The sequence below is a fragment of the Mytilus californianus genome, unplaced genomic scaffold, assembly GCF_021869535.1.
Source record: "Mytilus californianus isolate M0D057914Y unplaced genomic scaffold, xbMytCali1.0.p SCAF_12, whole genome shotgun sequence".
NCBI lineage: Eukaryota > Metazoa > Mollusca > Bivalvia > Mytilida > Mytilidae > Mytilus > Mytilus californianus.
In genome coordinates, this window is record NW_026262604.1 from 62,796,477 (window position 1) to 62,865,312 (window position 68,836).

Here is a 68,836-nt window from a genome sequence, read left to right on the forward strand (position 1 = left end):
TTATGCATTGAATATAAAAAAGAAGATGCGGTATGATTGCCAATGAAACAAGTCTCCACAAGAGACCAAATGACACAGAAATGCCTGATATCTTTCACAATCCCGTCCTCTTTTCTCCGACTGTGACCTACTGAATTGAATTATTACCGAAAATGTATTATTGTATGAGCAACACGACGGGTGTCACATGAGGAGCAAGATCTGCTTGCCATTCCGGAGCACCTGAGTTCAGCCACGAACCCTACAAAAACTGGAGGTGATCCCAGGTGTTAAGTTAGTTAACTGCATAAATACAAGCATGATATTGCCTTATGTATATGATAGATTGAAAAACAATATTAATAGATTTAAATGTTTAAATTGTTGTGTTGAATGCTATCTTATACCTTGAAATACTTATTGAACTTGCCATGGTAATCAAAAATGTGCTATGATGAATCAGCAGCATACTCTACCAAGTGATATTGAATGGATACAATAATGCAGTATAGTGCTTCATTTGTAAAAACAAGTTCATATCATTTTAAAATAACAGATTCAGAATTTCTCGTTCTACAATAATCACTAGGATTTGTTTGAATTTTCATTGTACTCTTGGTATGTTAAATAATGTTCGTTAAAACACGTTTTTTATCAGGTATACAATATATTGCCTCATGTAATTGGTTCAACAGACCTGAGGTTAAGACAGACAACCATGCAAAATGACAGATAAAATGTTCATACTTATTTGTAAGGACAGACTCTAAACTTGTATCAAGAACAAGAATGACGAAAACAATGGTTTATTTTGAATCACACACATGATACATACAAGGTAAACATATATTTTAAAATAAAACACGTAGTAAAAGTTTCTAACTAATATTTTATTGTAATTTACAATCAATACGAAATTACATATACCTATAACAGATCAATTGAATAATTTTCAAAACATGATGAAAACATATCTCTCACCTACTTAAATACATGTACATACACAAATGTATATAATTTACACCAAACTAAAGGAGAAATGAGGATGTACTAACGTGTGTTCTTTTCTCTTCTTTTTGAATTTTGCCAGATATTCGGAATACTCTGGTTTTATTCATGTGGTGCCATTAAAAAGTCAGTCCGATAACCCCTTTTCAAAATATATTTACATATAGTTTGGAAATCTTATAACATACTTGTTATTTTGTCATAGTTTTTTGTAAAAAGGAGCCAATGTTTAAGTTATGAAAACTCTACAAAGAATCATGTCCAGCCTAATTTTCAATGGCTTATATCTTTAAAACAAGCACACGGACCCTTAACTTATTTCTGCTTTCTTAATTCCTTTGTTAATATACTATCAATTTATAACAGTCTTTTAAAAAGCTTGATATTTTGAAACAGAGTAGCAAACAACCTTCAACTCCTATTGTAAGATAAGCATTTAATGTTTTCAAATCAAATGTTATGATAAATAAACGCACGCACATGGCAATTTACACATAAAACAATTTTATGAAAGACAAGGATGGACGGAACGGCAAGTTCTTAAGATTCTATTATACACTTTCATTGATCTTTTGAACAGCGGTATACAACTGTTGCCTTTATTATTCATGAATTCTTAATTTGTAACTAATACGAAATTACATCATCTTACATCATCAAAACTGAATGCATGACAAGGATTTATTTAAGATGGGAAAATGATCCGACCCACCAACATTAAACTATATACATATATACAAATCAAATTTAGGGAATCTTGCGGGCTGGTATTTAAATTCTAAACAAAGTATTACAAAAAAGAGTTCATGTAAACAAGTCAAAAGTCTGTATTAAAATTAAGCGTACAAACGAAAAATTATTTTTAAATTAGCAGTAAAAAAGATGGGGAATATGCGTAAATTACACAGGAACAAATTGACATCAATCTAATACATCTTCACTAGGTGCCGAAGTGCGAATTTTAACATAAGCCATGCATTTATTTGTATATTTGAAGCTTCAAATGGTAAAATTTTAGTTTATATGAAATGTATACAATAAACTCGGAATGACTAACATTTAAGATATAGATAAGTATACGTTATAATGATATATATTTTAATCAAAGCACAATATATGACACAATTCATTTCAAACAAAAACGAAAGTATGAGTGGACCCATATAAACAATTGACAACACTGCTTACATTAGAACTTGCGTTTAATGGAATAGCTGCAAAGTTCTTGAAATGAAAGTTGTTTTGAATATTTCACTGATGACCACGTTTTGACCTGTCGTATATATTGGAACATACAATTGTGTATTTATTCTGAATATATGATAATCTTTTGTTTTCTAAAATTAGTTTTAACACGGGGGAGTAACGGTTAGGGCTTTTACGGAAAGGATAATATGTTTAAATGGTTTTTGACAGTGTAACACACTCTGCAAAAATCAATTCTAAAATTAATATTCTAAATTACTCAAAAATAAAAAGTATGATTTTGTAAATTAATTTAATTCAAATTTCGCAACCCTTTTATAGTCTCAAGTGTTATATACACAATTATTAGACAGATGTTTTCTGAAAAGATATTTACAAAGTTTAACTTACAAATATCAAACGTTTACTATCAAATGCAATGTTCAATAAATTATACGGTGATTTATAATATGTTTAAACCACATTCGTCAATAAAACATGTCAGAGTGTTACTGTGTTTCCATTTCTACTAGGTCAATAGGCTGTACCTTGTAGGCAATGAAGAACTGTTCGTAAAATTCAATTCAAATCAGCAGTAACATTGTTAAATTGTTCCTTTGAATCACATTTCTCTTGATGTGGATAACTGTTTGATTTGACAGTGTTGATTTTACTGGCACCCAGTTTTGGTTTGATAGCTTTTCGATATATTAGTATTCCAGTTACCAATGTTGCAAATAAACAACCGCCGATAATTCCACCAACAACACCTATAGCAATCTGTTCCTGTAACAAAATGTATCTAGGATGTGAGTATTATGTTTGACGGATGTACTGTATGCATAATAAAATACTAATAAAAAATGCCAGAATGTGCATTTACGAGCCTTGAAAATGCATTGCTAGACTCTATGTTTTTAGTTCATTCAAAAAGCCTAAGCTACAAATTAACAACCGAAATGATGCATACAATAAAACTAATGGAATCTTTAAAATTTCATTAGTTTTATTGTATGTATCATTGTGAATTATTAAGAGTTTGCATTTCCTATCACGATTTCCTTGACCTAAATGAGCAACACGACGGGTGTCACATGTGGTGCAGGATCTGCTTACCCTTCAGGAGACCAAAGATCATCCACGGGTTTTGATGGGGCTCGTGTTGCTGAGTCTTTAGTTTACTGTGTTGTGTTTTGTATACAGTTGTTTTTCTTCTAGTCATTTTTCGATCATTGAATTGTCAATCGTTTTCGCCTTATGAGTTTTGTTATCCCTTTGGTATATTTCGCCTCTCTTTTGTCCCAAGTCGGGAACCTCGTATGGGTGTTAATTGTTTGTCTAATAAAGTTTGTGTTTATTGTTAGAAATCTTCGATATATTCATTTACAACTTGTTTAACGCTTGAAGGTATTTTCAAATGAATGCAGACTGATAGCCGACATCTATATGTCATTTCTGTGTTCTTAGTTTACTGTCTCTTTGTTGAATACTTAATGTTTTTTAGTATTTGATTTATATGTTTCTGCCAATAGTTATTTATACCAAAAGGGAATACTTCATTGTATTTTATATCACTCAATCTTTCAAGGAGATCAAGCAATCAACAATCAATCAATATTTCAGTGGAACTTGGTATGAGTCTATAATTCATATATATTCTTAGTTTAAATGTATCATTCCACAAAATCTATAACATAAAGCAAAATTTTCTTTCGTAAAGTAATTATTAGATGCTTTTCTTTCATTCTAATATTTTTGCTTTTTACCTAATGACACCAAAACAAATGTTGGGCGTATGATTTCTATATGAATTTGGACAGTAAAAAACCCTAATTTAACATTTATTCTTTACAAAAATATATATATCGCATACCAAATTTCACATTTGAATGATATATCTAAAAGGAGTGGGAGCATTAAGGCTATTTATGGACCAAAAAAATGTTTTATAGAACTATATATCAAATTTGTGGATAATGTTTGGAAGTGTAAAAAATCAAGACTTGTAAGGAATTTTGTGTTTGTAGGTCACAATCACGGCATAATATTCGCCCTTTTTATTAAAATGTTTGATTGTAAAACTAGGAAAATCTAAAAATTTACGAAAACATATTCAAAACTCAATATAATTTTGTGTGACGTAATAACTCGTCCAATGTTAAATTTAAGGTGTAGATATATGTTGGCCATGTACATGATTTTGGATTTTGATAATACTTCCGGATAAAGTCTGATATTTGCGATTCGAAATTTGAAATAAAGACAAGGTTAACAATGACATCATCGGAAATAAGCAATCAGAATTTTGATTTTAATGATATTACAAAATCTTTTACTAATGAAATTCCCATATATATTCATTTATATATTTTACGACGGTTCTTATATTGGAATGGCTTGTTTGTTTTTTTGACTGTACCTTGTCGATTTACTTGTCAGTTGTAAATCAAATTTAGTTTGTTGCAGGATTACTTTATGTCCTACTAAGATAAAAAGTAGAGTACGTAACACAGAAAAACACATCAATCAGAGAACTTGTAAACTTACCGATCTTGACAGCAATTGCTTAGAGTTCTCTATAGGAAGTACATTACCGAGATAGAAATGGCATCTGGCAAAATTACTGTTTTTGTCAGTCACTGTAAGGTATGCTGATGGCGTGCAGCAATCACCGCTGAAGGAACATGAAAAAAACATGTCATTGGATAATGAAAAAGGCATTGGTAATTTAATACAGCTTTAAAGAATGACCTCCTGTGTTGTATTTGATTCAAATAACTCGACAAAAGCAAATGTGTGCCTTGTAATGAAATGGTTTGTTTGCAGCAGAGACATAGTAGGCGTAGTTAGTTTGATTTCAATATACAAGTGACAAATTATGTGCCTTAACTTTACATTTATCTTGCGTCACTTGACAGAAAATTTTATAAAATAAAAAAACTAAGGAGTTAATCTAAATTAAAAAATAACATTGAAGTTATTCAACCAGATTCGAAGTATCTTTCTTTTACATTTTTATGTGAATAGAATACTGTATTTAATGAAGCATACCACAACGAATTATGGTAAACTTATTACACTTCTGTCGGAAACTTGTCAATACGGTAACTTTTCAATTATATTAATACTAACATTGAGCATGTGGTTTTAGTCTTCTGTCTATTTTTCTATATTTTTTCGTCTTCCCCCTTTTTCGATATTAACTTCATCTTTTTTTTAACAATTGGACCTTGTTAATAAATCACTAAAGTGTTAAGAATGGTTATTCTGGTTCAGAGTTCAATTGTCACCAAAAAAATATATAAGAAAGGATTTTTGTATTTTTCTGCAATAAAATCTTGAAAATGATTTAAAATCGCATGGCATTTGTTATTTGTGATATACATGTACTTAACGTTCCATACTATAATTCAAATTGCAAATTCACCATACTAATTAATAATCCATTATGTCCTGTGATTCTGTTAAACATATAAGATTAAAGGCAAAGTTTAGATCATTGGGCGGTATTTTGAATGTTTTTGAAATTGTTGGTGCATTTAAACTCGATGAAATGCTCAGTAGCTACGTCATTCTTGTATCACGGCCTTGTGTCTTGAGGAGAACTTATAATTAGCAACGTCATTATATGTGAGGAAACTTTATCAGCTACATCACAATGTATGAGGAAAATTTATCAGCGAAGTAACAATATGACGGCATTTCTTATTCAGCTTACTTTTGTTAGGACAATTAAGCGTGAAATTTTCTGAAGAAGGGGGTAAAAAATTGTACGATAAAAGATTTTGGTTTTATTTTTGCGTAACGATATCAGACGCTCAACACGATAGGAAGCTGATTTTCTCGTTCACAGCGATCAAAATAATTACTTTCATGCTCTAGGGTTAATATTTTACAATATACAGAGAACCGGTTAACCTAAATTTTCATGTGTTGAATGTACTACCTTGCACTGATATTTATCGGGGATGAATGTACACTGCTAATTTCGAAGTTCCATCCCGTTGATCCAGAAATGGACGACAGCTCAGTTATATATGTAATCGTGGCCTGTCCATTCCATGTAACTCCTGAACATGAGGTGGCATCTAATGCATCACATTTTCCAACTAATTTTTCAACAGTACATGTAGGTGCAATATCTGGACTAATCTAGAAAGATACAAAAAATGGTTTGAAAATTTCGAATTCATAGCATAAACATTTATGCAACGTTTTTTTTTTTTTTTATTTGTTTGCGTAAAGCATAAGATGACACAAACAAGTGAGTTTTCAAAAAAACAAATAGTTGATACGTTTCATTTTAAGAATTCGGCAATGTTTTTCAAGTGAAACTATTTTATGTTATTTTGCTGGATTAGTCTTTACAGTATATTTAGTTAATTGCCAGTAGTGTTCTTTATAATACGATAACGAGTAAAACACAGAATAAATGCAATAAACACAAACATATCAAAGAAGCAAAAGGCAAACGTAACAATAACATGCTCTTAAATTGTATCATAAGCGAGAAAGATTTTTTTTTTTTATTTCACAGAAATATGACTAGAATTGTCATTTTTCCAACGGAAGATCGGTGGTTCTCTATGGTTTCTCCGGCTTCCTTCACCAATAAAAACTGACCGCCACGAAATAGCACAAAAGTGCTGAAAGTGACATTAAACACCAATCAATCAATCAATCAATCTACAACAGGAGAAGTAAAGACTTGAATAATCACTCAAGTTAAGTGTGCCTATTTTTAATTGATTCATCGTTACATTGTCTCATATTCTCAGCTTTTATGAGAAAGATATAACATGCAATCTATCAAATATTCTATAGTCTAATATGACGTTCTTCTTTCGCTTTAGAAAAAAAGCCATGTTCTAATTCCATTAAACATTGAAATTGCAATGTCAGCTGTATTTTGAACAACGCCGGAAATCAAAATGGACATTTGTTTTGGTGTTGCTTGCTATGAAATTAAATAAAATCATTCTAAAAGTAAGTTTACATGTATTTGTTCATTTGTTTTATCGTGAAACGGATCATTTTCTATTACGTTTGGCTGCATCAAATCAAAATAGATGCCCTTTGAACGCGTATTATAGGTCCGCTTCGAAGTACAAAAGTTCTAAATTGTCCTATAAGAATCGAAATAATTCTATCATGCCATGCTCTATGCTAATTTTAACATGGGTAGGCATTATATATGTCAACATTTTACACCTCGCTTGCGCTCGGTATAAAGATATTGACAAATATAATGCCTACCCATGTTAAAATGAGCATAGAGCATGGCATGAAAGAATTATTTCTTAAATAACACTATAAGTATTAGTCGTTTTGATATAATACCTGGTTTTGTTATTTTCCTGACTACGGACAATGACTTTGAAATCAAGTCAAGCATGTGTAGCAGGATCAAGAAATTCAGTTGATTCCGAATGTTTCCTCCAATAACAAGTTAGTATTAACACACTTTTATATTTTGACAGGCTTGACTAGCAAATTGGTCAATTCAACATAAACATAATGTTTATGTATTCGGACAATGGAAATTCGGGTTTCACCCCACGGCTTATTTAACGTATTACATAACAATTTTTCCCATTAATAATGTTGATATCAGTTTATGTACATGTCCAATAATACACTGTACATTTAACGCAATAAAACAAATGTGCGATCAGATATGCTTCCAAATAACTCTCACAAAAGTTTCGGACAGGAAATATAATACGTACATATATTGTTTGACTGTCGTGCACAAGTATATTCACTGATCCCTGTTTTCGAACTGTAATATTGTACGTCCTGGCAATAAATAAAAATAAAAGAAATCAGTATTACATGCAATTATGGTTACGAGAAAATACTATTTTTGTTATGAACACGTTACTGCTGCCTACATGTTTTAAGAACATATATTTTTTATAGTGTTTGCCCTTTACACATCTTTCTATTCTTCTCATCCCAGAGTAATCTAATCGCTTATGCTATACATTAAAAGTATAGTAAAATATGTGAGCTTTAACGCACATTTTTCTATTTTTGTGCGATACCTTATCTTAACATTTATAGACATAACAGTCACTCGACATAAGCAATTGAAGCGCTAGAAGTAACCCTGACCTTGTATGCGAGGTACTATATGTGTAATTTACTTCCAAATACAAAACACAATATACATTATACAACCTTACAAACTAAAGGAATAATTGATGTGCAAAACTGTCATAACTAATATTCTACATTTTAATCGTTTGTTATTACATGTATCGAATCAGTCAACTTTACTGATCATGTATAATAGGTAGCCCGAAAGCGATTGCAATCGTCTTGATTTTCTGCAAATAGCCATGAACTACCGATTAAAGGTGGCAATAACACGAGTATCAGGATAAGGTCTATAAGGTACACTTAGAGAAATTCTATGAAACGTTTTGAGCATCAAAAGCAAACCTGGACATCATTTGTAAATACAACTGTCTAAATCGTCTGAGGTTAACTTTGCAAGAGATAGTTTAGTTTTAACGTTATGTTTAGTACAGTTTTATACTTTATCGACTAAAAATGTAAACAATGTATGTTAGAGAGGCGAAAGATACCAAAGGGACATTCAAACTCATAAGTCGAAAATAAACTGACAACGCCATGGCTAAAAAGAAAAAAAGATAGATTGACAAACAACAGTACAAAAAACACATCATTGAAATCTAAAGACTGAGCAACACGAACCCCACCAAAAAACTGGGGGTGATCTCAGGTGTTCCGGAAGGGTAAGCAGATCCTGCTCCACATGTGGCACCCGTTGTGTTGCTCATGTTAGTACAAAACCGGTAATAAGTCTAATTCGGTAGGTCACATTCGGGGAAAAGGGGACGGGACTGTAGTTTCGACATTTTGAACATATACGCTATAATCTGTGAAACGGATATTCCATAACGGCCAACCAACTCGTGATGGCGTCCGTAAAATTTACGAAGGGATGATTTCAACTTAACACTTGGAACTCTTGGTTTAATAGCTTCCTTGTGAGCAGGAACCCTCTATCAAGGAAATCATGATAGGAAATACAAGCCCTGGAATATCGTATCAACTGGGAGACATATACCTCGTATGCAGGCGTTGCTGGAATGTTGCTACATAGAAATGAAAAGTTCACAATTGGGAAGCTGAAATCATCTTTTTTTTCGTAAAGTTTTGTTTTCAACCGACCCTCATTGTCAATCTTTAGATGTAAGTCAAGATATGATGCAGACTTAACTGTATCTGTTGTATCCTTTATCTCAAGTTCGATGGGATAGATGTGTCAACATAGTCACCATATTATGAATTATTTTGTGAGAGAACATTATTTATATAGCGGAAAGTAAATAAAATTAAAGGATACTGCTTACTTCTTTTCTTTCTTCCTAAGAAGTTCCTGTATGAAGTCAGCCTCATATGAATAAAGGAACAAAACGGCAATTCTTTTTTATGAAATAATGCAGGACCAACTCTTTCAATGTGTCGTTTAGTTTGGAATTGGGAATACTTGTGTAAAGTGTAGAAAAGTCAAATATTTTAATATTATTGCAAGACAGTTATTACTAATAATTTAAATTACAAAGTTATAGCACTTTAGAATTGGATACAGATCAAACGTTGTCGTAGGGACTGTCACTTCACTATCGGTGGTACCAGTTCAGAAAAAGTAAGATAAAAGTTGAAAACAATTTCATGGCGCACGTCTTTCGCTTTTGCAATAGCCTTCGTCATGAACCAAACTAATCTGAAAGATTATGCAAAAAATGTTTGAGAGAAAGTAAAAGGAGTTAAATACCATGTCATGTAAATTCTCCAGTAGTTGAAATATATTTTACATTAAATCTTACACTGTATTATATAGACTAGATCCATTTATTTGAAATATTATTCCCGTAGAACCGTTGCTACTTATCAGTGGTGTAAAACTTGTCTGGCCGGTCAGTAATGCTCTGTTATCTGTTACATCAACAACAAATGTTTCGTTCTCTGATCCTTTGTTTTCTACAGTGTAGGATACGTTACCAACAGTGTTCTTATAAAGATCTGAAAATAGTGCAAAATACAGAACCATTCAAATATTTGCAATTACTTATTTTTGTTACAACTATACTGTTGTGGTTCAATTACTGCGCCTGAGATTTTTTACCATAATGAAATTAAAAATGGAAACGAGGAATGTGTCAAAGAGAAAACAACCCGACCAATGAGCATAGATTCACATATTTATAGTTTGAGGCAATACTAAACATGATATTTTTTTTCCTTTATAATATAGAATTATTGTCTTTTTGTGATCTAGTATACCGTTATCTGAGAATTGTTTTTAATTACTGACACTTATTGACCTAATTTCTTTGGAGATTTGTTAGTCAATTAATCGAAACTAATAAAAAGGGGACATATCAAACAACATATGAAACACCGCCACATATCCATATGACTGTTCACAGCCATGAATATAATCGATGAGGTCTTATGTGATATCTTAATGTTTGTTGTAACTTGATGTCAGTGGTATTGATAGTAGTTTAATTTATCAAAATGTTTACCCCACGTTTAAATGCGTACATATTAAGAAAACAAGAATAAACAAAGTAACTCGACTGAAACACCATCATTGTGAAATTCCGAAAACAACGAAAACATAAAGAAATAAATTGAGGTGAAAAAAATATTGTCGGAGAAAAATTAAAAGTTGTGTTGTTGTACATGCATCCTGTGAGCTTAAGTCAACCATTATATATCCTTATATTATCACGTGTCGTTAATCAAACGAAATCAATCGATAGTATCAAAGACGTCAACATTGAAGACAATATACATTAAATAACTTCGTCAGCTTGCACGTTTGGCATAACAAATGTTAATGATGTTTCAAAATAGCAAAATCATTTGCTGTTTTAGATGCCATACAAATTCTTTGAAACTGAGATGGTGACTGCGTCGATATTAAATATTTAAAAATTCCAAATATTTCAAATTTTCAAAATGACCTGGTTAATTTCTTAATTTTAGATAAATTGTTAACATAAATGTCTACACGCCAATAGTTTGGAAAATAATTATATATCTATAAAAGCATAGGAAATAATTTGATGTACATTGCGAAAGGAGCAAAGTCACTATAATCCGATTCATTAGTGAATGTACATACATTATTCAGCGCACTAGCAGTTTAAAACGGTATACAAACCTGTAATGGAATTCAACGTGAGTCTTATAGTCGCTGGAGATATAAAATAAGGAGATGTCCTCATCCAGGTATTTCCACTGCTATCTGTTCCATAGAGACTTACTTCGTATTGCTATAACAAAAATAGATTTCAAACAATGAGACCATTCCATTCTGAATATAAAAAAATGGGCGATGTCGTATGATGGCAAATGAGATAAATGTCAACCACAGACCAAGGACGATGTTATTCCTTTTATAGATAACCTTACTGATTTGAACAATGATAACAGCTCATAACATCTTGTACGCTAGAAAAGGCCCGTGCATTTTAAAATGTAAAGGAGACAACCAACGGCCTGATGTATGCTAAAATATAATCGAAAACACCTTATGGCAGACCGCATCTACCAACATTAACTGGATTGCAGTCTGCTGATTTCAGAAAGGTGTATTAAAAAATGTGATGGTGTTAAACATATGTATGAGTGCTCAACCCCCCTGTAACCTGCTGTAACAGTACACTATAATTACAAATTGTAAAAACAAGGTCGTTAGTCGGCTACAGGAAATACACATAACAACATGACAGAAGACTAAAGGTCCTGATCTAAGATCTGAACCCATTGTATCTCTATCAAGATGTCAAATGGTTTAAACACTATATACATTACATGCGTACGATCAAACTATGTGAAATGGACTACATATTTCATTTTATAGAAGTACTTACGTCTGATGTCAGAGTTGTTGAAACAAAAAATGTCGAGTCAAAGTCCCCAGTTACCTGTACTAAATTGAGATAGTTCGTTGTTGAATTACTCGTTTTTAAACGCAAGGATGATGCGTTTATTCCAACAGGTAGGTTGTATACAGTGAAAAATAATGTATATCTTTCGCCTGTAAAAAGCATAAATTATGTCTTAATTCATCATTGTAAATAATTTGATTAACAAAAAGTATTGGTCTTTTCAATAGTGTACATTTGAAAATGAAGTATTTTGTCAACTGCCAGTGCCAGTTTTATTCAAAATATATTGATTCTAATTTATCAAATGATAACATATGGTCAATTAAAATAAGTTAATTGATTTTTCATTGGTTTGTAAAAAGATACACCGCATTTAAAAGTAATTTTGAATCTTGATCATTGAACTTACCAGTATCATTTTTGTTTGACTGTACGTTTCGCCATTCATTCTTTAATTAATATTGGAAACGTTTGTTAACCGTTTGACGAATATTATATTGAGTTTAATATCACGCTGAACACCTGTTAACAGATAAGGAAAATATAAACTCGTTAGACTTACACTTACACATGTTACGCATGAAAATGATCTATTGTTGGCCGTAAATCTAATAATGGGGTTTTTAATGCTACATTAACACAGCATTATCTTCTCATACCTATAATTGGATTTCCTAATACTTTATATAAGTTTCCATCATCTGCTTCTACCGTAATTGCATAGTGAAAATCTACGGAAGTTTGGGCTGTAATATTAACACTCCAATTATTGTTTCCAGTTCTATTTACCTTGTATATACCATCCGTTGGATTCTGAAACATATCATTTTTCAAAAGAAAATACTGTATATGTATGTATATAAAAATATATACTTATTTAGACTTTCTTATCTTTTACATTTATTCATTTATTTTTAATTCACTATACCTTATCATTATGTCGTGCAACATTATGTCGTAAATAAAGGCAACAGTAGTATACCGCTGTTCAATAGTCATAAATCGATTTAACTGAAACAAATCCGGGTCACAAATCAAAACCGAGGGAAACACATCAACTATAAGAGGAAAACAACGGAAAAACGTAAACAAAGAACTGCTACAAAAACAAACACCAAACATACATAGAAACGGACTATTTGAAATCAACTGTTATCTTCCTGACTTGGTACAGGACATTTTTAGAAAAATTGGTGGTTTGAACCTGGTTTTATGGCTAGCCAAACCTCCCGCGTATATGGCAATGTTAAAAATACCGCTAAAATGACAACACTACGTGACAGGAATACAGTACAAACAAACACGAGAACACTCAGCAAAGAGAAATACATAAATAAATAATAAAATAGTACATTACAACATGTAATCCGCAGAATAAAAACGGACGCCTCCCATGAATTTACGACAGCACACCTGGACACCAAAAACGAAATATAAACTGCGCGTCACATGAATGGATCAACGTCACAAAAAGTGACGTATTTTTTTGTGACGTTTATATTATCACAGGTAAATTTCAAAAAATAAAATAGATTATATTTATAGACACGTACAAGAATATTCAATTGGGATTGAGTTTGTAATGGTGTTATTTTATGTATTTTGGAAAGTGACAGAGGAAAAGGATGAATACGTCGTAAACATCCTCGTCTTTTGGCCTTATTTCTATTTATAGATTTCAAGTGTTAAAGCATTTAGGGTTGAAAGTTTTTTTTTAATTGTTTTATCGACTGTTATATTTTTTAGTAATCTATCGTACCCGATTGTCTATTGTTTTATTTGTGTTTATTGTTTAAACAAATTTCTTCCTTAACAGAAATGTGTGTGGATCGTTGGTTGATTGCATGATATTTCAACAATTTACTATATTAAAACTGTTTGTTTTGAATTCAGGTGTAAAAAAATTTGACAAAATACTGATTTGTTTTTAATCAAATTTTCAAATTATTCGTAGTTGGGTCAGGTATAGAACGCTCATTTCGAATGACGTGGGTGTAAGAGTATGAATGGATATCTGCACCTGAATGAGTCGTCTACATACCAATTTTCAGAAACCAGAAACGGTGGGGTCCGTTTTCCATGCAAAGTCCACTTTAGAGTATTTATTATAAAGCAATATATGTAACTTCTGTTGTTTCATTTATATCTGATGGTACAAATTTCAGTGGATTGAAGATAAAAAAAAAGATAAAAAATAAGTATTTTATATTGATACTTGATTTCGTAGTTTTGTCAACGTTTGTACACAAACGTATGGAAAATGTATACTTCATTCAACACTTCGATTCGTTGTTCGTCTATATACAAAAAATCCGAGAAAAATGTTCAATACTCGTTAATCAATTTTTGATATACAAATCAAGATAGAACAAATGAGAAACAGAAGAAAATGTTATGATCAGGAATAAAATACAGTTGGTGAATTTGCAGATCATACAATTCTAGTGTTTTAATATCAAAACCAGGAAACGAGATTCAATACGTACATGTAGGGTTCGCTATTTCCATGAATATTACACACAGTTATGAACTGATTATTTACGAAAAATTAATAGTACGCATATGTTATAAAATCTAATGAACCACCACTGAAAAAAATATTGTGTGGATACAGGAATGTATTCATTTATTTACCAAAACAGTGACAACAACTTTATCTGGGCTTTCAAAAAGCACACTGGTATTCTCAGCTTTCATTATGGATCCTGTAACAAAATTTTGTAAAAAAAAATATAGTAAGGAAACTATACGGATACAAAAAAAACAACGTTGTTTGGATTTGTTAAAATTATACATTTATTCAAGCAACTACATTATTATTCGCATATCGGTGGAAACTTTATCTTTTGTTACCTGACTTGCACCATTTTAAGATGAACAATGCTTATAGTTGATATATCAACATGTTAAAAATTCAATTAAACGATTTGTGTTGCGCTTTCCTAATAGTTTTAATAAAGCGTTGAAATTAAGACCAAGAATAGACTAAACAATGACTGTGTGGAGAAAGTTTTTCAAATCCCATTTTCATTCAATGTGTGAAACATTGAAACTTATCATAAGTTTGACGTGATAACAATCACGTTGATGCTTAAATCATTAAAACATACAAAAACAATATCTGGTGATTGTTTTAACCATGACACAATATGATTATGGCCAAGTAATCCTAATTTGAAATGTTAGCTATAAAAAGTGGCCATATATTGGCCAATTCGAACATACTCCAATTCTCTCTGTTTGTTTTTTTGTTTTTTTATTCATTTTCTTTTTTCATTTTCTTTTGCAACTATTTGTTTCCAATTTATTAAATAAGTTTTAAATACTAGTACTCTAAGCAAGTGCAATGATATCCTGATCGTTTGGCTCTTAACTTTGTTTACTAATATAGGTAAATCCAACAATTTCCATCGACTGCAGCAAACTCCATACTTCATTCTTTGCAAATGGTAAACTACGATCAACCATTCACAAAGAAAAGGTAATCGACTTACATTATTATCACTATTTTCTGTTTCTTTAGCATGTGTTCTAGGAGTTATTGACGCGTTAACATTCAAATGATAATATGTCAGTCAAATCTAAACATTTAAGAAACAATTACCAAATGGAGATTTGATATCAACATCATCTTCAGAATAAGCACCAGTCACTGTAATTTTAACATTGTTCAACATATTATCGACCGGAAACAACACTAAATCTCCGTCCTCTGGATAGAGCTTAAACATGTCCACAATAGCTGTTGCAGATGGAAAGATTTCCTTGATTTATGAAAAATTAAAATAAATGTAAATGTTGTATTCATAAAACGAGACATTTATATGAGGATCATAAATTGCAAAGTATCACTCAACTGGATGCCATTTTGTTTCTATTTATTTTCTTTCTTTCTTGTGTTTATACTTTGAATTGTCATGCTAATTTGACGTTATGGCCAATAAACGTGCAACTGGTTGTGCGATCATAAATGTTGATTTGGTTATGATTTTAATACAGATTTCTGCGAAAGATATATGTTTATGTTTCTACAAATCAAATCAGTTATCAATGGTACCAGGATTTTCTTAAGATAATCAATATGTTTAAACATTGATATAAAGTAAAAACAATATAATGGAGGTCGTAAGTATGGAGGTCGGGATAATGGGAGACGGTGTACTTGAAGCCCGTAGTTTATAAAGCTATTTAAGAGAAGAGTGTCATTTAGCATACCTCTTTTTGGTTGTAGGAAAAGATTAAGAAAATTAAGATAATTTTAAGTTGATATCTATACTTATTCATATAGTAAAAGAGTCATTTTCAACAGCAAGTATGATATTAAAATTAATATTATGTCAATAGGAATTGTCGATGTTTTATCTGCCGTTGAATCGCCTTTTGTATTTTATGTTGAATTTATTCCGCTTCTGAATGGCATGCCTACAATTTTGTGTCAATTGAGGTCTGGCGTAGTGTGTGTACATTTTATCAGATTCCTTTGAAATTTATCAATAATGAAGTTTTATTTGTCCTTTAACAAATTTGGTGTGTATGAAAGATCTGTGTTAGTGCCTGTTTAAATTAGTCGTATCTTTTCTAGTATCGCAATGAGCATGAAATTTTATAGACAATTGTAGTTGAACATTCAATAATTTTGGTTTTGTTCTGGTTGGTGAATTTCTAGATGACGTTTAGTGTTATGCAATGTGTCATAACAAATATATAAAATGCTATTTGACATTGGTGTTCTTTCTATCGGATCTGAATTATTTAAACAACTTCAGGAACACTTAATCATCGAATTAATGGCGAAGGCATAAAGTAAAATTTAACATTAGATTGTTCCGATTTCTTGGCGACAATCCTCGTAAAGAGACATTCATAGAAGTTTCTTTTAGAGCTAATTAGGCATTACCACCATTTGGTCTTGTTGTTTTATATGCCTTTTTACAGCGTATCTCGAAATAACTACAATACTGTTTAAAAATTTCTATTTGTTACCTTGATTCGTCTCTGTCTAATCGATTTACGAGATTTGAACATCGAAATTCTACTGTCTCCTTAATTTATATCCCATTTGAAAACATTAGTTGCACTATTCAAACTATTCGTTTCCTCTTTTAAGTATATATTCCCTTCTCCAGATTAAAAATCGCAATTGTTATATAGTTATTGAAGAACAAACTTATTAACGATCAGTATACTAAATTTTTTTTTCACATAACATCAACCGTTCTTACCTCACTGATTTGTCGTATGATATCACCTAGTTGCGCTGTATTAAACCGGTAAACTGTCCCTCCTGTACCCTCTGCCACTAGAGAATATGCATCTGATCCAACATCACGCTTCTTTCGACCTTGGAAGAAATTTGAATTTTGTATATACATATATATTAAAAGGTGTAAGTTAAAGTCGTGTTCAGAATTTTATATATTTTTAAAAGATATTCAGGAGAGTAGAAACTAAAAAAATATTGCTTAAATATATTACTGACAATGGACATCGATATTGGAACATTATGGAAAACCAGTCATTTTGAAACGATAAAAAAATCAAAGATGACTTACCATTTGTATGGATCACTCTTCTTAAATAAATAATAATCGTTCACAATAATTAGTATCTTCAATGTTATTATTGTCTGAATTATTGATTTATTGGTATGAAAAGTGTTTTAATGTTAAATGTTTGAAACAAAATAATGTCATTTCAATCTTGTTTATCAATAATGGCCCGTGATACAACCCTGTTGGCTGAAATAGGCACTATTTTAATTCTAGCTGAAACTAGAAATTTTTGCAATAATTTACTTAGTTTTTTAATTGAATATTTCCTATGTTTAGATTGTAAAAACATGTATAAAGTAATGGTTGTTTTTATATAATGGCTTGTTATATGTCCTTAGTTAGTGATAATGGCGGATTAGGCTGTCGTGACCATCGGCGTTGCCTTGGGCCATTACAGACATCCCCACACCATTAGTTGTCTGTTTTACAGATTTTACAGTATTGGTGTCTTCCACCATCTTGGATTGCAAAATAGCAGAACACAATAGGTCTTGGATGTTGATGCAGTAATGCAACTTACTAACAAATTAATGTGATCGTATTACATTATTATCACTCATACCTTTACAAAAGTAGAATATTTTAGCTTGATTTCAATCTTTTTTAAACTCTGCGTATTCAGGGGAGGTAACTCAGAAAAAGTTAGATTTATAAAAGAATCTTCAGAAAATTTTTCTATTTCATGTTATATCAGGAAAAAAACGTACGGTGACCCCATTTTTTTCTTTTGCTATTCTGAAAGGATTTTATAAGAGATATCTTCTCATACTTTGTTTCAAAATTCTATCATTTAGTTAACCTTCTATTCACATTAAGATGCTTATTCTGGGTATAATCCATACAAAATGTGTCATTTTTCACCACCTGTAGCTTAAAAACATGTTCGGTGACCTATCATTCTTATTATATTTTTGAACATATCACAATATATACTACATTTTGGCAAAGTATTAACAAATTATATCATTTTTTGTTTATACTCTCATACCACCTTAATGATATAAATGGTATTTTGTTTATTATTGCGATATTATTCGTAATATTGTGTATTGATGTTGTTGAGGTTTTTAAACTCTGATGCATATAATGGTTCATATAATGAATGTAAGGTGTATATATGAAACCGAGATATGTGTGTATCTCTCATAGAGACAGAAACAAAAAAAATGATTATTCGAATTCAATTAAACATTTTACATTATACTTTTGTCATTGTATTTGTTTGGTGTATAAGTTTTAGGATGTATACTTTGCATTGACAGTTTTACTCTGATATTTTTTTTTATTTGTTGTTTTGAAAGGGCCTTGCTTTTTAAGTAATTATTTTTTAATAAATTTTGTGTATTGGAGCTGGCCATGTATTCAAGAGCGCATTCAATAACTACGATATACCATGAGCACAAGGATGTCGAACACTTACAACAAGCCAGAGGTTGTTGATGATGTATTCACTTTGCAAGACACATATGTTGTTCTTCCAGCAGACAAAACCTCACACAGTATTTGCACAAAAGTTATTTGAAATGACTTACTTAAGAACCTAGTTTACGGATTCCTACTGATAACTGTTAAACCTATTCATCATTCACGGTAAGAAGATTTAGAATATCATAAATCACCTATTTGGACTTATATAAAAATTACTACGCAAATCTTCCGTCTTTATAATTTATACCTCAATTTCACAAATTGTGTTTAACGATATATAGCCAGATGGTCTAGATGTGTCGCCTAACATAAATTCTAAGTTATGACTATCATTCTTTCTACAGTAAAATATTGTCTTCAGAAATACTGTGATAAGGTATATTCAACAAGTGGGGTCAATTAGATGTGAATTCTAACCTACTCGAAATCTTCAATCACAAACTTTACAATTTTCCAGTGATAACAACACTTTAGATCTTTTAATAGATTTTTGTCTGTTCTTAGTGTTTAATTGAAAGATCGACTACACCTTCTCATTAAAAGTGCTTTTTCTACAGAAATGGGAATCGTAGAAACAAACTCCTTGTTTTATTTTATCAAAAGTATTAATATGCAAAGAACAACAACGACTCCAACAACAAATCCATTGAAAACGATATCACAACACTGCTTTACGTTTTCAACGACAGTATATATTTTGTGTTTGGTGGGTTTATATAACAACAGAGGTCGGTATATCAATGGGTACTTATTGTGCATCCCTATCGGCAGACTTTTTGAAGTACTCATATGAAGCAGAATTCCTAATGAACCTTCTAGAACACAAAAAGATGAAGCATATTACAAAATTCTTTAATTTCACTTTCAAATATATTGATGATGAACTATCAATCAATTATGCACATCTAAGTGAGTTCTTGCATTTCATACATCACATTGAAATTGATATTAAAGATTCTACTTTAGCTAGAAGGACTGCTTCATATTTTGATTGTTTCCATGCTTTTGGCACATACGGACGACTTCAAATTAGAATCTATGTCTACTTTCCAATTGTCAACTTCTTACCTCTACATACAATTATCCCATATTGTGGCGTTTTCATTATCTCAATTCAAACGTTACACTCATGAATGTTCTCACTATAAGGCATTCATTAACATTTGTGTGATGCTCACACAGAAACTGTCCTAACATAGGTATGTGGAAGAACGATTAAAATCGACACAACATAAGTTTGTCGGTTATCATGCCTAGCAGGTGATGTTACCCTATTGACAAAACCGGTATCGTTCCCTTTGAAGTTCATTTGATTCCCTAATGTAGTTTTAGTTTTAACTAGGTCTTGATTTGTATCGTCATAAGACATTGATGAGATTTGAACATCGGTACACTACTGTTACCTCTAATTTATCATGAAAGGCATATACTATATGAATTCTTTTCACATGTTTAACTATGTCATACTTTTATAATCAGGATTTCTGACCGTTTATGAAACATTTCATTGCGAGGCTACATTTAGGTTGTTTATTTATATTTTGAAGGGGTGGTAGCATGAATATTTTAGTATTAGTATTAAGTATTACCACCAGATTCCCTCTTTCTTCGACGAGAACACATATAGTCCTGCAGAAAAAGTTTCAGATCAATATTTTTCTCGTTAACGGCATCTATAACAGTCTGATTCTCTAATGCGTCTTTTGCTGGAGCATCAGTAAAGAAGAAAATTGTGGATTTTTCTTTGCTCATTTCAATACCTAAAATAATTTAAACATTTTTAAATTTCACTTCGGGCGTCTTCGTAAAATCAGAATATTCAACTCGCCACATTTTGACATATATAAAACAACATACAAAACTCCAATAATTTTATTCTTGACCTTGAAGAGATCTTTGTGTTATAGCAAATAATGATAAATTATTATGTTATAGTATATTTCTATAAATCAAAGGCCTCGATATAAATGCATTGTTTTCGAAAGGATGTCTGAAGAGACGAATGGTCGTAATGTCCTAATGTATATATTACTTTTTTTTCCTCGGATTTTCATGAAGGATGATAACTATATTACATTCTGTAAAGTGATTTTTTCTAGGTCCCAACAACACAAACATGTGTGAACACCTGATGTCACATGTTATATAGATGTGGTATGATTGCCAATAAGACAACTATTTACCAGAGTTCAAATGAAGTGGATGTTCGTAATTATAGGCCTTCAGCATTTAGAAAATCTCACACCGTATAGTCTGCTATAAAATGCCACGACATAAAAAAGTGCAACTATTCAAACGAGAAACTAAACTAACAAACTAATTACTCATACCTTTCTGTAATCCGCTCATGGCATACTCTGGGCAGTCACCACCTCCATTAACTGTCACATTATCAAGTGCACTTATCATGTCAACTCCATTTTCGGTCATTAGTCGAAGCCTATGCCTCTCTATAAATAACATTAATAACCATACCATGAGTATAAAAAGTGAATCATAATAACTTGACTTAGTTTGAAGATACTAACATACAAATGGGTTTTGAAAGTAGCGAAAACTGATTACGAGACATACAAATGTAGTTTGAGCAGGAAAATGCAGTAAATGAAAATTAAAATAAGAAAATGATAAAGCAACTGCACTGCTATAAAAACTATATGTGGGTGTAAAATCGGTCCATCGGGATATGGAAAGTAATGAAATAGTTCTTTTAAAATGGACACAAAGTTAAAATAACATAAGAATTAAAGGCACAGAAATGTTTTCATCAAAGTATAAAAAAAAGTATATTACCGGGGTAACCACTAAGCATTTTCAAAAGAAAGACAAGTTCAACATGGCCTAAATAAAAAGAAGGAAAAAGGAAGATGTTCATATAGCACTACTGTAACATGGAGATGTTAAAATTGAACAACACGAATCAACATAATATTTTAGCATTTAAGACATAGAGTATGTGTGAGATTTTTTGTCATATATGCAACTATGTTTGTACATGAACTGTTGAATATTTTTGATCAACCTTATGGGAATACACGAATGAGACAGATCTTCTTATTAAAGCCACAAAAACCGCATGTGTCAAGAGTGAACAGTAGTTCAACCAAAGTCACTCTGTAGCACCACACTATTCACAAAACAAACAATTACAGGATATCTCAACACAGTTTGAATACGTAAAAGGTTTTACTACAGACAAAAACGAAATATTCACTTGATGACTTTTTGCTTTACAATACGATGTTCGCTTAATACTGCTACCAACGATTTATGCTAGAAGACGTCATGAACACTGATCAACGCTCATAATTTAAACAAGTGACAATGAGCGTTTGCGGTATGGTTTTAGTTCGGGTAATAATACATCGTCCTAACATTTTTGTGGTTCGTTACTGTTTGGGACAGCGTCATTGCATAGATCGGAACTATATGCATACACCAACCGTCATTTCTGACTTTGAATATTGTAATTAGTTACTAATTACATTTATAGTATTTCGATTGCAATTGCCAGGAAATTAGCTTGATTTTAAAAGAATTTTCTGCATGAAAGTGTTAATTCGTTTACAGTTGATTTTTTATACTAAAATAAATGAAAAGTCACCTACCTGGGTCGTTATAAGTAACTAAGATGTAATTGGATGGCGCATTTGGTGTGCCCAAAACATTCGTAACAAAATCGATGCATGCCTTCCGAACTTGAGCAATAATAGGTCCCATAGAGCCGGTGTCGTCTATCACAAAGCCAAATGACGCCTGGTATCTTTTGACCAAGCCAAAAATCTGTGCAAATGTGTCCACATTCAACTCGTTAATGATACCTATATCTGTAACAAGTTGATGTATTTAATCATTTGATATGTAAATCAGAATAACACACAATTAATTTATTTCATAATGAAACATATGGAATAGTCCCTTATCTTTTATATGTTTACTAATCATTATTGATATAAATATGGCATAAAACAATTTTTATTTTTTTTTTTGGTACTTAAAAAAATTACTCTTAAAAATATATAACAAAATGTTTCACAAAACATACCTTCATCTCTTAGAAATAGCTCTGTTGCCTTTCTTGCAGCATAAAATGCTTTGTAATGAAGATGGTGGTGAGGTGAGTACTTAGGGTCTAATCTATCTTTGTTTATTCCGCCTTTTGCAGTTCTATCACCATTTTCTGTATCATCACTTCCTCCGAATCCACATTTTCCTTTACCGATATCACCACTAGTTTCTATAATTAGATGCAATATATATAAACTTAAATTTTGGCTCTTTCAACTAGATTGTTATATAATGAAACGGAAGCTCACGTTTTACTGTATCTTCATAAACGTCGGTGTTTTATATAGTAATTTTAAAAAGATATGTTTGATGTACAACATTCCAAAACCAACATAGAAGGTTTATCTTTAACACAACCACCTCATTCTGTGTGGACCTGTCCCAAGTCAGGCGCCTGACATTCAGTGGTTGTCGTTTGTTGCTGTATGTCATATTTATTTTTTTATTTATTGTTTTGTTCATTAATCAGCCGTGAGTTGTCTCGTTTGAATTGTTTTACAGTTGTAATTTCAAATTATAGCTGCAAACCGAAAGTCATTTTGGAAATTGTGGAAAGTTGCCTCATTTGCAATCATACTATATCTTCTTTTTTATATAGACATATGAAGGTTCACATACGAAAAAACTGATATAGTGTCTATGCAAAAGGTAAAGCAATAAATCCGCCCGAGTTTAGACCTGCTATTTATAAATTTTAACAGAATACCAAGAATCTGCCAAACATAAATTCCTGACAGGAAAACAAACTGTACGACAAATTATACATCATGTATTAACGATAACTATTGATAAGGTTTCTGGCTTTGGAAATTCACAGTTACATGTAACAGCATTTAACTGCGTTTTTTTAAAGTCAATGCAATCGTTAGAATAAAAAAGGGGTACATATAAGAATAAGTAAATGAATTAAAAACCATTAAAAAAATGCACCTAATTATGATTCTATAAGAACAGTATACCAGATAAAGAGGATACCATGAATATAGTGTCAAACAATTTTAGCACTTTTTTTAACATGAGATATGTTTGAAAAATATAATGTTGAAACAGATATCAGTTATTATGAATCCTAGTTATAATATTATGTAAAGAAGTATAATAGTCGCTCTCAAATGGCATATGATGATTTCTCTTATACTGTGCATTGCTTTAAAGTTTTAAAGAACTAGTTATAGATTCAATGTGTCTCTTTTACAGTCCTTGGTCCGTGTAAACTACATGTACACACTTACACTATTTCCAATTTACCCATACACCTTTCCCCCTTAGACCATACACTAATCATATTGTCTTCAATGAATCAAAGATTAAACACCAATCATCATTGCATCATAGACAAAACAGTGTACGGCATTCTCCTTTTCCTTATCAATCATATATGGAATTGCACCATTGATATTACCAATAATGTAATTTATTTACAGAATATGCATACAATTACACATTTCTAAAACATTTCAAACAAACACACAAGGTATGAACCCCATACACTGTTCTCCATCGATTGTTTTATAAAGACGTGTACGCCATAAGAGCGCTGTGTATACATACTATAAGGAGGTTGGACATCCTGACCCGTCTGATATCCGCTCGTTAACATATCGTTTACCAATAAATTATTCTTGCATGAATTCACTTTTGTGCTAAAAAAATATCAAACAGGTATTTGTAAGTAATAAAGGCGTTGTTTCTTTGTATCAATGCTCTTGTCGAGAGGGGTAAATCGTGATTAAAAGATTGAAAACAAACGTGCGCTGGAAGTTAAATAGTGTAAATTGATTCTGAAAGAACAGTTTAATGCACAAAATCATTTAATAATTTATAGAATTAACAAATGGAAATGCATGGGAAATATCAAACAAAATCAGCAAAAATTTATTTTCCACGTGCTCCATGATTCTGGGTTGATGGTTTATTAATGTCACGATCCAGTTAACTTTTGCAACACAACCAGAAATTTAATTAGAAGCTAAAGTTTACAGATCAACACTCACTGAAGAATTTTTTGTCGATTATCCAATATGGACATGATGGATACGGAATAAATGTGAAAAATTGGCTTAAAGGACATAGTGTATATGCATGCGTTGATTCAATTATTGCCAAGACATTATAATAAAAAACTGGTTTCAGATGAATGTAAGTTCATTAAATTACTAGTCAAAATATATAGACTGTAAACATAGGAATGAATTTTTCAACTCGATTCAACAAGGAACACATCTCTGAAAATACTTTACTTTTTATGATAAAAGTAGATGTGTGGAGCATATGTCTTTAGTCAGCACAAATGTTACGTATTCTTTGTGTTAATATCTTTTGCAGAGAAACTTGTACATATTCATCAAGTTAGCATCTTGCAAAATATGAACTACCTACCCAGAATTGTCACAATCTTGGCAAGTGTCCACCGTCGCACCAGCAATAGCCATTAACGTTTTATTTGGTACACCTGTGCCCAAGAAAACAAATATCAGAACAGATTGTTATTACTTCATCGATAACGAGTATTTAAATGTTTTGTATTCATGATTGATATATGCTTTTTACTTATTTTATTCTATTGTTGATGTATTAATACCATTTGCTCAATTATTTTATCAAAACGGTCTATTGCATTTGTGAGGGAAAAATGTGAGTATACAGACAAACAGCTGAATGCAGAATCGTGTATTAATATACAACAGGAAAAATACATATTTGAATTACATAAATTTATAAGCAAAGTTATTTATGATATTTTTATTAATTAAATAATTGCAATCAATCGGACGCATGATATTTATTAAATGTTGTTTTAATTTTAATGGCAGGATTTGGAACTAAACATTACTAAATCTTCCCCCGAATGTGACCTACCGAATTAGACATATCACCGGGTTTGTACTTACATGAGAAAAACGACGGATGCCAAATGTGGAGCAGGAACTGCTTACCCTTTCTGAGATCACCGCCAGTTTTTGGTGGGGTTTGTGTTGCTCAGTCTTGGTTTTATGTTGTTTTGTTTACTGTTGTTTGGGTTTTTTTTTTTTCTTTTTCGCCTTGGCTTTGTCAGTTTATTTTCGACTTCTGTGTTTGAATGTCCCTTCGGTATCCTTCGCCTCTCTTTTATTTGTATAATAAACTATTTAATTTTCATAGCTTACCAAAATCGTTGTAAACTTCATCACCATTCATTTCAACCCAGTTAGTTCCGCTATAAAAAGCTTGTATTGTGTAGATACACTTTCCAATCATTTCCCGAATCAGTGAAATATTTGGTTCTGCACTTTGTGCAAGTTCCTTTATTTGTCCTCTAAGTTTTATAACATGGTTGTGAGCTGAAACATTACACGTAAATTCAACATTTGTTAGGTGATGTATTTCGGAGAACCTGGAAAAGCTATTGATAAAATATACAGGTGTTGACCAAATTGGAAAGTAATTACGAAGGTTTAGTAGATACATGTGTTGTCATAGTATTAAAACGTATCTCATGTACATATGATGTTAAAAACTTTCAAAACACTAGAGTTATATAGATAGCTTTAGCAAGATTTGTAACAACTGATTATTTTGATGTGGTTTTAAATTATCATCAACTTATATTGATTTTTACCTTCCTATTTGTTTGCTTAGAGCGCGACTGGTGCGTTAATTTTAAACGTGAACGAAACGCGAGTAATGTGTACTGAATTACGCCTGATTTCTAAGATTTGTGTGTTTTTCTAACAAAATAATAAACGAATTTGTACCGTGTATCATAGAACTTAAACCATATTTATTTTGTAATCAAACGTATGTTCAAAATAAGGAAACAAAAGAAATATAATGTTAACAAAATTTGTGCATTGCTGTTTTTTTTTCTGTCTTTCGTGTTTGTTTCTGTTTTATCAGCTTGAATCAATATATCACAATGCCAAAATGCACTAAGTCATGCAAATACAACTAACATTTACAAACGTTAAATAATTTATCAAATAGATTGAATAAAAAGGTTCAACAAATTGATTAACAGTTCAATGAAAAAACACAAAAAAGTGTTGCATAACATCGTCCTGGAGATATTACGCCATTTTCCGACATATGACATAACATTGTATTGGAAGTATAGTCAGTGTTTTTTAATCTGACACCTAAATACTTGAAAAAATAAACATATAGTCGTGCAGGTATTATATATTTTAATATATTGGTTAGTATATACGTTATAATTCGTCTTACCCAATTCAATTTGTTCTGAATTGCAGTGTATATGAGCTTCCTTCGACTTTTCCTGGTTTTGGACATTTTCTACTATTTCCTTTTGCTTTTCAACAAACTTTTCATATCCATCTGAATCTGAAATGTTTTGTCAATATTTTTTTATGGAAATGAGTTTAATATACAAACTTTTTTTCTGTTCAACTGAATAAGATAAAAACATGTAATGATGTTGCACAATGCACACAAAAATAAACTACTCTCTACAGCGTTCAAACAATAAAATATAATACGAACAGCACCACATTCTGTATGTACCTTTTCCAAATCAGGAGCCAGTAATTCAGTGATTGTTGTTTGTTGCTGTGTGTTATCTGATTTTTTTTTTGATTTTTTTTTGTACATAAATCAGGCCTTTGGTTTTCTTGTTTGAAATGTTCTACATTTTCCATGTCGGGGCCTTTTGTTTCTTGCCATGCGGTATGAGTTTTGCTCATTGTTGAAGGCCGTACAATAACATATAGCTGTTAACTTTACGTTTCATTGACAATGATACCACATCTTCTTATTTTTATATTAAAAGCTATTTAATTGTAAACTTGTCTGTAAAATTTTCTGTTAAGAAAATACAATTTACATTTGATTTGTTTCTAATTTTAACTACCAGAAACAACATCAGTCAAATTTCTAAATTTTGATAGGAATTAAGCTTGCCATATGTTTGCCGAGTGTTCATATATGACCATCGAATGTAACTGGCATAGTCATTTATTGAGAAAATGTGTTCTTGAGATACTGTCTCATTAATAGTTATGTTTGATCTTCTTTAATTCAGTGTCAGTATTTAATCAAAAGGATACGTATAACTGTTATTTATGTCGAAAAATTGCAATTTTTCATATTATATATATATATATATATATCTTTAGCTGTTTCAAATACCAGTAACACGGAAGTCCATTATTTTTTTTATTTTTTTTTCTTTATTATTCCTTTTATGTTTAAACAAACGCAGAAAGGCTAGTGTATTATCCCTTCTATAATTATGTTTGATACATTTCTTTCGTTATGGAATTCGGTTGCAAGTACCATTGCCGAGAAAAAATAAAGAGTCGTTCAAAAATACTTTCAGGCAATATGTGAATGACCGAAGAACATTAATTTAGGTGAATTGTTCCGATAAATATCTATCGTTGGCAGTCTGATTCAAACTTTTGTTGTACATTCTTATAATATGTTGGGTAATATTGTTCCACCCTTAGAAACCCTTGTTAGATTTCAAATTATGATCGGCAGTCAGGAATATATGACAACTTATACATGGCTGAAATATGATCACATTATACTTATGTAAGTTATAGAAATATGTGTTTTAAATGTTAGTACACGCAATATCATATCTTCACCACATAAATTATAATGTAATGCGAAATAATGTACTATTATAGACCCTCAACAAAATAGAAAAATCAAAATATATCGGGTGACCTCGAATTACCACACTGTTTGTTCAAGTGCAAAAACCGGTTAACCATATAATGACCTTCATTGATATATTATTTCTTGTTTGGAATTTGAATTATGTGAGGGTAACCACAAGTATTAAAATCAATTTGTTCGTATAAAAAAACATATAACAGGAGATGTATTGCAAATGTTAAAACCTAATATTAAAATCATTAAGATGTCAAAAAAATATATTTTGTTGCTTTGAAGGTAATTATGCCATCCAGCAATCTACGGATAACGCTCCTATTTTCTTAGATAATATTTTGACAAGTGTCTATTGTTGAAAACAGAAAATTTGATAAACAGAAAATCCTTGAATCGGAAATGGAATTTATACTTACCATCCCCGAAAAAATTGCTGACTATGTTGATCACATCAGTGTCATCATCTATCACTGTCAGGTTGTTTTCCGTTATAAATCTACCGACAGCAATTCTAATGGCAAAATCTGTTATGTCTGCATGATGTTTAGTGTAATATGCACTCCCAGTCAAGGCATCCGGCGGAAATCCTTTCGAAGGATGGTATTTCAGAATTAATATCCAGATGATTACCTTAAATAATGTCATTGTTTTGTTGTTTTTTTTCTACAATTAAAGATCAACGCTTTATAACAGATTAATATAAAATGAACATCAAGTATATCTACGTATTTATATTTTTGTTTTTATTCTTCAAATTACGATTATATACACTTTTTGAATACCTCTGCTGATGGACTGTCAGTCTCCGAGAACATCATTGCCCAGTAGCCAGTACTTCGTTACCAGTATGAATAAACGGATATTGTTTTATTTCAATTTTTCATTATAAAATTTTGAAATCATTTAAAATAAAAGAATGTATCTCATTCATGCATAACTCTGTTTCCTTGTCCAGATTTTGGCTTTACCTTTGGTCTCTCTTGGTTCGTCAGCTCTTTCAACGTTTAACCAAGTTTTTTGATTTTTATAAAAAAAATATTCCCCACACCATTACTGAAGGGACATTAATTGCCGAAAGATTTAAAAAAAAAAAAAAGGACCGACGCGTTTAAGACATTACTTCTTAGCGGGTTTTATAAAGTAGTGTATGAAGGAAAAACATTTTCTTATAAATGTCAGTAAATGGACACAAAATAAATATGTTAATATTTCAATATTCATCTTACATTTTACAAGTCCTATACATCAATCTCAATTTATCTTGAATATAAAGGGAAATCGGAGGATAAATAATTATTCGAAAAATCACAAGACAGTAATTAAATTTTATAGATATACAGCATTTATGTGGCACAACTTGAAACAAAATAATGTGGATGAAACTAGTTTCTAATTTTAGTTATAATAAAAACAGCCAATTTTCTTTAAAATATTGGAAATTACTTCATACATGAGAAGTGATTCGCAAATAAAACAATTCTGTCAACCTGTACCACTAAATAAATCATCAAAAGGATAACATGATTCACCAAACATAATGGACATTACAATATAGATCATATCAACCACCAACACCCTTGTCCCCTGAAAACAAAGGACAAAACCAGCACTCAATACATGGTCAACATATCCTGACTGGGTAAAGGTACAACATTTACTCGATGCACCTGTTAATTAGTACATATACATTTGATATTGTAATCACAAGTATTTGTTTATATCGCATGTCTCAATAATACATTCTCATGACAACAAACTTAAAACTTGAATTCCACATAAGTATTTGTATCTTAGTCAAAATCTATATCTTGTCTCTATCTAACAGTTTGTCACCTTCGACAAGAAACTCATACCGATTGGGGAATTGCAAACTACTTTTCCATATCAGTTAAAATCTATATATATATCGTCTGATTCTAACAGTTTTTATACCTTTCACAAGAAGCTAACAGCGTGTAGAGGACTCTCAAATAAGTATATATATTTAAACTGTTATCTTGTATCTGTTGTTAAACATAAATTAAAGTGAAGATATTGAACAGGAGATGTTGTCGTTTTAATTGTGATTAAGTTGTTTTACACAATAAACAAGTGTGCCATATGATGACATAGAAGATTTACTATTGAATTTCTGATTTAAAATTAAAATCATAGCCCCATGTCCTTACGGGATACAATTTGTAATTCAAACTGGTATTATACTTATCAGATGAATAAAATAAAACATAGTGGATTCTGTGAAAATAATCCTTCATATCTAAAGATCAAAAACGTGAAAAAAATGATTTACAATCAAATCTACATTCGACCTGTTTCTAAAAATTGTCCAAGGCTTACTTTGAACAACCCCAAATATTCTTTATAATATTAAAAGATGATAAGCATTAAACCTTTTATGTGTACTAGGGGTGACTTTAAGTTTCCTTTTTACTCTTAAAATTCCGAAATGAGTATCAATTTTAACTTAGAAGCTGCATCTAGTTTCGACGGACTTTCGTGAAATTTACTCAAAGTAATACTGAATACTCCTTTAAAGGGTGCTTCTTGTCTATTGTTTCGTGTTTTATAATACTTATTTAGTGAATTAAGCCATTTGCAACTGATTTTTTCAGTTTTTGCTATGTTGTGCTATTTAAATTAAAAATAATAAAACAGGTGTATAATATGAGTAACAAAAAGTCTATAGAAATTCATCCCTAGTTTAGAATACATTGTTGTTGAACGTTTCAAGCATCAGACGATGGATGTTTGGACGATTCCGATTAGAGAGATGCAATAATTAATATGTCAATATATGACAGAAGTGCAGTTTCTCCAATATATAGAGTGTACTAGTAAATAGAAATATACTTTAAAATATTCATATGGTGAAATATTCTACATGGATCTAACTTATCTCGCGTTAAAATATAATATTTTTAAAAACAATTTGAATTAATATATGAATTGTGTATGAATCTACAGGCTTTGCGAAACAACTTCTAATTTTTCAAATTATGTGAAGAAATTATTTTTCAATGTAAAAATGTAATTAACATGAGATTATCCAATATCTGCCATAACAGCAAATCTCCTAAATTAACACAATCAAGATTTAATTTAGATCCCTTAGAAAATTTTACATCTCAGAAATCATTGTAAGTATAACAATTAGTCATCTGAGATCATGAACGGTTTCGTTTTCGTATTGCTCAGTTTTTAGTGTTTTTATGTTAGTCTCTTTGTCATTTGTTGCCATGGCGTTGTCATTTTTTTTCCACTCGTTGCTGTTGTATTCGTATACATATTAAGATATTCTGACAAACAGTTTACTTACAAGTTTTTCCGAGATCTGTCAAGAAAATCAAAGTTAGAAAATAATATTTGTAATAATTGATCATCACCACATATGATTAATATGATTAAAGGAGATTATGGTTTATTCCCCAATAATTCATCAATCCTACAACATAAAAAAACATCTAACCATACTTACCATCTAACCGTTGTTTCACCTCGGTTACAATTCTGTTTATGCGCAAAAAATATTCACGGACTTATTTATATTTGTACAGAAATTCCTAGTTATCAATGGTTTACTTGTTTGATAGAATTATGTCAAGGCTTATGTTGCATTTTATTATATTATTTATGGAAAAAGTCATGTATGTACCTAAATTATCCGTCATAGTTTGGGTAGGGATTTCCAAGAAGGTAATTTTATTTACGAAATATGTTATATTTCAAAAAGGTATTTAAAATACTTAGAACTTATTGGGAGTTCTGTATTAATAGAAAAGCCGCAACTTTTTTAAATATTTGAAAGCATATTATATAATTGTGATTTTAATGCTCTACTGCTTCAACAGTTATTGATTTGACAAAAAAATTACAACGTTTGGATGAATTTTCAAAAAGGTATGCTTATCATCATACTTAAACAACCTATGTATCATATCAATCAAAAAGTGCAATACTTTTGATAAGAACAATTCAACTGTTAGGGAAATTCAATATAGTTTAATACATTTAACAAGAAACTAAAGGGATACAACAGTAATATATTTATCATTGTTAAATGATAAAATAGTCTCCATCTAATAGTTTAGAACCTTTGGCAAGACTATCAACGTTTCGATTAAATATATGAGTATTTTTCTTTGATTATTGTAACTGTCGTCTACATAACATAATTTAAAACGGAAGTTTTCTTCGACTGACTCATGACCTTTCTGATTTTAGATAACAACCAGTTTTCAATGCCATATATAACAGTAGTCTCGCAGTATAGTATGAACTCAAAAATGTAAAACTAAAACTATAGGTATTGAATGTATAGAATCAACAAAAACAAGGTTACGTATAAAAGTTCTACTTCACTATATCAATAAGAAATAATTTAAGATTATGTGTACTGTAAACGTTGGATTTTTACTTTTTCTATGATTGTTCAAATTTTGCCATTGGCTCGCTACAATTTTATATCATAAAATAAAGAATGCTCATATTAGGTGTAATACCACCATTGATTTTCCCCTATTAGTCTTTGTTAAATTTGCACTTTTCAAAAAATTGTGCAGAATTTATCTTTGTTTCAAATAAAGAAATACTTGGCATGAGTAAAGTTTTATCCTGTCCAGTACTATAGAAAAAATTTCACATAACATTTCATTGCATATAAGAAAATAACCATCACTGGAAGTTAACCAATCAAATTTTCCCCCTTTTTTAACCTGTGTACAAGCTTTAGTAACCATGTAACCTCAAGTTTCCAAAATATTCTATAGAAACCCCAAATAAAGAAATAATGGTGCTTTGAAATAGCCAAGATATATGTTTATGACTCAGAAATGTTTTACTGCAATGAAATGTAGGATCAATTACCTACAACTGTCAAATTCAAGGGAATATTTTTTTTCGACCTATTTTCGTATGCAACCGGATGTGACGTACTATGATTTGGTGGTATTACACCTAAAGAAGACTTTTTTGTTGAATAAACTGAATGTGACTTTTTTCCTTTGTAATACTGGTTATTTCAAGCATTTCTGTCAAGTTTTGTCATAATCAGTTCAATAGTTTGAGAAAAATCTAGTATAATGTAAGACGACATCTACAGCGATTCGAGCAAAATTTCTTCGAAAAATTCAAACCAAGCCGCATCATGATAGAATATAGTGTGGACCAATAAATGATCAAATATTTATCTCATCTGCCTACAAACAGTTGAATATGATACAAAAGATGACTTTAGGATGATAAATACTACTAATGGACCTCTTATTCTTCCTTATAAAGTCTCTTTTGGTCCATTTATACCTCTCATTTCCTCAAAATTTCTACTTTTTAGGCCAATAAATAAAAATTTTGGGGTAACTTTCACTCATTTATGATAGAAATGTTATTATAAATGATTAATTGAAGTATTCAAGCTGCTTGAACTATCCGTATAAAAGTTTACTGTCTCCAAGGAGGTTTCAATAAGTCCTTGCGTAAAACTTAAATTTACGCCGCGTTCCAGAGAGGGACATAAAAAACTTCTCTTTTGGTGAATAATTTGTTGTTACTGCTTTAAAAATAATTTCATTTACTTAAAACTATATATTTATTAAAGTATTTCTTAGGAAAAATTTTCTAGTATAGCAGAATATAAGAAATAAGGAGAAAAAGCTCCCCAAGACTCTAAGTATGGCTTGTTCTGTCAACTAATATTCATGGTAAAGTCCTATTTCAAGGAAATTTTCTTATAAAATGTATTTTGGAGACTAAATCCACTCAGAATATTTCATTATTTGTAATATTTCACTTAAATAGCAAGAAATTTTAACACATGAGAGTACTCACAAGGTCAAAGGTGCATGTACAGCTTCCCATATTAGGTGTAATACCACCATTGATTTTCCCCTATTAGTCTTTGTTAAATTTGCACTTTTCAAAAAATTGTGCAGAATTTATCTTTGTTTCAAATAAAGAAATACTTGGCATGAGTAAAGTTTTATCCTGTCCAGTACTATAGAAAAAATTTCACATAACATTTCATTGCATATAAGAAAATAACCATCACTGGAAGTTAACCAATCAAATTTTCCCCCTTTTTTAACCTGTGTACAAGCTTTAGTAACCATGTAACCTCAAGTTTCCAAAATATTCTATAGAAACCCCAAATAAAGAAATAATGGTGCTTTGAAATACCCAAGATATATGTTTATGACTCAGAAATGTTTTACTGCAATGAAATGTAGGATCAATTACCTACAACTGTCAAATTCAAGGGAATATTTTTTTTCGACCTATTTTCGTATGCAACCGGATGTGACGTACTATGATTTGGTGGTATTACACCTAAAGAAGACTTTTTTGTTGAATAAACTGAATGTGACTTTTTTCCTTTGTAATACTGGTTATTTCAAGCATTTCTGTCAAGTTTTGTCATAATCAGTTCAATAGTTTGAGAAAAATCTAGTATAATGTAAGACGACATCTACAGCGATTCGAGCAAAATTTCTTCGAAAAATTCAAACCAAGCCGCATCATGATAGAATATAGTGTGGACCAATAAATGATCAAATATTTATCTCATCTGCCTACAAACAGTTGAATATGATACAAAAGATGACTTTAGGATGATAAATACTACTAATGGACCTCTTATTCTTCCTTATAAAGTCTCTTTTGGTCCATTTATACCTCTCATTTCCTCAAAATTTCTACTTTTTAGGCCAATAAATAAAAATTTTGGGGTAACTTTCACTCATTTATGATAGAAATGTTATTATAAATGATTAATTGAAGTATTCAAGCTGCTTGAACTATCCGTATAAAAGTTTACTGTATCCAAGGAGGTTTCAATAAGTCCTTGCGTAAAACTTAAATTTACGCCGCGTTCCAGAGAGGGACATAAAAAACTTCTCTTTTGGTGAATAATTTGTTGTTACTGCTTTAAAAATAATTTCATTTACTTAAAACTATATATTTATTAAAGTATTTCTTAGGAAAAATTTTCTAGTATAGCAGAATATAAGAAATAAGGAGAAAAAGCTCCCCAAGACTCTAAGTATGGCTTGTTCTGTCAACTAATATTCATGGTAAAGTCCTATTTCAAGGAAATTTTCTCATAAAATGTATTTTGGAGACTAAATCCACTCAGAATATTTCATTATTTGTAATATTTCACTTAAATAGCAAGAAATTTTAACACATGAGAGTACTCACAAGGTCAAAGGTGCATGTACAGCTTCCCATAAAGAAGACTTTTTTGTTGAATAAACTGAATGTGACTTTTTTCCTTTGTAATACTGGTTATTTCAAGCATTTCTGTCAAGTTTTGTCATAATCAGTTCAATAGTTTGAGAAAAATCTAGTATAATGTAAGACGACATCTACAGCGATTCGAGCAAAATTTCTTCGAAAAATTCAAACCAAGCCGCATCATGATAGAATATAGTGTGGACCAATAAATGATCAAATATTTATCTCATCTGCCTACAAACAGTTGAATATGATACAAAAGATGACTTTAGGATGATAAATACTACTAATGGACCTCTTATTCTTCCTTATAAAGTCTCTTTTGGTCCATTTATACCTCTCATTTCCTCAAAATTTCTACTTTTTAGGCCAATAAATAAAAATTTTGGGGTAACTTTCACTCATTTATGATAGAAATGTTATTATAAATGATTAATTGAAGTATTCAAGCTGCTTGAACTATCCGTATAAAAGTTTACTGTCTCCAAGGAGGTTTCAATAAGTCCTTGCGTAAAACTTAAATTTACGCCGCGTTCCAGAGAGGGACATAAAAAACTTCTCTTTTGGTGAATAATTTGTTGTTACTGCTTTAAAAATAATTTCATTTACTTAAAACTATATATTTATTAAAGTATTTCTTAGGAAAAATTTTCTAGTATAGCAGAATATAAGAAATAAGGAGAAAAAGCTCCCCAAGACTCTAAGTATGGCTTGTTCTGTCAACTAATATTCATGGTAAAGTCCTATTTCAAGGAAATTTTCTCATAAAATGTATTTTGGAGACTAAATCCACTCAGAATATTTCATTATTTGTAATATTTCACTTAAATAGCAAGAAATTTTAACACATGAGAGTACTCACAAGGTCAAAGGTGCATGTACAGCTTCCCATATTAGGTGTAATACCACCATTGATTTTCCCCTATTAGTCTTTGTTAAATTTGCACTTTTCAAAAAATTGTGCAGAATTTATCTTTGTTTCAAATAAAGAAATACTTGGCATGAGTAAAGTTTTATCCTGTCCAGTACTATAGAAAAAATTTCACATAACATTTCATTGCATATAAGAAAATAACCATCACTGGAAGTTAACCAATCAAATTTTCCCCCTTTTTTAACCTGTGTACAAGCTTTAGTAACCATGTAACCTCAAGTTTCCAAAATATTCTATAGAAACCCCAAATAAAGAAATAATGGTGCTTTGAAATAGCCAAGATATATGTTTATGACTCAGAAATGTTTTACTGCAATGAAATGTAGGATCAATTACCTACAACTGTCAAATTCAAGGGAATATTTTTTTTCGACCTATTTTCGTATGCAACCGGATGTGACGTACTATGATTTGGTGGTATTACACCTAAAGAAGACTTTTTTGTTGAATAAACTGAATGTGACTTTTTTCCTTTGTGATACTGGTTATTTCAAGCATTTCTGTTAAGTTTTGTCATAATCAGTTCAATAGTTTGAGAAAAATCTAGTATAATGTAAGACGACATCTACAGCGATTCGAGCAAAATTTCTTCGAAAAATTCAAACCAAGCCGCATCATGATAGAATATAGTGTGGACCAATAAATGATCAAATATTTATCTCATCTGCCTACAAACAGTTGAATATGATACAAAAGATGACTTTAGGATGATAAATACTACTAATGGACCTCTTATTCTTCCTTATAAAGTCTCTTTTGGTCCATTTATACCTCTCATTTCCTCAAAATTTCTACTTTTTAGGCCAATAAATAAAAATTTTGGGGTAACTTTCACTCATTTATGATAGAAATGTTATTATAAATGATTAATTGAAGTATTCAAGCTGCTTGAACTATCCGTATAAAAGTTTACTGTCTCCAAGGAGGTTTCAATAAGTCCTTGCGTAAAACTTAAATTTACGCCGCGTTCCAGAGAGGGACATAAAAAACTTCTCTTTTTGTGAATAATTTGTTGTTACTGCTTTAAAAATAATTTCATTTACTTAAAACTATATATTTATTAAAGTATTTCTTAGGAAAAATTTTCTAGTATAGCAGAATATAAGAAATAAGGAGAAAAAGCTCCCCAAGACTCTAAGTATGGCTTGTTCTGTCAACTAATATTCATGGTAAAGTCCTATTTCAAGGAAATTTTCTCATAAAATGTATTTTGGAGACTAAATCCACTCAGAATATTTCATTATTTGTAATATTTCACTTAAATAGCAAGAAATTTTAACACATGAGAGTACTCACAAGGTCAAAGGTGCATGTACAGCTTCCCATAAAGAAGACTTTTTTGTTGAATAAACTGAATGTGACTTTTTTCCTTTGTGATACTGGTTATTTCAAGCATTTCTGTCAAGTTTTGTCATAATCAGTTCAATAGTTTGAGAAAAATCTAGTATAATGTAAGACGACATCTACAGCGATTCGAGCAAAATTTCTTCGAAAAATTCAAACCAAGCCGCATCATGATAGAATATAGTGTGGACCAATAAATGATCAAATATTTATCTCATCTGCCTACAAACAGTTGAATATGATACAAAAGATGACTTTAGGATGATAAATACTACTAATGGACCTCTTATTCTTCCTTATAAAGTCTCTTTTGGTCCATTTATACCTCTCATTTCCTCAAAATTTCTACTTTTTAGGCCAATAAATAAAAATTTGGGGTAACTTTCACTCATTTATGATAGAAATGTTATTATAAATGATTAATTGAAGTATTCAAGCTGCTTGAACTATCCGTATAAAAGTTTACTGTCTCCAAGGAGGTTTCAATAAGTCCTTGCGTAAAACTTAAATTTACGCCGCGTTCCAGAGAGGGACATAAAAAACTTCTCTTTTGGTGAATAATTTGTTGTTACTGCTTTAAAAATAATTTCATTTACTTAAAACTATATATTTATTAAAGTATTTCTTAGGAAAAATTTTCTAGTATAGCAGAATATAAGAAATAAGGAGAAAAAGCTCCCCAAGACTCTAAGTATGGCTTGTTCTGTCAACTAATATTCATGGTAAAGTCCTATTTCAAGGAAATTTTCTCATAAAATGTATTTTGGAGACTAAATCCACTCAGAATATTTCATTATTTGTAATATTTCACTTAAATAGCAAGAAATTTTAACACATGAGAGTACTCACAAGGTCAAAGGTGCATGTACAGCTTCCCATATTAGGTGTAATACCACCATTGATTTTCCCCTATTAGTCTTTGTTAAATTTGCACTTTTCAAAAAATTGTGCAGAATTTATCTTTGTTTCAAATAAAGAAATACTTGGCATGAGTAAAGTTTTATCCTGTCCAGTACTATAGAAAAAATTTCACATAACATTTCATTGCATATAAGAAAATAACCATCACTGGAAGTTAACCAATCAAATTTTCCCCCTTTTTTAACCTGTGTACAAGCTTTAGTAACCATGTAACCTCAAGTTTCCAAAATATTCTATAGAAACCCCAAATAAAGAAATAATGGTGCTTTGAAATACCCAAGATATATGTTTATGACTCAGAAATGTTTTACTGCAATGAAATGTAGGATCAATTACCTACAACTGTCAAATTCAAGGGAATATTTTTTTTCGACCTATTTTCGTATGCAACCGGATGTGACGTACTATGATTTGGTGGTATTACACCTTTTAGCAGTAAAAAGTGTAACTTTAAAATTGAAATCCTTTCATTTTTAAGAGGAATTCTTATTTCCCTCATGCATATGAAATGCTTATTTCCAATAACTATAAAGGATGTTCATTTTAGCAGTAAAATGATGTGACTTTAAAATTGAAATCAATTCATTTTAATAGGAATTCTTATTTCCCTTGTGTATATGAAATGCTTATTTCCTACTATGACTTTCATCATATTTGTTGAAATCCTAAAATCAGTATGATAAATTAACAATTAAATAGTGTATGTAGACTGTCTGGAAGTTCTCACAAATACCTTGACTGGGTGATTGTATTAGGGATGATAACCCCTTTTGAAAAATAAGAAATTCAAAGTTCTTGAAGTCCTGATGAAATATCATCAAACAGTTGCAAAATATTAGTCGAAATGATATGAAAACCAATTCCAGATTTAAGAGACGTTGTTGATGAAAGATGCAAAATAAAAACGGACAGACGTTTGTACACTTGATATAAGAGAAGGGGAATAAACTCATATCTCTATGTATATTAGACATTCATTTTCAAACGAAGATTATACTACAAATAAGGGCATTAGACAATTTTACTTTATATTCATCGCTAGTTTAAATGACAATTTAAGACTTTTCATAAATATATCAATAGATGTCAAGAAAGTGAAAGCGGTTGATTTGAGATTAGCATTTATTTACAAGGTGTGCTGCACAAATTTTTATTTTTTGTGCGGTATGTGACTAAAATTATTTTTCAATGTAAAAATGAAATAACAATGATACTAGCACTAACACTATCAAATATCTGCTATAGAAGCAAATTTCCCAAAGGCTACAAAACGTCATTTAGGAGAAAACTAGTAAAGAGTATTTGGTATGATTTAACACATGACAATTCAAATGAATCTAAAGACATTTTATCATCACATTCATGTTTATTATGAATTTAATAAACTGTCGTTTACCCTCAAGTAGCCAGAAGACATTCGGTTTACATACCTTGAAGTTCAATCTGCTAATAAGTGGGAGGAAAAACTCATTTAAAGTTTATATAAACAGATTATTAGTTAACAACATGCGCAAAAACTTTTGTGAATTATCTTTATTTGTTGAGACCTCCTTGATTCTTTCATTTTAAATGGTTTTTAACTAACTTAAATTTTCAGTATGCATTCAAAGTGTCTTCTATTTATTTATTTTTTTTTTGTCATACTTTGGGTCGATTAAGATATATCAAGAAGATATTGTTTTTACGAAATATATTAAAATGCAAACAAATCATTTGTTTCACTCTTGGTCAGGAGCGCATGCACCGGTTATTCCATATTGTTATTTCACAATTTCACAGCTTTTATTTTTGTTGCCTGTATAAACAGTGTATTTCGTATACTTTCAAGTTGTGGAATATATCGCAAGAAAGTTCTTTAACATGTGAATTTGGCATATAACCCATTGTGAGCCGCGCAATTGTGTATGTTTGAATTTATGTGAATAAATTATTTTTTCAATTTAAAAACTGTAATAACATTAGACAAGAGCTTGAAATGTTTGGAAGACTTAAAAAAAGAAAGCTTTATCTTAATTTAAATTGATAAACTGCACGCATGCCTCAATTTAATAGTTTGGTATATTTAACATGAAAACGTTTTGAGGAATTCCACAAACAATATATTTATATCTTTTAAAGTTTATATTTCGTCTCCATCTAACAGTTAATAAATTTTGACGTTTAATGGAATTCCAAAGAAGTATAGTTTTTCTTTACCGTAGTTAAAATATTGCATCTGTCATCTAAAATTCAGGATTTAAAGCGGAAATGTTCACCGATTGATTTAAACAAAGTATGTTTGTCTTTTGAACGGTAATTTAATTAGAAAATGTTTGATACAATCAACAATTGTACAATATGAATTTTACCCTCCCTAAACCAATTCTGATTTAAATCTAAAATCTTTTTTTAAAGTCTTCTTATTACATACGATACAGCGATCACTTAAAAAGTCATCTATTTACATGAATATATTCTTAGCGGGAGCATTTTAGCTGATGTTAATGTATGAACATAATGAAAGAAATACGGTTTACGTAAAAAGAAGGTGTTCTAAGTAAAATAGATTTAATAGAAATATGCAAATATTCTACAAATCTACTACGTCAAACTTAATTGGACTATTAACTTTAGAGTCATCTTGAGTATAAACGATTTTAGATTATTAATAATTATATGATTATATGAAAAGTAATCTAATACATGAATTATAATTAAGAAGCTGTTCTTTACAACCATTAAAATGTTTTAAGTTATAAGGGCGAAATCATTGTTCAATGTTATAATGATATCAACAAGAAAAATACAACTTTGTTAATATTGGATATGACTCCAAATATGACAAGTGAATTACATATGAAGACATTCTCCAAAAATGTACCACATACAAACCTTTTCCAAGGTTTATCGAGATGATCCGGATATTAACTAAGTTAACAGAACAAAATGTTTAGTATTTCATCATCATGTTATATAAATATTATGTATTTCATCATCATGTTATATAAATATTATGTATTTCATCATCATGATATATAAATATTATGTATTTCATCATCATGTTATATAAATATTATGTATTTCATCATCATGTTATATAAATATTATGTATTTCATCATCATGTTATATAAATATTATGAATTAAAGTAGATTGTGGTGTACACTCAACTAGTCAACATCACAACGACGCAAAATAGAATTTTTCTTTTCAAATTTAGTTAGAAGAAAAATTCATTTAAGGATGATTAAAAATAATTATGATAATTTAAATTACAACAAAATAGATATTGAAATACATTGAACTTTCATACAAACAAATAGCGATTTGAACGCCTCAGTGACACCAAACATGCAACTTAAATGACCATCATCATATAGACATAGTTATCATTGTACGTTTTTATCTGAATACATTTGATTCCTGGTATCTGTGATGAGTTTATTTATCATGTTAATTTGAAAATATGTTTTTGCTAAAAAAATAATTAATGAATTGTTTATATTTGTTGAGACCTCCTGTGCCATTTTGCTTATGTAATTTCATTTCAAACGTCTTTTTATTACTTTTACTGTTGTTTTCTTAAAAATTTCCTGCATCTTTCTGTGTGCTAATTTTCCATCCCAAGCTACTTGACTGAGATTTTTTGATGATATAAACATAATATCATTGAACTTGCTCAGGAATTTAGTGATCAACAGATTATTTGTTATTGTCTTATAAACTCAACGAATTTTTTTCGGCTATATCTAATCTCATGGCTATGCTCTTCCATGAGATTCTATCCGAGAACCCCTTTCATGTTGTGTTTTCAACCATGCATCTATAACAAATTGCAGTATTCATTTAAAAGGCTCGATATTGACCTAAGGTATCTGTCATACTTTTTGGTGATATTTTCTAAGACATTTTACTGTTATTGCATGTCAATTTTTTTTATCAATATATCATTTCAGAGCTTGTTCAAATTTGTTGATACCCCTGCATTGTATTGTCAGAGCTTGTTCAAATTTGTTGATACCCCCTGAATTGTATTGTATATGTTTTTTTTTTTTTTTTATTTCAAACGTCTTCTAATTACAAATAAGTATAGTAAACATTTAAATAGACATTTATGTACCTAAACTAAATGTTATTTTATGGAAAAGTATTTCCAAGAGGACATTGTTATTACAAAATATGTTTAATGGTTACAAATGATTTATACTTGGAATTCATCAGGATTCTTAATTCACGGAATAGCTGCATCTGATATTGTAAATGAAGTATATATATTTATATTGGAGTTCTATATCTATGTTATATATTTTTAGGTAAAGAAATCTTCCATTTGCCTTCTGAGTAACAATTATTTTCAAAAATGGCAATATTCAACGATCCATTTAGTTAAGGTATTTTATGTCGTCCGAACGGGATTTCTCAGTCAAATGTTTGACATAGTGAAATTTGTTCAATTTTGACGATTACAATTTATATTGAAATTGCAATGTTTTCAAAGACAGTTTGTTTTCTAATATGATCCCCACCGGTGTAATATAAACATGTGCATGTTCAAAAATGTATACAATGATAAGAATAAAAGAAAACAATGCATTCACAATCCCCACAACATCACCAGATTTGACAATGTTTTGTCTGATTTTGTTGTCAGTGTCGTCTTATAGCAATTAATTTTCTCAATTTCTTATAAAAACTGTCTTAATTTCTAAAAAAAAATTGAATTTTATTTATTTTGTGTATCAACAATCTGAACACTGTCTAAGCGGGAATAAATATTGTGTGTTGGCCCAAAAACTCCCAATAACCTTGGACAATAAATAACATTACAACATAAAAACTAACTATACAACTCAGTTACAAATGTATGTTAATGACTTAAAGTCTCAATTCTGTTTGGTAACTTCTAATCTAAACAATGTTTGATTACTTCTAAAATAAACTATGTTTGGTTACTTCTAACCTAAACTATGTTTGATTACTTCTAATATAAACTATGTTTGATTACTTCCAAATATAAACTATGTTTGATTACTTCTAATCTAAACTATATTTGGTGACTTCTAATATAAACTATGTTTGATTACTTCTAATATAAGCTCTGTTTGATTACTAATAATATCAACTTTAAAATTGAGAATGGAAATGGGGAATGTGTCAAAGAGACAACAACCCGACCATAGAGCAGATAACAGCCGAAGGGCACCAATGGGTCTTCAATGCAGCGAGAAACTCCCGCACCCGGAGGCGTCCTTCAGCTGTCCCCTAAACAAATATGTATACTAGTTCAGTGATAATGGACGTCATACTAAACTCCAAATTATTCACAAGAAACTAAAATTAAAAATGATACAAGACTAACAAAGGCCGGAGGCTCCTGACTTGGGACAGGCGCAAAAATGCGACGGGGTTAAACATGTTTTGTGAGATCTCAACCCTCCCCCTATACCTCTAGCCAATGCAGAAAAACAAACGTACAACAGTACGCACAGTAAAACTCAGTTCAAGAGAAGTCCGAGTCCGATGTCAGAATAGGAAACAAAAGAAAATAAACAGAAAATGACAATAATACATAAATAACAACAGACTACTTGCAGTTACTGACATGCCAGCTCCAGACCTCAATTAAACTGATTGAAAGATTATGTCTTCATCATATGAATATCAGGCACAATCCCTCCTGTTAGGGGTTTAGTATTATACCATCATAAAATATATGAGAAGAACATAACCCGTGTTATGCCATCAACTGGTTTTAGAATAAATATGTTTAATTCCGATGCAAAGACCCTATAAGTGAATCAATATTAAAGCCAAAATATGCAATCTTTAATGACCTGACAACAGTATCGTAACTATATCCCTTCTTAATAAGTCTGTTTAAAGGTTTTGTTAACTTTTGAGGTGAGTACTGACATTTTTGTGCTATGTAAAGAATATTACCATAAAAGATTGGATGTGAAATACCCGAACGTATAAGATGTCTGCATGTTGAGTTATATTTACGAATGATGTCCTTATACCGATGATAAAATTTAGTGAATGTTTTGACTAGTTTATGATATCGAAAACCCTAGTGTAATAATTTTTCAGTAATACATACATTTCTCTCTCTAAAATCTAATACGTTGTTACATACACGAGCGAATCGTACAAGTTGAGATATATAAACACCATAAGATGGTGACAAGGGAACGTCACCATCTAAAAATGGATAATTAACGATAGGAAATGAAAAATCATCTCTTTTATCATATTTTTTTGTATTAAGCTTCCCGTTAATGATATAGATATCAAGATCGAGGAAAGGGAAGGACAGCGGTCATTGTTAGTATTAGCTTTATTTAAAGTAAGTTCAACAGGATAAATTTCTTTAGTATACATACTGAAGTCGTCATTATGAGAGCCAATATATCATCTAAATATCTAAAAGTATTGTTAAATTTTTGTATCAGATGTTGTTTCGATGGGTCTTTGCTGATTTTAGTCATAAATTGTAACTCATAACAATACAAAAACAGGTCCGCAATAAGTGGTACACAGTAAGTCCCCATTGGAATTCCGATAACTTGACGATATACGGAATCTCCAAAGCGAACAAAAATGTTATCAAGTAAAAATTCAAGGGCAGATATAGTATCAAAGCATGTCCAATTGACATAGCTCTTTTGTTTGTTGCTACTAAAAAATGACCTAAAAGAGTTTGAACATATGTATTCGCATTCCGACTTTTTTAATGCCCATTTAATTAGGTGTGTGAATTTTTTCTTAATAAGAATATAAGTCAAAGTGGTATACAGGGTAGAAAAATCAAAACTTTGAACAGATTCAAAATCACCAATATATGCATGCAATTTATCAAGTACTTCCAACGAGTTTTTGACACTCCAAAAGTAGTTAATTCCACTATTTTCAAAGGCCTTATTTGAACAATTTATTATCAGGTTTTTGATTGTACCAAGTGTACTAGTAAGTAGAATAGACAATTTAGTAGTGGAACAATGACTTGAAGACGAAATAAATCTATATTTGTAAGGTGATTTGTGTAGCTTGGAAAGCCAGTACACAGTTGGGACTTTCATTGTATTTGGTTCTGCTTGTAAAGAAGAAGCTAATAGTTTATGTTTGTTACAGATATCGTTTTCTGAAAATGAAGTCAGTTGGAATGTTGGTGAATTCGTGATTTCCTTTTGCAGAACCTCAATGTAAAATTTACGTCAAACTATAATGATATTATTAGCTGCTTTATCAGCCGGGACAAAAACAAATTCCTCGGCTAGTTCTTTTAGTTTATGTTTGATACGAGAAAAAGGATTTTTATGGTTATTGTTAAGAGTAAAATGTTCTTTAAAATGTTGTATACGTATATCAACTATCTTCATTACTGAATTAAAAAAAGAGTCCAAAGATTTTTTGTCAGTTTTTTCCTGTTTTATCCATTTCAAACAGTAAGCACGAAGTGAGTCTTGGATGATATTACGACACTCATTCCAATTAATAATTTGACGAGGGACGATAATTAGGTCCTTTACTGAGGAATGATTTTAACTCTCGGTCGCGAACGATGTTAAGGTCTCCTGTTATAACATGGGAAATGGGGCCATACATGTATTCGGAATTACTACAATTACATGACGGAAATGTATTTTCACTGATATTTACATCTTTACAAATTTGGCTATAATTAAACACAAATTTTCGTGTAGATTTCTTGTAAATATAACAAATAAGAGGGAGTTCAGTATTATCAAAATATCCAGAAATTTGTTCTTTAACAGAATGGTCGTTAAAAATACCGGCAATATTTACAAAATCAAAACCTTTATTGACATACTTTATTCTAATAAAATGTTTTTTTATGATCTTCCGGGCGATCAATTTTGGGAAACAGTTTAGAATAACAATATGCCATTATAATTTGAACGATTTCATACTTAGGACTGCAATATGAAATTGTGTTGCAATCCTCTAAAATTTTATTTAATTTATTTATAGGTAAAGAACAGAGCTTGGTTAATAGATAATGTCTGCAGTTGTTTTTTGAAATAGAAATTAGGTCCGAAATATTTGTATGGTTGGTCCGAAATTTTCGTTGATTGCGATTTTTTCTACGCCCATGAGAACGGTTTTTACGAACAGTTTTAGAAACTATATCCAAAATGTTAACAGAATCGGTTCTTGATATATTACCAATTCCCATGATATTATCATTAAGACCGAGAGGGTAGACTGTCTGTAATTTTTTAATCCAATTTAATTCAATTGACTTCTAATATAAGCTATTTAGATATAGGAAGATGTGGTATGAATGCCAATGAGACAACTCTCCATCCAAGTTACAATATATAAAAGTAAACCATTATAGGTCAAGGTACGGCCTTCAACACGGAGCATTGGCTCACACCGAACAGCAAGCTATAAAGGGCCCCAAAAAATTACTAGTGTAAAACCATTCAAACGGAACAACCAACGGTCTAATCTATATAAAAACGAGAAACGAGAAACACGTATGAACTACATAAACAGACGACAACTACTGTAATCAGATTCCTGACTTAGGACAGGTGCAAACATTTGCAGCGGGATCAAACGTTTTAATGGTACCAAACCTTCTCCCTTTTCTGAAACAATAGTATAACATCACAACATAGAAAAACGCACTATAAAATAACAATTGGAAGGCTTAACTCAATCGAAAAACATAAATTAAAACACAATGAACGAATAAATTTGACCTGTGACACCTTAAACTATGTTTGATAACTTTTAATATTTACACTATGTTTTTTTACTTCTAATCTAAACTATGTTTAATTACTTCTAATATAAACTATGTTTGATTACTTCTAATATCAACTCTGTTTGATTACTTCTAATATTAACTATGTTTGATTACTTCTAATATTAACTATGTTTGATTACTTCTAATATTAACTCTGTTTGATTACTTCTAATATTAACTATGTTTGAATACTTCTAATATTAACTATGTTTGAATACTTCTAATATTAACTATGTTTGATTACTTCTAATCTTTTGGATATTTTTCAAATATTGTTAACAAAAGGTGTTTACTTGGAATTCATCAAGAGTTCTACATTCATTTAATGGCTTCATTCATTATCGTAAATTTATGAAAATATTTGAAATCATTTTTTAATGTCGCCTGTATCATTCGTACGTTCTGATTAACAAGAAACAAACGACATTTAGATGAATTCAAAATGAGAATTATATTCATACATTTTTATTCTAGTGAAAATCTTTTATCTGTCTTCTACCATGTCTACGTGTCATAATTTAAAGTTGAAATATTCAACAATTTATTTGAATAGTGTAGTTAGTCTTTAAAAAGGAAATTTAAGTAAACATGTTTGGCCCTATGAAGAATGGATTGCAATCATATTGTTCTTAATAGAGTCATTTAGTATGACATGAAATGTCAACTGTGGTCTTAAATCCTTAGTTTTCTATATAGTGTTTTGTTGACATGTTCGTATTTTCGTCTTTTTTCGTATAAATCCTTGGTATGGTAATTACGTGTATGATTCCGTTCATTCTTGGTGCGTAATTGTCAAATACAATACACTTTTTCTCCAAAAATACAGAACCAGGTCAAAAATTTTAATATGATTGCTGATGATAATTCATGACTTTATCAAGAAGTATAAATCATATTAATTTTTCCAATAAATATTGAAAGATGGCAAAATCATTTACGGAAGCCTACCAAGTGAAAAATGATTGACGTCAAAGTTTCAAATGTCAACACCATAAATACAGAAACCGGCGACATTATTTTTTTTATGATTTTTTAAGTCAATAAAAAGTGCAAGTTGAATTGGTATGAAATCATAAAAAAAGATCCAACTCGTGGCCGGAAGCTATTGAGAAAAAAACTTACACCAATTCAGCTTTGAGCTCAATTCTATAACAACATAAAAAGCCCAGATAACATTCAAGTAATGTAATATGATTTCTAAAGACAGTATTTTTACAAATACTAATTACAATTCGACATTTTGATATGAAAAGAAAAACGTCGGAAAAGTGGATGGAAATCCTTTGTTTATTCAATTCGTTTTAGTGTTTGGTCGACATACTTACTGTTTTAAATCCCATTTTATTTTTATTTTATTTTTGAATAGCTAGATTAGATACAATTATATAATTTATTACGATATACCAATTATACCTACGACAATATTTGAACATTTTGCTTACATGTGACTACATAATTCAAAAATAAGAAGATGTGGTATGAGTGCCAATGAGACAACTCTCCATCCAAGTCACAATGTGTAAAAAGTAAACAATTATAAGCCAAAGTACGGCCTTCAACACGAAGCCTTGGCTCACACCGAACAGCAAGCTATAAAGGGCCCCAAAATGACTAGTGTAAAACAATTCAAACAGGAAACCCAACGGTCTAATCTGTATAAAAAAAAAAAACGAGAAACGAGAAACACCTATGAACCACATCAACAAACGACAACCATTGAACAACAGGTTCCAAATTACCAATCGCCCGTATTCCATATATTATTTGATTTGTGCAATAAGTTTTTAAGTACAAATCAATAAAACACAAGCATACCTACACTTGAATATTAATTATAGGTTTTCAAAAAAAATAATGAAATTTTATAAGTAGTAGCTTAAATAATAAATATGAAATAAGACAAAGTCGTTTATTGCAATATGCACAACTATGATATAGCATATTTGGGTTATATCATCATCATCTGTAAGCAACATAAAATTTATAATAATATAATTATCAAGTAGTTATATGAAATAGAAAGAATACAATCATTTGATTATGAACACTAACTTTGTTTATTAAAAAAAGACAATATATATATATATAACTACGTTAATATGAAAATTATCAGCTTCCAACTTTCAAGCAAAAACATATCCAATTGTAAATAACTGTTTTGTTTGAACTTGTATAAAGGTGGCTCGGGTGTCTTCCTCCATCTTGGATTTTAAAGTTGCAGATAACGGTTAGTCAAAATCTTTGCTGAAATGTGCAATTTTTGAGAGTAGTATGTAATTCATGTAAGACTTTTGATGTAAATATGGAAAAGTATGTGTTTTGTCATATTTACGGCTGTAATTTCTAAAACAAAAACACCATATTTGTGTTTGATTCATTTTTTTTTCAACTTTGCCAAATAAGGGAAGATAACTCAGATAGTAGGAGAGATAATTCAGATAAAGTAAATAAATTTTTATAATAAAAAGTGTTGTGAATTTACCTATTTTAGTACAGAGCAAGAAAATAAGTTCGGTGACCCCATTTCTTCTTTTTCTTATCTGAAAGCATGTTATAAGAGGTATCTTCTCACATTTTATCTTAAACTTTTATCATGTAGTTTTCTTTTTGTCACACAAAATTAGATTTTCCATGCATAATCTATACACAATCTGACAATTTTGCACAACTTGTAGCGTGAAAAAAAAGGCCGGTGACCCATACTTTTTATTATATTTTTGAAAAAAGCATGATAAAAACTTCATTTTGACAAAGTATTAAAAGATTCTATGGATTCTAGTTAAGACGCCCCAGCCACCTTAATGAATACAGTTTGTTAATATTTAGCCATGTATAATTTTTATCTTTAAAAGTATTTGAGTCTATATATTGTCTATATGCTGGACAAACCATGATAAAATTATATTCATTCTCTAAACACTGCATAGTACAACATTTACATATTCTATCCTCTCTTCAGTGGTTTATTATATAACGACCCGTCTCCATATTTAGTTTTAACATATCAAATCTGAAAAGACAATATTTTCATGTGTGTGAATCGGTATATCGAAAAAAATGATAGTGAAAGAATAACTAACGGTGGTCAAGCATTGCAATCGGATCGTGAAAGATCTGGTATCGGATCGTGTATGCAATTAAAGCAATTAAGTGTAATTCTACTACAAAATCTGTGGAAAATCGGCTGTATTTTCAATAGGTGGAACAAATCAGAAAAAAAAATATGTCTGTCAAAATGATTCAACTTCCTTAATAATACTGTGCACTAAGGTTAAGAAAAAATGCAGTCCTTTTTAAGAAGAAAAACAAAAGTCGACACACAATTTTTTGGAAATCATTAAGAAAAAATCACGTTTTTTATCTATGATGGGCAAATTCCAATATATCATGATATATTTTAAACTTAATCTTTATTGTGTCAGATAGTCTAGTAAAATAGAAGTATGTTATTTCTTGAAAAACTTCATATTATTTTTGAAAAAGTATATTTTTCTTAATCTTAATCAAAATTGATAATAAAATATCTATTCAGACCTATTTTCATTTAAGACGCAATGCTACATGTAACTAGGCATCCAAGATAATAAGACCTCCAGGAGCGTAAATTGTCGAAAAGTAAATATCTTTGTATATATAATGCTAAATGCTTCCACGAATGAGTGAAACGAGAGGGGTCTGATGGTCTTCCCCTGGAAATATTTCAATGTGTATGTTTTTGTAAGGGTTAGATCAAAGCTATATCATTTAATTTTACTTACAGGTGTATTGAAGATGTTATTTCCATTTACAATACAAACTTTTCTTATTGGGTCCCATTAATAGTCATGCACACCACATATACAGCTTCCTTGGCATCATTTTAGACATATACCTTGATTTTATCTACAACGGCACCTAAATACCAGAGTATATGACAAACGAGATAATTTCAATTTTTATGGTTTCATTTTCACCTTAGTAGCGATTTACCAACTTCATCCACGTATGGAATAAACATTCCTCAGCTAATACGATTTTCATGATTGCAGCTGCTGCTAAGAGTTTGTAAAACATTTTCAGTGCATATGCAAAACATTAATGAGCCTGGGTTTTGTAAAAGAATGTCTCGTCTTTTTTCACAACAAAATCATTGTAAAGTAACATTACCTAATAGATAAATATTCAATGTTTCCTTAACAAATGATATAGGATAGTCTTGAATTAGAGATTTTATATGCTGACTCTGTGTAGCATTTTATCTACTGTACAGTTTTATCTTTATTTGTCTTTGTACTATTATATGCCTCTTTACGTGGTTCGGTATATGTGCATCCAGCTTTCAGGTTTTTGGCTTTTGGCGTTCCTTATGCGGGTGGGACCAGAGATGCGATACGGACACATTAGGGTTTTATAGTGTTGTTTTCATTTTGTATACCCTTGTATCTATATTTTACTTATTTTGTATTTTATCAGGAAAGTGAATATGTCATTGTGTAAGGAGCCCCTTACGGAACCACTAAAGTGCCATGTAAACATAAATATTTCGTTTGCCGGAGATTTATTTTGGTGCGCACTAGACTTTTAATCTCGTGCCCAAGACATTTAAAAACTTGTGCGCACAACTTTCAAAAACTGGTGCGCTCGATTTTCTAACTGGTGCGCATGAATTTCAACCTAGTGCGCATGAGTTTCAAAGTCATGCGCACCAGTTCTTGAATGTCGTGCGCACCAGTTCTTGAATGTCGTGCGCACAACTTTCAAAAACTGGTGCGCTCGATTTTCTAACTGGTGCGCATGAATTTCAACCTAGTGCGCATGAGTTTCAAAGTCATGCGCACCAGTTCTTGAACGTCGTGCGCACCAGTTCTTGAATGTCGTGCACACCATTTTTGAAAGTCGTTAGCACGTGTTTGAAAGTCATGCGCACCATTTTGAAAGTCGTACACGCCGGTTTAAAAGTCATGCGCACCAGTTTAAAAGTCATACGCACAACTTTCAAAAACTGGTGCGCTCGACTTTTAAACTGGTGATCACGACTTTCAAACTAACGCTTCACTATACTGATTGTATAATCAACTACAAAAACTTTTGTGTTGGCGTCTTTGTTTGATTTAATTGTAAGTGTGTTTGAACGTTAGATTCAGTTGTGTTGTATGTCTGTGATGTATATTTACATAGTTTTGACTGCTGGATCCCAGATATGGTCACGTTAACCAATTATGTCTGTTTGGGTTGCTCACCCAATTTGTAATAACGAATAAGTAGCAACAGATCTTTCACAATCCTTTTCACGATCCTCAAAATGCAGTACCCTATCTTTCACGATCCGAAATATCAATTTTTTACAAATATTACCATTTTTACAAAGTTTTTGATTAAAATAAATCGAAATAACTTTAAGAACTATTCAAAACAGTAATATTGATTGATATTTGTAAGAAAAGAGTAGTTTATGCATTAAAAATTTGAAAAAGATCATGCTTGTTTACATTTTTATTTCTCTGTAATTTTGATGAGCAATCTGCCTTTTGTAGTTTTGTAAAAAGGGTGTACATTTAAAGCCTTGATTTTTCTCGGATACTGACCATAATGTTGAACCATTTTGATAGAAAGTTTTATTTTGCCAATATTTGTCGTTATAAATGATTAAATTAGATTATTTACTGACGTTGCATGTGTTTTCTCGATAAGATTTTCTTCACGATCCTATACCAGATCTTTCACGATTCAAACGCAATACTTGACCACCGTTACTTATTCTATCACGATCATTTTTCTCGATATACCGAATGACAGCCGTGATTTTAACATTGATATCTTTCAAAATATATTGTTCTGTTTTTATCATTTTCATACAATATTAGTTTTTAAAAGCGCTCTTCAGATGCACGCCAGCTCTGGTAAAATTGATCTAAGAATAGTTCTTTCAAAATATCAAAATTTATATCAACACTCTCTTACTTATTCATGCCATGAATAATTAAATTCCAGAGGAACTAGTACATGTAAATTACGAATATACATCTTTACCATTATAACAGTCAGCAACTAGAACTTGACATATTTCATATAGTTTTTTTTTACAATATATGGTTTCTTATTTATAATATGAACCCGGTATTTCAAAAACTTTTGTTTCCTAGTAACATACATAGGTAAATGACCAGGATCGCCAATGATACAACAGACAGGCGTATTGTTGGGTACTAAAAAACAAATCTGCATATGTACAGATTTTATTTCTTCTACTTGATAAAATCTCCATACTTCAGAGGCGTAGTTACAACACACATAACTAGACTGTCAAACATAGCACATTCTTGTCGTGGTGAGATATAAGTAGATATTAATGTGTTTTACATTACAGCCAGGCCTCTAGCTACTACCCTCTCCTGCTAGACGTTTTGTTTTTTTTTAATATGAAAGGATGAAAATATATAAATGTATAATTTGATTCAGTAATAAATTGTAATATTTCATATATTGTGTATTTGAATGTAATGGTGAATCAGGTTTATAATTCATTAATCGACATACTTTTCTGACATTGATTTATTGGCTATTAAATTTTCCAGTAATAATCTTAAAATATTTGAATTCATGTAATGAAATGTTTAAAGAACTGCCTTTTAAAATATACTAACGGTTGCTGATTCTAATTGATGTCTTAAATACCTATCTTGTCATATAATTTTATAATTATTTATAAATGTAAAATATTATTTAAAGTCAAGATGAATCTAAAGTAAAACTTTTTATCAAGTTTGATGTAGTAAATTTGTAGAATACTTGCATATCTCTATTAAATCCATTTTACGGAAAAACGTAGTTCTTTCACACATTGACACCAGCTTATACGTTCCCGCTAAAAAGGAAGTGTCCAAACGTCTGTCCGTTGCTGTCTGCATCTTCTTAACAATGTTTGAAAAAAGTCAGGGAAAAAGTTGGGGTTTTTTTTTATTCGGAAAATTAATCATTTTGTAATTTTGTAATGTCATGACAATGTATGAACCAGCTTTATGTTTTTATTATCGGGATAACAATTTAGGGTTTCTGAAACCAGATCATTGACTTTCATATTATTCCAAATAGAAAAATCAATGATCTGGTCATTTGGTCTGTGGAGGAAATCTGTCTCATTAGAAGTCATACCACATCTATTTACTTTTTAAAATGAAATATCCTTAAACATCAATATTGTTTATCTGCTCTTCTTAGTTGCATTGTATGGAGGTTTGAACTTTGCCTTAATTTTTTCTACACAGAAGAGACTTCAGGTAATATTTTTTTAACCATTTTCCTAGACTTATTTAAAATTTCAACATGTACATCTTTAGCAATCATATTAAAGAGTTTGTCCCGGTTCTGTCATCTGTGAGAAAATTTTATTTCAAAGTTGAGAATTTGCAGAAAGTATTTTTCCACAAGGAAGTAGGACTTCCTGCCAGGATTTTGCCCTTTTCCAAAATGTTCTTTCTAATTTAACTTATACTTGTTAAATTGTTTATAAGTTGACTTTGCAAAAACAGACAAAGGTTTGCTCTGTATTTGTTTTAGAAATTTAAGTTTAAATTTGAAAAGGTGACGTCGGTATTTCTATACATGGATTACTTCTCAGTAAATTGTCTTCATAAATCATTTTAGATATTTTGACTAGGTTGTATATTTTTGGTCAATTTTAGTTCAAAGTGTCATTTTGGATAGACACATTATCGTTCAACAGGTCAGTCCGGCCAACTTTCCAGTAAAATTACATTTCAAAAACAAATATTATTTTATTTCTGGTTATGGACTATTTTATAAGCTTTTAGAAAATCCATTTCACTTTTTATTTCATCTTGAACTATTTCAGGATATGACTTAAGATATGTTAATTTTACACTTCCGCGTTTTCCCACTTCCGCCGAATAGACCCTCCCGACGTCCAAATCACGACAGAAAAAGTCGTCTAACTTTCAACTCGCCCAATTAATTAAAAAGAGATTTATCTCGCTGTATTGACACTTACCAGCTCCCCACTCATGAAAAGGAGTTTAATCCTACTGAATAAAGGAACCAGCAAACGTGTTTAATTCTACTGAATAAAGAAACCAGCAAAAAGTAAAATCACAAAAATACTGAACTCCGAGGAAAATGTCTCTCTTTTTTGTCAATCGAGGCCGTTTCTTGTTGTTTCCAAAGCTGCGAATTTATACATCCCGCACAGCCAAATGGACGCCCCACTTTGTTGTAAGGGTTTTATTGCCGGTCCATCGTAATTTAGCTTTACCTCGCTGTATTGACACCTACCAGCTCACCCCACTCATGAAAAGGAGTTTAATCCTACTGAATAAAGGAACACCGTACGGTCTTCAGCAATAAGCAAAACTCAAAACTGCATAGCAAGCTTTAAAAGGCCCCGATATGAAAAAAAGGTAAACATGTTTAACCCCGCCACAATCTGTATGTGCCTATTCCAAATCAGAAGCCTGTAATTCAGTGGACGTTGTTTGTTGCTGTATATCATATTTATTTTTACATAAATCAGACCGTTAGTTATTTCGTTAGAATTGTTTTACCTTTTTTACATATCGGGCCCTTTTAAAGCTTGCTATGCAGTTTTGAGTTTTGCTTATTGCTGAAGACCGTACGGTGACATAAGTTCTACGTCATTTAGTCTCTTTTTTGCCAATCGAAGCCGTTTCTTTTGTTTCCAAAGCAAAACTTTGCAGGAATCTCCATCTGAAGGTACTTTACAATTTTTGAGATTTTTATGTTGATCAGAAATTCAAAATGGCTGTTAGGTCCAACAATTTGTTCTGATTGCCTTAAATTACAAAGATTTTCTGGGGAACTGCTTGGTACTGTAAATTGTATTGTATTGGGATTTCGAGGTTTTGTGCCAATCCAAACCAAAGAGCGTTTGCCTCAAAGATTAAAGCTTAACATTGAATCCTTTGAGAAATACATACACATAGCTTTTTCTGAGAAACCCTTTTCCCACATTTAAACAAATTCTTGCACTTAAGATACTAGGATAATACCAAACCAAAAATTAATATTATAATTTGTAAGTTTCTTTTTACCTAGCCAAAATAGATATCAATAACCACCATCTTGCAACATAATAGAACCATATTGTAAAGGGTTGAACGCTCACAAACATGTATAACCCCGTCACATTCGGTATATGCCTGTCCCAAGTCAGGAGCCTGTAGTTCAGTGGTTGTCGTTGGTTCATGTCTGTCATATTTGTTTTTCGTAAATTGTTTTGTTATTGATTAGGCCGTTAGTTTTCTCAATTGAATTGTTTCATATTGTTCATGTCGGGACCTTTTATAGCCGACTACACGGTTTGGGTTTTTCTCGTTGTTGAAGGCCGTACGGTTACCTACTAGTACAATTACTTTCATCCATTGTATTTGAACTTTGGTGGATAGTTGTCTCAATGGCAATCATACCACATCTCCTTGTTTTTATATAAAGTGCAAAATTCAAAATGAAAGTCCCAAAGTACCATGACTCAAACCAAACTATCCACATTTGTCTATGTCCACATTTGTATTCGGAACAAAAGATCCACAAAAGAACATACAATACAATGATGAACTTAACTCTGGCTAAATCCCACCTATTAACCCTTTTAAAAAGGTTAGAGTTTTTTCGTGTTGATAACGAGGCTCGCAGCTAACACGGATTGTAGGGAAAGGGACTCGCTTTACACGGGACATGGGTATTCATTTGATGGTCAAAACGTTACTAATGTTTGGGAACTCAAAGAGTTGACTGGGGAAAAGTTGACAGAACTCCCGTCTAATACAGAACCGTGCTTAATAGGTCGTTTGAGTGTACATACACTGAGATAACAATAAAGCCCCGAGTTGAGAGGGGACATGTTCTATGCACTATACGAATCCAGAAACGACTTCTTTGCTCTAAGGAACTCTTTCTGCAGAACACACTTATTTGATTAACTGTTTAATGTTTTCTCATCCTGAATATGTTATTTGCCACTGGACATATAGCAAACATCAATAAATCAATCAACCAAATATTTAATACATGATAGACATATTGATAACGAGTTTGTAAAACATACAAGTTATGATCTTAACCATCATTTAGATTGAATGCCAATTTTAATGAAAGTATAAAATTGATTTAAACAATCATTGAAAAATCCTTTTAAAAATTCTTGCAAAGGGTAAATTGCTATCAAACTGTAAGAAACATATTTGATTGATTGAATGATTGTTGTTTACTTTACGTCCAGTAGCAAATATTACATGTATGTTCAGGACGAAAGCAAATTAACAATAAATACAATAAGTAGGTTCTGCAATAAGTAGTCGACCGGGATAATCGGCGGAAAACTTAAAATGCCGCAGAAAAATGAGAGTATATTGTATAGGGACATACATTTAACCTTGCAACAGACCACCTACTGACCCTTTAAAGAGTAGTTGCTAGAATTTATAACTTGCAAAGAGCGCGACACCCTCTGTACACGAGGCATCGATTTGACGTCCCCATTCTGACCGGACGTGGCTGCGAATTTAAACATCCCGCACAGCCAAATGGACGCCCCACTTTGTTAAGGGTTTTATTGCCGGTCCATCATAATTTAGTGTAGCAATTTCAATCTGGTTTTCATAGCCCTTAATCTTAGTCTTATCCATCTATTTGATTACATTAAATTACAAACGTCAAAATTGAGGATATTTTGATAAGAAGAAGTGCCAGTCCTTTGCTTAAATTTCTATAGTATATTTGAAAACAATTACATTCTGATAACATCTTAGTAGCCTCTACATCTAATTTAAAGAAGTTAGATTCAAATAATGTTTGAGCTGAATTGAATAAGAATACTTTTTGTTTCTCGGATTTAAAGTTCATATCATGATTAAGATCAGAATCAAATATCTTTCTTCTGTTTCATCAGTTACCGATCGCTGAAACCTTCTTCAGAGACAAATAAGAGCATATCGATTTTATTCAAAGTCTTTATTGGAAAAATACATAGTATCAAAATAAAGATATATAAACATATACAATTTAAAAAAACGTTATTCTGCTGTCTCTATCACCAATATGGTATATATACATTTGTAGATGGTTTTCAGCTGTATCGCCAGGACTGTTTTAATCTATAAAGAAGTTAATAAATAAACTGTATTATTGCTTTCATAATAAAAATTTCGACACTATTTTCAGATTATTGTTTTCCCTCTCCATGACTACATTTATACCGATAAAGAATACTCAAAGAGATAAACTTTCATACTGAAGCTGTATCTATCATCAGGACTTTTTTCATCTTAAACCGAAGATATTAATTTTAAACTTTTATTATTGTTTTCATGTGCAAAATTCGACAATATTTTCAGATTTATTATCTCCATGCTGCATTTAGAAAGATAAAGAATACTTAAATACTTAGAGAAAATTTCATAGTGAAGCTGGTATCGCCAGGACTGTTTTCATCTAAAACGAGGTTATTAAATTTAAACTTTTGTTATTGTTTTATGTGCAAAATTTCGACAGTATTTTTTTTCTTCTCCATGGTTACATTTAGAAAGATAAAGAAAACTTAAATACATGTAGATAAAATACAAGTAATAATTTTTAAGCCGTAAATTTCGTTCTGCTGTGAAGAGATATTAATGGTCATCTTGATGATAAATGATAGAAAATAACCTTAAGCAAAACACTGCTTATTACATACATTAAGACTGATTCAGATGTTATCAACAACTTACCATCAACAAAAATGACTGTTGGATCAAAACTTTTGTCTACCACCTATTTCGACGACCTCCGAATTGTCGTCGACCGCCTCCGAATTGTCTTCGGCCGCCTCCGAACTTTCGTCGTCCGCCCCCGAACTGTCGTCGGCCGCCTCCGAACTGTTGTCTACCACCCCATTGTCTTCCGCCTCCGCGGCTGTTATCAACAATAACGTTCTGTTGACCTCCTCCGCCACCGCCGCCTCCTCCGCCACCACCACCACCTCCACCACCTCCTCCTCCTCCACCACCACCACCTCCTCCTCCGCCACCCCCGCCGCCGCCTCCACCGCCTGCACAAATAATTAGGTCAACCAGGACCAACAATACTACTATAGTGATAAGTTGGTGTTTCATTGTGATCTGCAGTAAAAAAACAATATGCATTACAAAAAATGGCAGATTAAAAGTTGATTTCAATGACATTATTTGCTTTAATGTCTCAATTTATCGCCAGTATCATTAATCTATCTTGTAAAATCAGAAAAGCTTTAAACATAAGATTGTATTGCTTTATGTTTCATTCCGGTGCTATTCAGTTAGCATTTTTTTTTTATTAATATCAATTCTAAAAATATAAATAATTACGAATAATGGGCCAAATTTATAAAGAATAGAGAAAATGGCTACAAAAATAATGAATTGCAGAATTGAAGGACACCAACCCGGACGTCTTCGATGTAGACGATTGTATTGTTCATACTTGGTATTCAAACCTTAAAACATATATATCAAGTTTGTGTGCATGCATATATTTTAATAGAACACCATTGTTTTTGGCTTGCTTATACTCATTTAATCATCAATAGATGGTGTTTTGCAATACATGACAAATTTTGCCGAAATACTTCGGTCATTTTGTGTAATTTATCTATTATACCTATTATAAAAAATTAAGAGGATGTGTATGATTGCCAATGAGACATCTCTCAACAAGAGACCAAAATGACATAGAAGTTAACAACTATAGGTCAGCGTACGGCCTTCAACAATGAGCAAAACCCATACCACACAGTCAGCTAGAAAATGCTTGTTCCTGTCCTTTTAATTTGCACTAAGACAAAATAGTCTATTGGTGTGATTTAATTTACTGTAAACGTTGTTTTTTTACAACATCGGAGACTTTATAAAAGTGATATTAATTTATATAAGCATTTATTAGCTTCAGTATTATCTATGATCAACATCCATGCTGCTTCTCCTTTTAAATTTATTTGTTATTCCTGAAAATTCAGTTTGGAGTTGTGAAACGATCGTATTTTGGGGGGAAATGTTCAAATAAACTATACTTAAGTTGGTACATAACACTACAGTGAGATAGCTCTGTAAAAATCAGCTGAACGTTTTAATCACGTTCGGTTGTTAAGGAAATATTAAGCTTCTCAATAATCAAAATAAGTGTTTGTCCAACTGCTATATATCCAATGATTTTTTTCCGATAAAGTGTGTGGTTCAAGTTTTTTGAAATTTTTATATTTTTGTGAAAGGGTCAAAGTAGATATTTTGTCAAAATTTCATGAAAATTAAACTAGCCAAATTAATTTTAGTCAAAGTGTTTGGTACCACCTTAATCCTCAAGATGTTTACGTGCTTTCATCCTGTCGGGTATTGTCAACGAAAAAAGAAGAAACAAATTGATGTTAGAAAGTTTTTTTTTGAAGATAAGAAACCTTTTTTAAAGTATCAAATTACTTACTCTTACTTAATAAGTTCGATATATTCTTACCTGAACTTCTAGATGTATATTTATATATATCTGACTTTGACTTGATTTTTGTCTTTTATATTATTCTAATATCCTCATTTTTTTAATATTTACCCAATGATCTTTTTCATTCGCCAATGACCTTTTACGTAGGTTCGTCACTTAGTAACAAATATTCCAATTTCTATACTTATGTATTCAGACCATGAATAGATCTGTGTTTAGCATATGATATATTTATCTATATATGACATAGCTTAATGTTAATAGGGTCAATGATAAATGAAAGCGAACGATGAATCAATGTAAAAACCACACTGACAGTTTTATCGGTCTATTTATGTTTTTACAAAATCCCCTAATAAGAGGTTTACGTAGTTCATACCTACATCATAAATGTTACAACCTTGACGTATACTCGAATAGGTTATTGTTCCTCGTATAGTTTATAAACTTCCTATATAAAAACATATTAAATATTTGCCTCGAGTTCATCGAACTTCTTTGGCATTGAACATTTTGCTTATAGATGAAAATCTTAGAACGTCAAGTGATCCATTGGTACTCCGAAAAATCTGTAGAATTATTGTACACCATGGTTGTGACCGCAATGACCATTTTTTGATTTCGTGTGATTTTATGGTTAAAATTGTATGTTTTAGATTTCGTGTAGTTTTATGATTAACATTCTATAATTTAGATTTCGTCTGTTTTATAGTGAACATTGTGATTTTATATTTCGCGTGGTTATATGATTAACATTGTGTATTTTAGATTCGTGTGGTTAAATGGTTTACATTGTATATTTCAGATTTCGTGTGGTTTTATGAATAACATTGTATATTTTAGATTTCGTGTGATTTTGTGGTTTACATTGTTTATTTCAGATTTCGTGTGGTTTTATGATTAACATTGTATATTCAAGATTTCATGTGGTTTTATTGTTAACATTGATTATTTCAGAACACGTGTGGCTTGATGGTTAACATTGTATATTTTAGATTTCGTGTGGTTTTATGAATAGCATTGTATATCTAAGATTTCGTGTGGTTTGATGGTTAACATTTTATTTTTTTGATTTCGTGTGGTTTTATGATTAACATTGTGTATTTAAGATTTCGTGTGGTTTTATGATTAACATTGTATATCTAAGATTTCGTGTGGTTTTATGATTAACATTGTATATCTAAGATTTCGTGTGGTTTTATGATTCACATTGTATTATATTAGATTTCGTGTGGTATTATGGTTTACATTGAGATTTTAGATTTCGTGTGGTTTTATGATTTGCATTGTATATTTAAATTTCGTGTGGTTTTATGATTAACATTGTATATTTTAAATTTCGTGTGGTTTTATGATTAACATTGTATATTTTAAATTTCGTGTGGTTTTATGATTAACATTGTATATTTTAAATTTCGTGTGGTTTTATGGTTAACATTGTATATTTATATTTTGTGTGGTTTTATGATTATTAATAACATTGTATATTTAAGATTTCGTGTGGTTTTTTTTGTTAGCATTGTATATTTTATATTTCGTGTGGTTTTATGGTTAACATTGTATATTTAAGATTTCGCGTGGTTTATGGTTAACATTGTATATTTACGATTTCGTGTGGTTTATGGTTAACATTGTATATTTAAGATTTCGTGTGGTTTTTTTTTTTTGTTAACATAATATATTTTATATTTCGTGTGGTTTTATGGTTAACATAATATATTTTAGACTCCGTGTGGTTTTATGAATAACATTGTTTTTTTAAATTTCGTGTGGTTTTAAAGTTAACAGTGTTTATTTCTGATCACGTGTGGTTTTATGGTTAACATTGTATACTTTAGATTTCGTGTGGTTTCATGGTTAACATTGTATATACAAATAAGAATATGTGGTCTGATTGTCAATGAAACAAGTTAACACCAGAGACCAAATGATTGATTGATTGATTGGTTTTTAGTTTTAGTGAGTTCATTTTGCTTAATTTATTGTTTTAGTGTGCTGGTGTCTGTCCTTTTGTTGCCATTCTTTTGACCATAGCAGGTCCATTCTCAAAGGTAAGGTGATTATGACGAACATTTTCCCCCTCCCCATAATCTCAACATCAGATTTTGTAAAATGCTTTCAATAATCGGAATACTAGTAATTCTTTTTTCAAGTTTTGAAAATACATCAATTCCAACACCTTAATCAAAACGTTCTTTTCTGCTTATGAATAATGATTTTCTATTTGATATATTTCAATCTCTAAACGTTGGCTAAATGAATATAAAAATAAGGAAATGTGGTATGATTCAATGAGACAACTATCCGCCAAAGTTCAATGAGGTGGATGTAAGCAATTATAGGCAACCGTAAGGCATTCAACAATGCGAAGAAACCCATACCGTATGGTCGGCTATAAAAGGCCCCGACATGAAAAATATGAAACAATTCAATTGAAAAAATAATGGCCTAATCTATAACAAAACAATTTACAAAAAACAAATATGACAGACATGAATCAACGACAATCACTGAACTACAGGCTCCTGAATTGGGACAGGCACACAAAGAATGTGGCGGGGTTGAACATGTTTGTGAGCGCTCAACCCTGCCCCTAACATGGGACTGTGGTGTAACAGTACAACATAAGAACAAATTTCATAAAATCATTTCACAAACAAATGAACATGAATATAAAAACAAGAAGATGTGGTATGATTGCCAATGAAACCACTATCCACCAAAGTTCAAATGAAGTGCATGTAAGGCTTATAGGCAAGCGTACGGCCTTCAACAGTGAGAAAAACCCATACCGTATAGTCGGCTATAAAAGGCCCCGACATGAAATATATGTATACCTATACTATACGTGTAATCCCAACACATTGATAGCCGGAGCCTTTCTTAGTGGGTTTTTCAAATTGAAATTTCATCACAGAACTATAATTTATTCTAAAAAACGTAGAAAATTTAAATCTAAAAGTTCCTTATTATCAATCAACATATAACTCAAAAACTAAAACCAACCTTAAAATAAGAACATCTTTTGATGTAAAGCGAAGTTAAGGTTTTAAAGGCAAACAAATATACCTTTTTTTACAGATTGATCTTACATATGGCGGGAAAATAACAAAACAAAATTAATAAGTCGAAGATAAACAGACACCTTCGTGGTCAAATGAAAAAACAACGAAAAAACAGACAACCATTCACAATCCACTACAGTAAAACAATGGAATGATCAACACGAACCCCACTAAAACATGAGTAAACTCAGGTTTTGCTTACACATATAATGTTCATGGACATTGCTAGACTACTTGCCGCAAAGTCACAACATGACGTGAGAGATTACAAGCTTGTAGACACCATATAAACATCTATTTTTCATTCAATCTTCGTTAAACAAAATCAAATGGTTATCAATGATAATTTCATTCAAAATCTTTTCAAGGTAAAAACTTGAGTTACGTAAAGCAAACCTACAAGGTATAGAGAGTGCTTAACAAAATGTATCACTTTGTTCTCGGTACTTAAATACATGTAACTTGTACATCTCATGCAAGTAATTTTGTTAATTATATACTATTTTTTAAACAGAAAATCCTTCATCTTAATATATCCCAATCTTTAGAAATGTACCTCTATTGAATTATCATTTTCCCTTTCTTTAATTTGCCGATAGCTTTTCCGTATGCTGCGACCTTAACCAGGATACTCTCGTTACACAATCGCACAGCGCAAATGCGAAGGGAAAACCGTTATGGAAGAAAAAGTAAACACACATGGAAGGAAAATATAGTATAAACCAATTCTAAAACAAATTTTTTAATACACTGAATATTTTAACAACTATTATGACAAAGTTAAATAAACAAATGGGAACGCATGGAAAAATAAAAAAAAATAACATCGCTCAATCATCTTACTTATCAGTGCTGGTGAAAGAGTTTTCAGTGTTTTGCGACTTTACAGCAGTTACAACAATTATTGCTTCTTTCGCATTGTTTGTAACACCCAATGTTTTAGGTCTCTTGTTATTTTACTTTAGATGTAACAAGTATATCTTTGAGATTTTTGGGTATGCGATAAGCAATAACAGGAGATGATGGAAATACTTCTTTTAAGGAAGAGTCATTTTCAATAAGACGCCAGTGCTTGCGGATGAAATATTTGTCAGATCGGGATGGAAGGTGACAACAAACGGAATTATCTCTGTGCAGGTTGTCTTGTCTTTGTATTCTATGAGGATATTTCGATCTTTTTCTTTGGCTTTATCGAAAGCTTCTGTGATATCTTTGTTTTTCTTTCCTCTTAATTTAAGTTCTTGTCTGAGTTGTCCCAAACGGTGGTTGAGTTTGGCTTCCGAGGAGCAAACTCGCTTTAGTCTGATGGCTTGACTGTAAGGAATGCTCCTGGAGCAGTGTTTTGGGTGACAACTTTTTGGTGAGAGAAACAGGTGTTTGTCAGTTTTCTTTGTGTGGAGTTGAAATGACCCCGTTTTTCACAAATGTGGTGGTGTCGAGAAACGCAATTTTCTCGGTTGAAAATTCAGATGTAAATTTTATTGAATGGTGGAACTTGATACAATGATCTAAAAAAATGGTAGATGTTCTGCAGTATCGTTCCACTTCATGTCGATATCATCAATAAAACGGAGCCAAGACAAAGGTTTGTATGGCACACTCAAAAGGATGCGTTCTTCAAGATCCTCTATTAAAAATGTTGGCAAAAGAATGTGCCATTTTTGTTCCCATACTAGTAACGTTAATCTGTAAGAAGTGCTGGTCGTTGAAAATAAAGTTGTTATTTTCAAGCACTAGCTTGAGTAACTGAACTAGACAGTCAGTTGGGGGATGTTTATCCTTTCGAGTGTAGAACGTAGATAATCGTACGTGTCGTCATCAATTTATTTATCTCTATTCATTTCTGAGAGGACGTCATTCATGTTCTTGCTGATTTCTTTTATTGGATCACATGTTGCTGACGATTCCCTTCTTCGGTGAAGTCCGCCATGTTCATCACAACAACGGCACTTCCTTTGTCTGCTTATTTATATATGTATAATTCGTCTAGATAATATATAAAGAAAAGTTAAGTAGAATCCGTATGCTGGTAACATATAAGAAGCTTAATAAAAGATAACAACGGTTTCAATTCATTACATTTACTAGCACTTTCACTGCTTTGACATATCTTCAGGTAATGTGACATGTATACATAAGTGTTATAAAACAATTGATTGACGTTAACAATAGTATTACGTTAACAAATACAAGGGATAACATTGAGAATGGAAATGGGGAATGTGTCAAAGAGACAACAACCCGACCATAGAGCAGACAAAAGCCGAAGGCCACCAATGGGTCTTCAATACTACTATTGTCATTCTAAAATTTGAGTAAAGTCTTTAAAATTTCATTTAAGTAAAAAATAAAATATCATTTATGATTTAATCCCGGTTACGAATGTTTATGAATAATTCTTTCTTCTTCCAGAAAAAATCATTTTGACGATTGACCATATACAATTTGAATTTTTTAAATCGTCCATTAGAACAACGATTGAAATGGTCGTTATCCCGGATGATATCTACCGCATATATAAACCATAAAATAGTATCTATCAATATATATAAAAGAACGTGTGGTCTGATTGCCAATTAGACAATTCTCCATAAAAAAAAGCAGGAAAAGAACGTTAAAAACTACATGTCACCGTACAGCCTTCAACAATGTGTAAAACCCGTACCGTATATATAGTAAGCTATATGTAGGATAACAAATGGGAACCAATACAACAGAGAAAACTAACGGCCTGATTTAAGCTAATTACAATAAACGAAAATTAACAAAACAATTTTGAGATACGGCAACCAACTACAACCAATGGACTACTGGCCCCTGGCTTGGACATGGATATAAAGTATACACTAGGGTTAAACATGTTTGTTAGCGCTCAACTACCCCCTAACCGGGAACAGTGGTGTAACAACACAGCATAAGAACAAACAACTGTTAAATCAATCGGAGAGGTCATGACTCATCAAATCGAGATTAAGCACAAAAACAACTAACAAAGAGTACTTGCAGTTATTAAAAGCTAATTCAAAACCCAATTCAACTAGTAAATAATAGATTATTTCCCAGGTTAAAATACTAATTAGTACACCACCAACAGACTTAATGTACAGATGTCATAAGCAGTCTAAGAAAAGCCTGCATGACCGTGTGCATTATCAAAAATATAAATAATATAATGAAGGACCATAAGTGTTAATAACGAATTAATAATACATGTTCCATTCTCAATTGTATAAGTTATGTATTGATTAAACTACTAAAAATAAAATCAATGTTAGTACTGATGAGACAAATCCAAAGATCTTACTGCACTGTTAAACTGATAACTTTTAAAAATAAGTTTATTAGAAGAAAACAAGAAGAAGATTTTTTGCATAGATCCTATCTTATTTTACGAGCTCTATAAACAATATCACCTAAAAATTTTGATGTAATATCCCGTTTGTAATAAGATCTATACTACCTAAGTCTGCTGTATCCAAGAAAGAAATGAGTAACACTTGTCGTAATGGGGCGTCAGTTTGGTTGTGTGGGATGTAAAAGTACGCAGCCACGTCCGGTCAGAATGGGGACGTTAAATCCGATGCCTCGTGCCACGCTCTCTGCACGTGAAGAACCCTTGTAACAACTCTTTGAGGGGTTCGTATGTGACCTGCTGCAAGGGAAACTTTCTGTCCCTATCCATTTTATCATTAATTTTCCAGAGGCAGTCAAAATTTCTCCGACCTTCATCTCAGACGGCCTCTATTACAGGACCTACCTATTGTATTTATTGTTAATTTGTTCTGATCCTGAACATGCATGAAATGTTTGCCACTGGACGTTAAACAACCGCCAATCAATCATTTTAATTCATATGATAGGTTTTCTGATGTGTTGTGTATATTAAAATGAGGTCCTGGATTGGGTTTACAGCATAGCGAATAATGGGCAAAATGTCTAGAATAAAGGGCAAAAAAATATAAAGAATAGAGAAAAATAGGCTAAAAAAATAAAGAATAGAGAAAAATAGGCCAAAAAAATAAAGAATAGAGAAAAATAGGCAAAAAAAAAATAAAGAATAGTGAATAATGGGGTGCTAAAATATAGAGAAAAGAGAATAACGGGTAAAATAAATAAAGAAAAGAGAAAAATAGTCTAAAAAATAAAGAATAATGAAATGAAGGACTCCCCATCCAGAAGCCCTACAAAGAATTGAATGTTAAGTTTTGGTTCTCTTTAATTTAAACTATTACATTTGTTTATGGTCAAATGCGCTTAAAAAGTACATTGATACCCTACATACGAGCAGTAAATATAAATAGATGTTTTGATTTTGAGTAATATGCTGGTATCAGTTTTATTTTATTTTTTTTCTATTTT

At 31.1% G+C, this 68,836-nt stretch overlaps 1 protein-coding gene and 1 long non-coding RNA gene across 2 annotated transcripts; both read right to left on the bottom strand.

The window, feature by feature from the left end:
* Positions 1–848: 848 nt before the first annotated feature.
* Positions 849–29,434, bottom strand: LOC127722163 (von Willebrand factor A domain-containing protein 7-like). Its single transcript, XM_052229031.1, has 20 exons — positions 29,191–29,434; positions 27,362–27,478; positions 26,305–26,478; positions 25,538–25,610; positions 24,710–24,801; positions 23,136–23,327; positions 22,699–22,917; positions 21,421–21,540; positions 20,680–20,850; positions 17,333–17,451; positions 15,715–15,874; positions 14,745–14,815; positions 12,770–12,923; positions 12,093–12,259; positions 11,381–11,492; positions 10,035–10,230; positions 7,902–7,971; positions 6,119–6,324; positions 4,720–4,846; positions 849–2,958 (listed from the first exon to the last, which is right to left on the bottom strand). Exons 1-20 carry the CDS (start codon positions 29,417–29,419, stop codon positions 2,752–2,754), a joined length of 2,976 nt encoding a protein of 991 aa, XP_052084991.1. The 5' UTR covers positions 29,420–29,434; the 3' UTR covers positions 849–2,751.
* A 29,466-nt stretch (positions 29,435–58,900) lies between these two features.
* LOC127722474 (uncharacterized) lies at positions 58,901–59,897 on the bottom strand. The gene is made up of 2 exons (XR_007991755.1): positions 59,675–59,897; positions 58,901–59,062 (listed from the first exon to the last, which is right to left on the bottom strand). It is a non-coding gene; the product is annotated as an uncharacterized LOC127722474 (long non-coding RNA).
* Between the last annotated feature and the right edge of the window lie 8,939 nt (positions 59,898–68,836).

What these genes read in the sequence shown, in the direction of transcription:
- LOC127722163 (XM_052229031.1), bottom strand. Translation starts at nt 29,419, where the DNA reads ATGACATTATTTAAGGTAATCATCTGGATATTAATTCTGAAATACCAT. An exon ending in AAGAAAGAGGGAATCTGGTG is followed by an intron (nt 17,452 to 20,679) that starts GTAATACTTAAT and finishes ATTTCTTCCAAG; the next exon opens with GTCGAAAGAAGCGTGATGTT. An exon ending in AGCAATTGCTGTCAAGATCG is followed by an intron (nt 2,959 to 4,719) that starts GTAAGTTTACAA and finishes ATTTTGTTACAG; the next exon opens with GAACAGATTGCTATAGGTGT.